The sequence below is a fragment of the Homalodisca vitripennis genome, chromosome 6 (assembly GCF_021130785.1).
Source record: "Homalodisca vitripennis isolate AUS2020 chromosome 6, UT_GWSS_2.1, whole genome shotgun sequence".
NCBI classification, from domain to species: domain Eukaryota; kingdom Metazoa; phylum Arthropoda; class Insecta; order Hemiptera; family Cicadellidae; genus Homalodisca; species Homalodisca vitripennis.
The window spans coordinates 78,191,262-78,263,350 of NC_060212.1; the positions used below are offsets into that span (position 1 = coordinate 78,191,262).

The window sequence follows — 72,089 nt, forward strand, 5'->3', positions numbered from 1 at the left end:
AAAGCATGTTTAAGCAATTACTTCCGAAGCTTTTTTTTAAAATTTACATATCTTTCTCTTTTTACTTTAAACAGTATATTGTTAAAGTTTTAATATAAATATTTATAGACTATTATTATTAATATTGTAAAACTATTCTAGTACACTGTATCTGTAAAACTAGTCCTGAGTCCAAAACCTTCCATTGTGATACACCTACGTCCCTAGCAAGTTGTCTACTCTCTGGAAAATTCCGAAACTGAATTTAGAACTACTCTTCATCTAATCCTACATCATGAACAATGTGTCCTACTTCGTTAGGTCTTTTGTGAACTGTACTCCCTCAACAAGACGTTTAAGGAAGTCTTGAGAACACAGAATGACTGAGAAGTTAGCAATCAGGGTAGCGAGCTTGATACTCTCTTTGGGCATCACGTACATTTCCATCACAAAACCCGTAAATAAAGTGCATATCTGCGTATTCCTCGAGTAGTGAACTCCATGGCAGCCTACACATGACTAAATTGAGCAGAAAAAATAGTTTTATTGGAGGTGAGAAGTACCTAATTCATGTGGAAACTGGTCTTACAAAACAATATAAGGAATGAAGGAAACAGGATTTTTCCGGACATTTGCTATCGTTCAGTGAAACAAGAAAACAGTAACACTACGTTTCGAGATCTGCAATCTGATCTCTTCTTCAGGTAAAAGAACTAACCTAATACTATAATTACAAAACTAGGGTTAAAATAAACAAATCTTACTAAAGAGTTGTGGCACGCCTAAGTCAGGAATCACAACCTACATGTTGTTTGTCAACTTCACTAACTCTAAAAACAAAACTATACTGCACTTAAAACAAAACTATACCAAACACTAATCATTAAACTAAACTACGGAATACTGGTCACAATACGTCTTCACTCGTCTACTAACCACCTACGACTGACCAGAGGGACTAGCCAATAGTAATCGTGACGGCTGGCTAAAACAAGATGGCGGAAATACAAGGGAAGGGGGACAGGAATGGGCCCTTTCGTTATTATTGGTTCATGCGAGATAAACTTCTTAAAACCATATTGTGACTCCGCATTGGATTATTTTACAAAACATCCGATCCGTTTTTGATAATTTTGGTTTTCTCTTTAGTTCATTTTTTAGAATTGGCAACCAAAGCGGCATAATCTCGACTGATGGTTTGACTGACTGGTTGGTCTGCCAATTTAATGTATGTTGCCTCAATTAAATTTCCTTTTGAAGAAATGTGGTTCCCGATGTATTATGTGGGCTTCATCCCAATTCATATGATGGTCTTCGGACCAACAATGGTGTACAATTTCTGACTTTTTCTGTGAACCCTTTCTCGTGTCATCATATGAATTGGGATGTGAAGCGCACGTGGTCATCTTCAATTCCTTGTTTTATGAGGCATTTTTAGAAAACATAAAAATTAAGGACAGTTTTAAATTCTTTTAATCTTTTTTGTAGCTTGCAATGTTTTTTCAATATTCAAACCGATAAAAGGAAGGTAGCTGAATACTTAACTATGATCATATGGGCATACCATTTTAAAGCCTATTAAATGGCAAAGTTTTTTTATATCACTTGACACATTTTTGCGTACAGGGTGTAATAAAATGATGGGGTTCAATGATTTTTCAGTTTTTCTGAAACTTAGCAACTTTGCCATTTGAATCGACCTGAAGCTTACTTTTCTTTTCTTACCGTTTGAACCGATAACTTTTTTAAAATTCAAAAATTTAACGGAGAATCTAAAAATGATGTAGTTTGCTCACATATGTCTATACTGTTGCTGAGAAATATAAGATGTACGTACAAAAACACGGGTTTTTTTTTAGAAAACTAAAAATAATTCATTTCAGACATAATTTTTGGAGTTAAACTTTTTTATAACCACTCATTGTATCAAATTTACACTACATTATTTACAGAATAACACAGAAATCTTGTCACACCAAGAGCGACTCACCCTGTAATATTTGCTTTAAAATGAAGGACATTAGTCATTGTGATATAAGTGATTATGAGACAGTTGTTCTATTGTGATACAAATCAATAAATTGAACTTGTAGCGGTTAGAAATTGCTAGAATGGAATAGAGAACATATCTTAGCATGACAAGGCTATCAAAAGGAAATTAGAACATTAGCTTATTTAACCAACTGTTGCTGACCACAGTCAGGAATGTAAAACAAGCAAGCAAAACTAACAGTTAGCTCTCAAACTTTTTAATAACGTTTACACAATTAAAAATATATGTTCGATGTTGTTGGTTTGTACTTAGGAACTAACAATTTATTAGATACAATAATGTAAACCCATAGAATATTAAGAATCTAAGAAAAGATTAGGTTTAGGTAAAAAGTGTAGAAAGTTATGGCTGTGTCAGAGCTATGTGATCTACGATATATTTTGAGTATTTACGAATATGTTATCATGACAACAGTGATTATTACCCATAAAATACTGCTTTTTATAAAGCCTGGATACAATTTTTTGTACTTTATATTTATTGAATGGGATTAATAGAATTGGATAGAGCGCTGGATATATGTACAAATAGAATTGATCATTTAAACCTAGAGGACTATAACTAAAGAATTTGCCTTATCTTTTTGTTAATTATTTAATTATTCATTTAAGACAGAGATTGAAACAAATTGTATAAACAGTTTTTTATATCATTATATTAATTGGAATTATACGTAAGTGTATAATACTGTAATAATTAAAATGTAGACACCTACATAGTTGGTGCGAATTACATACATCGTAAAGTAGATTCCTGATGTTCTTGTGGAAAAATACTCCATGAGTTTATTTATAGGAAAGACATTAGTATAATTAAATACAACATTTTTAAAAAAGCCGAAAAATGTATCGTTAGTGTCAAAAATTTAAAAAAACGTCTTTTGAATGTATGGTTTTTATTTTATAAGGAAGTACACATCTGAGTTATTTCACAGTACTAAAATCCACTGCTTATTTATTAATTATATAGTGTTTACATTTTTTAATAAAAACATCTCAGAAGCAATTAAATGAAGTAGTAAATAAAAACAGTTCTTTAACTGTTTGTCTTATTTTCGACATTTCTTTGGTAGTCATGAACACAACAATTTTTTGGTGGGCCCGTACCCCCCCCCCCCCCCACCCCCCCCCCCCCCCACCCCCCCCCCCCCCCACCCCCCCCCCCCCCCACCCCCCCCCCCCCCCACCCCCCCCCCCCCCCACCATATATTTACGATATGTGTAAAAAGTCGGTTGGTTCACTATTATGTCTAGAATCATGTCTAGAACATCGTAATCCACAAAATAGTGCACTGGATAAGACAATGAGAATACCTATTAACCTATCTCTGATATCGTCACCAAATTTTTTGGATCTCTTAAGATTAACATGACTTTAGAGATTCCAGCAGGCAATTCCGTGACAGCGCCAGAACCACTACTCTTATAAGATTGTGAATTGAAACTAAACTCGTCATTTACACGGACTAAATCCTTTTCCGCCATAGATACGTTATGTTTACATATTCAGTCGGAGAAGACAAATGTAGTTTTTAAATTGCCATCTATTTAATATTCCTCAAGTCTAAGTAAATCCCAATGCGCCCATACCGTTTTCTTTTTTGCTCAAACAAAGAAATATATACATTCGTTGATCTGAATAATATACTGCAGACTTATACTTCAGCCATTGAAGTCTACTTCAGACGTAATCTATTTTGACGTATTGCAGTATCTTTTTGGCATTGAATTCCTGTAATAAATATAATAAATAGTTCTCGAAAGTTTTCCTAAGGGATAAAAAACACTAAATAAGTACTGCAATAGATGAAATAAATTCATAAACAATTGTAATGCTTTATATAGATTTTATTGCTTTGATTACGATTAAACCTCAAGACATAGAATTTGGGAAACTTAAATAAATAAAAATGGACTGAAAATTTCAGAAGCTACTTACTTCTAATATGGTACACTTACATGTAGAGGGCCCCGGCTGGGAGTATGCAGGAGTATATAAGTAAAAGGTTTGAGATCTGATGACCTGAAATATATTTACTATTAATAATTATATAAATAAATCACAAATTAAAATTACCTAATAAGAGAATAAATATCTTTGTACATAATTACTGTTTGTATCTGTTTATATCTAAGTTTATTCGACACTGCAATAGAATTTAAAAGTTTGTAGTTACAACCACTTTGTTATATGCCACAGGAACACCAAAGGAAATGAATTAGCGATAAGTTTAGCAGAGAAGTTGTCAGAGGAGGGTTTAGATCCCTTGTGATGGAACCGCCAGATTGTAATTTATATTTATCTACAACATAGGCAGACTGGTAAATAGAGCCTGGGATCTGGGTTACTGGCAGAACCACAATCCTTGTCCTTGTCTTTAGTCTAAGTTTCCTCAGATACTTTATTTAAAATACACTACAACAACTATAAATGTCTTCTACTCCGTAAGCTAAAATATGTTGATAATGATACATGTATACAAAACAATATCTTGTATATTTTATAGGAGGCAAGCAGCCTTCCTACGAATATCATTTGCGGTATTCTTATGAAAAGCCGATTTTAATGGAACATACGTTTGTACTACATAATATGTATATTATTAACAGAAATTAAATTACCTAAATAAAGAGCTTTATGTATAGCAAAATTTGGATTATAGTAATTTAATTGTTTGTAAGAATTTACAAATTAAAACATTATTAGGTATTATACTAATTTTATTTAGTTTACCAAAATAACTACTTTAAAACTTGTTTATTGAATTACACTTACATTGTAACCATTACATAGTTATTGATTATATTGAAACAATATTTAAAGTTGTTATTAAAGCTATTTTTGTGAACAATAAAACATCATAGCAATTCCTATTTACCTAACGAATTTTGGATATATAAATATTTTATTATTATTTTTATGAGTAGTATTAAATGTGTTTTTATAACATAAGCCAGTAACTAACTCGGATAATAAACAAAATTTATTTTACACTAAATTAAAAGAAGAATATTTATATATACTTCATAATTGGGTCGTTGTGCCCTTATATGGCATGAAATTTATTCTTTGCTAGGTAAGCCACACTTCAAGTAGCGTAACACATTTTTTTAGGGTTGAGGTTGAGTGTAGATTGTCTATAGATCACATCATACGTTAAATGTTTTACTACATTACATGTTAAAATTAATACAATTGTACTCTCTTTTTTATAAAAATTATATAATATGCAATGTTATCGTTGCCATCTTAGTTATCCAAAAGTCCTATCTCACTGAATCGCGTACTCGTGTTCTATCCTAGAATTTGGTGTAAACTGGTCTATGTAGAAATGACTGAAGTTATGTGCAAAATTTAAAGTCTGAAGTTTATTTGGTTCTCTAGAACAGAATGAAACAGTTCCCGCTAAACTCTTCTTGGTTCGCGAGTTATATATGTAACTTTAAATCGTGAGACATTAATTTTCATAGACCCGTAAATGATAGGCGTTGCTGCCGCTCAGCCCATAATTAAAATGCTAATAAATGAGTATGTAATATATTATAAAATGGGTTTTATGAATATAATTTATTAATTGATCATTATAAATTTAACTATTATACATGTATAAAAATTATTATTTATACAATAATAGTTTTGCCTTGATTCCTTCCGCCTGTGGGTTTAATTGCAGATACGTAACAAAATATGACGATTGGAATTTTCGATTATTGCCCTCTGACCTGGATATTTTAGCACTATGCTCCTCTGTCCTAACGATTTTGGTTAGAAAAATAAGTGTAGAATATTAAAAATCGTATTATCTAACAGTTATAATAGTTTGTTGAATTTTTAAATATTTAATATTACGTCTGTAAGTAGAATTTCTTTTATAACTTAGTGACCAATCACTGTGGATAGTTTATAGCTCCCTATCTACACAATATATTAATCTAAATATACAATAACGTAACAAATTAAACCATAAAGTAAATTTTAGGAACGGGCACTTGTGGTTGATTATCAATGTCGAAATAAAACTCCAAACAATGCTTTCATTGCCTTGGTTATGTACTATTGAAAAATAGGTTTTAAATTTTTTTAAATATCTCTCTCTATCTATCTATACATTGATGATTTAAATTAAATTAGGCTATTGCCACAGATACAAATTTTATTAATGCAAACAAGTCATTTCACAGGTATTTTATTTTCCGATCATATGTTAGTTTAGTTATTTAAACACATATGTAAAAGAATCAGCCAAATACAAAATAATTGAAGCGGAACTATTAAGGGCTCTGTGGTGTAATGGTAGCACAATCACCCGGCAAGTGGGAGATCCGGGTTCGAGTCCCGGCGAATATTTTTTGTGATTCAATGTTTATTGAAATTAAATTAAGCTATTGCCACTAACACTAATTTAATGAATATATATATATATTATTTTATATGTATATATATATTTATTATATATATATATATATTTTCTTTTAATTCAGATACAATGCTGAGTTTATTCAGACTGAATAAAATTATGTCACGTATAAAATATTTAAATGAAAATTTTCACACGTGTATTCGTAAATCGATTACCTTTTATTAAACAAATGGAATGGCTAATAAAATTAATATAATAAAAACATCCTAACTTTATTGGAAGCCTGTAAATTCATGTGTTTAATTCGCAAGAAAACTTATTACTAGTTTTATCGGATTTTTTTTATATTGAAAGTTGTAATCTTTGAGGTCTCTATATCTTTTAATCTTAGAAGATCCCGTTGCATGACAGCTCCTTTTCTGTTCAGACTTTTTAACACAGGAAACATTTGATATCAATAAGATCATAATTCTTCTCCTAATGTATTAAGATGCTTCCTTCATTGAGAAATGTGTACCAGTGAAGTAAATAAATATTCAGCTCTTGTAAGTTCCTATTTAATATTTATTCTTAATATTACTTGGAATACCGACTAATATTTGTGGTTGTTTATGCCAAATGATTTATTTATACAAAACGTTTCTCTAATAATTTCAACCACCTCTAAAAGTTTTAAGCTCATTACTTATTAATAAATTGTGCTATTCAAATCAATAGAAAAAATTGTAGCGATCTTTAAAACTATTTTAACAAACAACCCACGTTTCAATGTTTGAAGCTTATTTTTTACCATCCTTTTATCACACGAAACCCATATATACGTATTACTAATACTATATTACTTATTAACTAAACTAATAAAACCTATGTATTTACGGTATATTTACCACGCTATAGTTTAGTTTGTCATCTTGTCTCGATAAGGTCATATATGTACGTGCGTAGAACTGAGAAGCCTGTAACGGCTCTTAAGGAAATCCTATCTACTAATTATCTATTTCCAGAAAGTTCTATTAGGTTCGAGTAACTTTCCAACATAATCGTTATTATTGTTTGTGTTTTAAAGTCTTTTTGTTTTTTGGATTTTAGTCGGTGAAAGCTTATATTGTTGAGGTATGTTAGTGTTTATTTCCCTGTGTCCGTGTTACATCACTATTAAAAATGGCATATTTAAATATCAAGAAAGCCCACTGCTTTAGAGGACCTTGTGTAAAAACTATCACTAATTTACTTATTTATGTTGGTTTTATAAAAGTGTTAATATATTACTTACAATGAATTAGCTAATTTTAAATAGGTTATTGATGTAATGTGGGATAAAATATTAATATTAACTTTGTATTTAATATCAAATTACAATCCTCTTAAGTATTGTTTCATTCATATTATATAACATTTATATGTAAACAGATGTTACTTCCTACTTGTATAAGTTAATCTGAAATTGTTAATAAGTGGATTATTAACCACAAATACTACCATTATTTTAGAGTATCAAAATATTTCAGGTAACTTTTCAAATTTTTTTATTCCTAATAACTTTCCTCTAACTTCAACGACTATATTACAAATAACTGAATTGGTAGAGGGTTTCGAGATATTAGCACTTAGATATTATCGTTTGAATATTTCATTTTATTTATGAAATAAGTGCAAGTATTAATTTATAATTATAACGTTTTTGTTTTACATACCATCAAATGTTATAACTTGGTAACTGTGTTTGTTTAAAAAAAAATGTTTCAAATTTGATTGAAAGAATGAGAGAATTCCCTTAGACGAGTACATCTGAAACATCCAAAGAATAAGCTTGGATTCATTACATGTAACGAGCGTACCGAATACCAGTGTCGATGAAAGAAAGAAGTACCCTGCTGTGTTTTACCTCGCAGCTCCTGCATTATAACCTTCGTGTACAAAGGCTGAAAAAGTCTGTCAAAAATGTTAGATATAAAAATCATAAAGAATAATGAGACGGATATTACATACCTAGCGTATGAATGTATTTAATCAATCACATGTCATGAGTCATAATGAAACTTGTACTCCAGTAGCAGTATTTATAATTTTTCCATAAATACATCCGTTGTCTACACATAAAAACATTATGTATAGTGGATTTTTGTCGACGTAAAACACTTGATTTTTATTGCATTTTACAACCATGTCATCTTTATAATAACTTAAATTGTTTTTCTCAGATAACAGGACTGAACAATCTTGGACATACAGGTATGTCATCCAATTGTCAAAATTGAAACATTTTAGAAATTCGTTTTATTAAAATATAAAGTGTATTGGTATGTTAGATAAATATTTATTTATCTCTAGTGAAACAATACTGTAAATTTCTTAGGGAAGGCTAAACCTATGTGATTGGGTTAGAGATTTTTTTATTTCTTAGAGTTAGTTCTGGTTTGGCATGGCTGCGTACTAGATTTACCTTTTTATAGACCTTATATTGTATCCATATTATAAAAAATTTTGGCATAAATAATATTTCTAAGATTTGTATACTAATAAATAATACACTTTTTCATATAATGTTTACAATACTTTAAATCTAAAATAAATTTTAAATGTGTGAACATAAAAATATAAAATAAAATATAAAACCAAACTCGTAATTCTATGTAGGTGTTGATCGGTCTTCACTTACGGACTTCAAAATTACGTCTATTTGTGTACTGTTTTATGCAATTGCTTGGAAAGGTATCGCCCCGCATTTCTTGTTAATAAATAATATTGAGTTCTATGACCGTTAATTATACGTTTGAGTTGGAGTTGACAATTTCTAAGCGATTACTTATTTACTTGTCTTCAAAATTTGCAAGAAAAATTTCTAATATATGACGTTGGATGTTTATATGAATTTTAATTCATTACAGGGAGAATTCCGTACAAGACAGTATTTCAAAAAGTAACGATAAAAACAGTTTGGATGAACTCTGGGACTCAGTGATATGTTGATTATTTTAATCTCTATATCTTATATTACACTTCACTCCTCAAAGGATACTAAAGTCCTTTAGCATGGTTAATAATTTCAGGATTCTGTGTTTGATGCCAGATTTAATATCAGTAAGATTTCTCAGAAAATGAGGTGACAGATTTGATTCCTGGAATCTGGAATTAACACCAATCTGAAGGAATACAAAACAGTTTGAAACGATGAAGCTCAAAATGAACTCTCTTTGTATTTTAGATGTCTCTGATGTCATGCCAATGTAGAGAATTTGTTTTGAGCTTCTTCGTTACCATCTTTTCATCCTTAGATGTACTTTATTCCAAATTCCAGGAGTCAAATCTGTCACAGCAGTAGACTTTAGACGTTGCACTAAGTGTAAATTGAAATGGAGCTGAACTTAACATTCCTTTCAGTTTTTTGTTCGTATCTAACAATACGCTTTAAGACCTCGTGAATTTTAAGAAAAGATTATTTTTACCGCTAATACCGGTCTACACCAGTTGTGTGTTTACCAATAAATTATCCAAAACAACAAAATGGATAAACAAAAATACACTGTCCCGATGTAAGGCATTGGATGGCTAATAAAGTTAGTAACAAATTACTTGCTTTCTATACACTAACTTCCATTATGTTGCGTCTAAACAGCTTTAATACATTTAAGATCATCGTTAAAGGTTTGTGTCGCATTCTTAACTACATCACAAACTGAGTAGCTAATCTACTTACAAATAGCCTAGAATACTGCCTCCTTCACAGTTTAATAGGCCGTTTGAGTAGCTTCTTGTAGTGTAAGTATATCAATCTCATCAGCCCTCCCGGATCACTGAGAACAGCAGGTTCTGATAGCTCAGCTCTCTAATAATAAAAATAATTCTTAAATTAGCTTTTATGTGTATTATCGTTTTTGTAGCTTTATATAGGCCTAATTGTTGTATTTATTGTAGGAAAAATCTGTGTTGATGGTGACACGTTAAAATTTGAGTACCTAATATGAGGGAAAATAAGCAACTACTATTAGTTAATAATAGGTGGTATAGAAAAAAGGCTAATATAAGGATGATATGTTGAAAAAATAAAGTATCCTAGAAAATATTCAAAGTAATAAGTTATAATAATAACCTTACACAAATGTACCCTCTATTTTAACTAATGAGTAGTTCTAACCTGTTGTATTTTGTAAATAATAAGTACCTGTATTAAATATATAACCGGCAATACATTGGTAGTGTTCAGATAAATAAAAATAATACGTGTTATAATTTATATTATAAATATATAGGCGACTTTTACAAGAAATGAAATATTATAAAAAAAATTCGTTTTAGAGAGGATTTTGAAAATTTGCCTCTTTACCCAAGATTCAGCGCACTGTGTGATCATTATAGTTGGACATTTTAGGTAAGTCCACCATTCTGATTTTTTTATAAATTATTACAAATAAAAATAAAAACAAATTAAATTTCATCAAATTAGAATCATATAATTTTGAAATGGTTTCTATGGTATTAGGTGTATCGTGTAATAAAATAAGAATGTAATCTACCTATTATAAATATCTTGCTATTGAAAGCACATTTCCTGGCAGTATCTGAGGGACATGAAATATTATCGATTTTGATATTTTCTCTATAGTAATTCGAACCATACACAGACAATTTGTAATCTTTAGCTTAATTTGTGATGGAAATTCTCTGTGGATAGGTACACAGCTACTTAGAGATCAAAACAATTTTGACAGGACCAATTCACTTAACCTCACCTAATATAATATTACAACGTATTATAATATGTACATTATCGTACGTTTAGAAACATGATAGTGATTTGTAGGGAGAATAATTCTTATACAACTCGCCTTCGGCTCGCTCCAGGCCCCAAAAGTAAGTGCCTAAACATTTTGGGGATAAAATGGATTTGGTAATTCGTTAATTTAATTCTTTTAATTATTATGTTCCCTGCTGTATTACTTCTCGAGAATTGTACAGGTGGTAATGGTCGCTACACTCGGCCTAATGATGTGTGATATATAAATATAATTAATGGATTTCGTAAAAAAAATAAAGTAACATGTTATCAAAATGAATAGAAAAAAAGCATTTAGTGGTAACTAACGTCCAAGGAAGAGAAAAGTAGACCTTTGCTTGTTACTTTTTACCAATTTTTTGAATTTGTATTCTGTTTGTGGCTTAAACCGTTAGAGATACGCGAAAAAATCAACTGGACCTTTATTGTCGGGAATTTAAAATTGAAGAAATCGTAAAAAGATTTTTCTACTGTCGAATTTGAGCTACAACCACTGGTTCAGCCGGAAAAGAGCGTTGGAAAAATGACTGCACTGGTCAGAAGTCTTTCAAGTGTCTTTTAGCACTTCTACAACTAGGTTATAATTTGTATCCATATAGGCCTACGGCTGGCCAAAAAACCACCTCTGCCCCTATCTAATTTTTCCAATTTAATGAAATTTCGAATTGTTTTGAGGGGTATATCATAAAAAAATTATGTTTTCAGACATTTGCTGGTGGCTTCACGGGGCGGTTTGAGACCGCCAGCGGTCGTTCATCTGGGGGTCTCTTTCCCTCTCTGTAACACTTTTACGTTGGGAATTCTGCTTTAAATCTTGTCTTTTTATGACCAAGTGTTATCTTAACAAAATCTGGGTGTCATTGACTCTTTGTATGTACCTCATTTGAAATGTGCCTGAGATGCTTCGAAAGTCCTTCAAAGTGTAAACACGTTAATATAATATAGACTGATGGAAACCCTTGAAACATATGTGCACCGCATGCCAGTGACTGATCCTTAGCCCATCTACGTATGGTCACCAGTCGACTCCCTGAAAGCCCTGATCGAGCTAGCTCTTCTGTTCGTGTCTTCGGTTTAAGGCGAGATCAACATTGGTGAGTTAACATCAATTCTGTTACATCCCCTTACTGTAATTAATATTAACCTCTTCATTCTATCTACGTGTTTTATCTGTAAGTTATTTTACTGTTAACTTTGTAACATCATAACTGTTTCAAAGACCGGTTTGTAACTTATTTTATTTTATTCTTAATATGTACAATTTTACGAGCCATATTTTGTCTGTTCAGATTTTCAATGATTTCAAATTTATTAATATTGATAATTACTAATAAAGTATGAAATTTCATGATAAGGTATATATTTTTTCCATTAAATTTGTCTGTGAATGATCTTTTTACATAAATATGTGCCTGATAAAACAATAATACTTGTGACTATTTTTAATAACAAAATTTAGGTATTCAGATTGTACTAAAATATAAATTATTGCTAGGTGTATATGGTTATTAGTATTCATGAGTAAAATAAGTGTTAATTAATATAATTATTTCAATGACACATAAAACGTAATACATGAATCCAGCACTATTTTTGTGCTGGATTTGACTAAAATTATTTCCGAAAAAACAATATTGAACGTAAAAAGGTATAGGTCAAACAGACCCACATAATATGTCACCAGGGTGTTTTAATTTCAATTGTACACAGTTATCGGTTTTATGAAAAAGCTGTATTATCCTTTCACGAAAACGTCTTTCATGATAGGATATTTTTTGCCTATCATTGATATAATTGAATGAAATATATCACATATACAGACTACCAGAAAGAAAAACCCAAATAATATTTACTTAAATTGACCTTATTTATTGTTGTAGTGCTACAATTACTTTTTAGGAAAACTGCAATAACAAAACCAGAGTAAATGAACAAAAATATTTTATTCACTAATTAGGTACAAATATTTAACATTTTTTAATACATAAATACAAAAAACAACTTTATACACATATGTACAATGTTTATAAACATATATGTTACAAAAATAACATTTCTAATTAAAAACATGTTTACAAGATGTAACATTCCAATCTTGTAAATATATGACAAGAACTTATACTTCCTAAATTTTGAATATAAGTATTATAATCAATGAAAATTACATTACAGTGTAGTATAAATCAAGACGTTACGTTTAGTGGCCTTTCTAACACCAATGTAGACGTATAAATAGGCGTAAAATTTAGATATCAAATCGTATTATACCTTCCAAAAGAAATTTACATATATATGGATTTAATTTTATATTCAATATATTTTGATAAAATTTAATTATCTCCTTTATATGTTTAGACTGTAAATGTTATAATTTTTTTAAGTAAGAATAAGAAGTAATAAAGTAAGAATATTTTTCAATATAAAACTTCACATTCTGCAAATTTTTATATTACGGAAACAGAGCATTATCGTAAAAATTTTATGACAAATTCAATTGAACTAAATAGAAAGATTTATTCATTAGTGTAGATTTATAGTCTTACCAAATTAATTTTTTATTATACTAAAAGTTTAAATTTCGACCTCAAATGTAAAGTTTTTTGTAAGAACACTTATACCACGTTACATATAACAATTATATAAAACAACATCGGTCGTCTAAACAGTAGCCTCTAGCGTTGAGTCATCAGACAATTCCAGGTGAGCAGAGTAGATATCTACGAGTCTCGCAAACCGAGGCCCGAGCACCACGTATCTCACTGCATCATCGGCATCAGAACCTGCAAAAACCATCACATCATCACTTGCAAATAATAATTAAATATTATTTAACACGTGTTGCTAACTGAAAACTATAACAAGAGAAAATGTAATAATACACTCAGCGTTCTGACTAGGGTTAATATTATTAAAATGTATGTACATTTCACTGTCTAATTTATTTTCCATGTATAGCCCTCAATGGTTAAAAAACAGATTATAGATTTGTATAATAAAGAGCTATTGTTTTTTAAGCGTAATGTTTGTAAGAAAAAGCGAATTTATAATTTCCTCATACCAAGTCCCCATATAATTTAGAGTTAAGTTATAATTTTTATATTTGCCAATACAAATATAATTCTTAAAGTTTTTTATGCTGCGCAAAATAACCCCAAATCCTAAGTTTCTGCAATTAAATGTTATTACTATAGGCAAAAGTAAAATAAAATAACTTATTATAATTAATGTTTTTTTCCTATTTTTTATTTTATTTTATTCCCAAATGTTCTCTGAATAGAAAAATATAAAACTAAGTAGACAAAGAGACAGATAAAAATCCAAGCATCTCTGAATTATGTTCGTGTTACAGTTCTATTTACATTGTTCAAATGAAACAATTCATGTATGACTTTCTGTGCGTTGGTGAACACCCTAAAGATAACATTCATCAGTCTACGTGTAACTAATTAACGAGATAATGTGTTGGACAAATCACATCTTCAGTTAAGTCATGTATTTATAAGAATTAATAGAGCACCTACAAGAACTAAAAAAATAAGTGTTTTCAACGAAAATTACTTATTATATTCTTAATATTCTCAATGAAATTTATGCAATGATCTAAACCTTAAGTGTAAAGAGTAGAGTCATTAGAACTTATGGTTTTAGTACTGGTAGAGATACCATTATTTCATACAAGGTATCAACTTGTGTTAGTTTTAACACAAAAGTCTAAACTCTGAAACCTACGGATCCGGCTATCGGTAATATAAACGTTTAATCTGTAAGTGAGTGAAATACAGAGTAAAACATATTTATCAACAAAACTTGAAATAAAATCTTAGGATATCTTAAAAGAAAGGGGATATATGAAACATCTTTTGCTGATTCTAAAATATGTTTGTGGTACTACACAGATGGATGGTATCACAATTGAAATAAATAACCGATGCAATTGAAGCAGAACGTGGTGTTAGACAAGGGTACAGTACATCACACCAACTTAATAATAATTGAATTTAGAGATAAAAGATTTGGTGAGGTATTATAAGCAATAAACCCTGAATAAAATTCTCACACACACACACACACACACACACACACACACACACACACACACACACACACACACACACACACACACACACACACACACAATAGAATATGGGATTCTTTAGTTTTCACTAAAACAATGCTTTATGCAGATGACTTATAATTGTATATTCATTCTTATGTAAATATAATAGATGATGTTCTTAATTACTTGAATTCAGATTTAAGTACAATTTTTCAATGATGCTTTAACCATGGCTTTAATCTTAATATTGCAAAGTGTAAAACCAATAACCTTGTGTACATGTAGATTATTAAAGATTTGAGAATAATAAATAATTTGCCATGGTCAGATCAAGTAGATTACATACAAAGTGTTCCAATGTTTGTATCAGTTTAGACATATATGTTTTAATCGAACGGAAAATTTAGAAAGATGTTAGTTTTGTCATTAGTATTTTTACTTTTTGTTTACGCTAATGTTGCTTTTTGTGATGTAAATAATACTCTTTTAAGTAAGTTACAGAGAGCTCAAAATTCTTCTATAAGATTTATTTTCAAACTAAGATTCAATCAACATGTAACTAATTATTATAGGCAATTGGATGTTATGAAAATAAAAGAGAAATTAGAGTATAATACGCTGTCTTTAGATTACAATACACTTAAAAGAGAGGAGTCAGGATGCCTATATGAGAGGTATAAAGTTATGAGAGACATTTGCGCCAAACAAGATTTGGCGAAACACCTTGCAATATCCTTTACATAGAACAGTAATATATACACATTCTTTTCATACTCAATCAATTAGGTTATTGAACTCATTGGAAGATAGTTTGTGGAATTTTAATAGTGAAAAACTATTATAAAGAAAAATCAATAGTATGTTGTTAAAAAGGTAGATGATTTATGAGTACAAATATACTTTAGTGCATCAAAATCATGTAAGTAGAAGTGTTGATTTTAATTACAAGTGAATTTAGTTGTATAAGTTAAATTTATATAAAGAATAATAATTATTACTCTAGAATTATCTGTTTGAAGAAAACCTTTGGTTGGAAATATTGTAAGCACAGCTTATGTGTATTTGTGGATGTATTTTGTACCTGTTATGATGGTAGATTGGAATAATGGTCTAAATCACAGCAGGAAGATAAACAAACTAGGGAGAATGCTGCCTGAAAGACATATCCCGGACAGTTTTAAAAAGCCCAAATAAATATAGCAAAACGCATTAAAGATAACCAAACATTGAAGACAGAATAAGCTGTAGCCTAAACCATATAAATGGAGGAAAAAAAAAAAAAATATATATATATATTGTTAAAATACTTGTCATGAATTACATTTTACTTACAAGACTCTAAAGATGAAAGTGAACCGACTACGCTATCACAATTTCCCTCGAAAGCGTAGTTACGAAGGTCATCGTAAGGCGGTGCTGTGTGCTCGAGATCAGCTCTTTTTCTGCGGCCTTCTATCCTGGTCTCTAACCTCGTACCGAGTTCTGGGACTGGAAAGAAAGTTGCATACGGGTTATAAAAACTATCAATAATTAATGAGTCCTACATATCCTAGATTGTTTGATTTGTTAGGATTTATGTTATCCTCAGAATCACTATTTATTTTAGTTAATAATTTATGATTTAATGTAATCCAATATAATCATAAAATTATCTAAACTCTGATAGATTTAAGATTTTATGGAATTTATGAGCAATAAGAACTTGTTATACAATGTCATTTAAAGTTACATTGATTATTAACTTTGTATTAAAAACAATGTACAACAAACAGTTCATGGAAAGTGAACTCTAAACGAGACGGGTTGCTCAGAAAAGTACAAAACCACTATAAATGAAGAAATCATTCTCTCAGTAAGAAACCTTTGATCTTGGACTTGCCTGAAAAAGTTTTCCTTAATTACAACTTGCCTAACCACATTGTGCGGCTCAGACAACTAACACACCTTGTTGTTTTTTGTTCTCTGAGCTCAACCCTTTAACAGGAACCTTAAGTGGTAGAAGATCAAAAGCGTTCAAGTCGTCCTCTCCTCCTCCCTCGTCATTATAACTGATGATATTCTCCCTGACGTCATCGTCCGGTCCGGGCTTCTTCATTGTAGGTGCTTCCCTTCGTCTGTTGTACGCCACAACCAGAGCGACCAGCACTGAAAAAATAGTATAACACTGAATAATACTAATTTTTGATAAATATTATGAGGGAATCTAATTACAATTCATTATACTTAATATCATATTCTAAAGCATAACACTTAATTCAAATATTAATATAAGTTTTTTATATTAGGTTCTAAGATACATTTATATGTTATAGAAATATTTCTTTAGGAACAGGTGAAAGTCTTCTTTACTAAAACATTATTTGCTTTTACAGTTTGATCTTGGAAGACAACTTACCGTCATTACGGTAAATTATGTACAATACGTACTGTCAGTTATTTTATACTAAAGTGTAGTTCCCTTCTTAAAGAATGTAAAGGAATACTACTATCTAAAACTTACTCAACAAAATTACACAATGTGTACGTAAGCGCGCCGCGCGCGCGTGTGTGTGTGCGTGTGTGAATGATAGTAATAATAAATATCTATCGATACCTGAATCTGGAAAAGAATAAATAAATATTAATATAGAAAACTTACTCAAATACAAAATTACATAATGTGTATGTGTGCGTGTGTGTGAGAGAGAGAATGTTTTAAAGAAACTTAGCAAATTGTGTTTGCCAATTAGAGAGAAGATATTTTCAAAGGTTTGATTATGTTGCATAACATGTGCAGACACGTTTTTTGATGTCGAAAATCAGCCCAACAATTGTTTACCCTTAGGAAAGTTGATGTACCTCCATTGAAGTCTTTAGGGCCTTGTTTACAGGTTAATTAAGAAAATACATTTTCACTGTTACAAGTGATATGATCTACAACAGATCATTATTTCTGGAAATGAAACTCTGTAAAAATGTGTCATAATGGCATGTGTGTTTAAAGTTTTGATAACCGTAGTTATTTTGAAAATATTTTGGAATAAGTAATATTGTTTTTTATTTGGTGAACTTTTAATTAAAGTTTTAAAAGGTCTAGTTTTAATGCTTTATTTCAAAAAATTGTTTTAAAGTTGTGTTGGTGGTTTTTTGTATTTCCATATATTATGTTTAATCCAGGATGATACTGAATTAGAAGTACGACTTATTTTTCCAAAATTTAAAACATGGTTTTGGTTACTGGAATTAGCAATTTAAGTATTAATTAATCAACTTTATATGGTATAGCTAATGTTTCTGTTAATTAATAAATTTGTCATTAATGTAAGTAATGTGTAATATAATTGTAAAAGTTAATTTAGTCTGTATATAGATTATCGGCTCTTAGAGCAAGATCCTCGTAACACATATTTTCAATGGCAGATGATATAATGTAGGTATTTCATACTATTTTTGACTTTGACATGAATTTTTTGTTTTTTAATAGTCCGTCTAGATAAAAAAGCTACATATTTTTGTGATAGTTTACAGGTGAAATTGAAAGAAGAAACATAATTTTATTCTTTAAAAAATAACTTTGAAAATTGAAATTACTTTAATTAAATTATTTTATATAACATTTTATAAAATTGCATCTTTTGAGCTTTATATAAGAGAATCATGAATCTTACCGAGATTTTCTTTTATATATATTTGGTTTTATTTTAAGTAACGTAACATGTTAGCACGTGAAAGTTAACGTAACATTTTAGTCAAAACGTGCAAATTTATAAATAGTTAGTTATGTACAAACTTACAATAGAGTTCCAGTATTTATTTTAATTTATCAGGTTATATTATCGTAAGACTCTTAATATTGTGTTTTAAATATTATAATCATTAATCTTATAATTAGAAATGCTCTGTAAATATAAAATGATTTACAAAGATTTGTATGTACATTATATAACAATATATGATCACCAAGTATAAACATGATGAAGCCAACAATGGTAAAGAGTGCTCCGAAGCCCAGACGCATAGACTGGCGCTCCTGGGCCAGTTCGCACTTCTGACCCCAGAATCCCTCGGGGCACTCGCAACGATACCGTATTCTGCTCTCTTGGTTTACACAGAAGCCACCGTTCAAGCAAGGGTTGTCGAGGCATTCATCTCTATCTTCACATTCTCTACTTGTCGACACTTTTCCATCTCCACATCTAAGGCATTTGATAATTATTATTAGCTTTCCCATGCTTGTGGTTTTAATAGATATTATAGTTACGGTATAGACGTATGTTTTGGTTATCCAAGTATTAAGAAACGATTGGTAGTAGAATAAAAAACACATTATCTCATTACAAGCAATAGTATTGAGAGTAAAAGTATTAGGAATATAATTTTTTACTATCTTCTATTTATGTCATTCGTATTTATCAATAATAAGGATAAATGTATAATATTTCCAAATAATATCAGGTCTACATTCTTAAAGGCATAAAATTTCAGTAATGTTGTCTTTTGTATTCACTGTGTACGACTTTCCATAAATTTACTCAATGTTCCATTTACAAACTTGCAAACATCTTTCCACTTGCCATTTACATACTAGAGTATATTTCATTTTGCAGTGCTAAGATGAGGAAGTAGCATACAATTACGATAGAGATGTGGTTATAGTCTATAACAAAAAATTATAGCCTAAATTATACTCATTGTCATTAAAGAAGCTAACATGAACGTTGTGGTAATGGAGTAACGTAGTAGCATCTATAAGGTCCATTGCAGTACCTAAGGAAAAGTTTGGTTAGATTTAACCCCAAGTTTTAATAAAATTGGAGCCCGCTTGGAAATGGGGGCAAATCAATATAACGCGTGAAAATCATACTGTAATTATTTTAATGAATCAATTAAAAAAAACTGGTTTTTAATAGTGCAGAACTAAAAATAGTGATTCTTATAAGCGTTATAGTTAATTTTTAATTAATAAAAAACGGTCTCCTCAATATATTTTTTTTACTTTCACATGTGATAAACTAGTATTCATACGTTAGATCTTTACTTATACTATAATTAAATAGATCTAATAGAATAAATCTACAGAAAATTATATACATACATTTATTTTTAAAATCGTGCTGCAAATAAATTACGAGCAGATGTGATCATTCCAGATATCCTGACATAGGAAAGTGTCTGGACATTTCACATCGGCACAGACATTTCTGGAATGGCAGTGTCGCTGGAGGCCGCGAGTTACAGAGGCTTGACCCCACTGGCTCCCATTGGTTCCTGGTGGAAGGGGGAGCAGACGGCCATCCAGTCGGATATCGTCTAGACAACCTGTCATCGAGATGTTGGCTTTAAATATCAATGAATTTTTTACAAAAACTCACAATGTTTACTGCAATGTCCAGAAAACAATAGTTTAGTCTCTAAATAGGTAGTGCTTTTACATATTAAACTAACGAAATTTCTTCTAATTCCATACTTTGAAAAGCTACATTTTATAATCCTGTAGTTAAAAGTTTTTTTTAAATCAAGCTACTTATCATTAAAAGAAAACAAAATCTGAAATATTTATGTTAGATTTTAGGTTATTAGAGTAACAGATTTAAAAAAAATACCTATAAGAGAATAATTTGTATTTACCGATCTTGAACAAATAACAAGTAGTATGTCCAAATTATATAGTAAAAATTTATTTAAGATTTAACATCATGACCACCCACAGTTAATTTGCCACACTAAAAATACTCTTATAAAACAAGTTTAAAATGAGACTTAGCAAAGGAATAATATATTCTGACGGACAACAGATAAATTGTAAGTAAATATTTTATAAATCTTGTTCTGATATTTCATTAAAACACTTTTTTGAACGCCTCTTACCCACGTTTTAAAATGAAACTAAGCAAAATTATAAATTATTGGTTTATGTTATGAGTTAAAAGAATAAATGTTTGTAACTATAAACTATGTGAAAAAAAATATATAATCATACAAGAAATAATTTAATAAATGTGAAATACCTTCAATCTAGATTGCTTATAAATAAATTGTTATGCAATATATAAAAAATACAGAAACTAAAACCCCAAATTCTCAAAATATGCAAAAAGGAATGGAACAGTCATAATAGTTTCTAATATATAAACAAAACGTTACTAACCTCATATGATAAAAATTACATTATAAACATAACTCGTAATTGTTTATCAGGCGTTTCATGATGCTGTTCATAAATAACGCTTATACCAAATAGAAGTTTAATGAATAGTATTTTTACATCGTTTGATAAAAGCCGGCCTTACCTTGGTTGAATCCAGTCAGGACAGAGTTAAACTTGGCGCCTAGCTGGTCCTTGGGGCCCCCAGCGTACACCCCCTCCTGTTTGTCGACTGTGAAGAGTTGATGTCCCCGGAAACGGAAACTCTCGTTGTACTTCCGTCCTTCCCCTCCATCTAGCTGGAGCATCAGTGTAGATCCGTGGCGACTGACCTAGTGGAAAAATTACACATTTTTTGAATTTCACAATATAACTTAGTAGTACTTTTCGTCGTTATGGATTTCAACTAGCCTTTTCCATTAATAAAGTAAAAGAAAATCAAGTATATTAAGCTGCACAATATTTCAAACTTTACCTTTACTGCATGCCACGCTCCATCACTGACATTTACATGATCCAAGCTGATCACTTCCTCTCTTGGTCTTAAACCGTGTAGATTCATCCTCACCTGGATTGCTTTGTTAATTATCTAAACACAATCATACCCAAGATAATTAAAATAATATAAGTACTAATTATGAAACTTTCAATAATGTTTTGATTTGTAGATGTTTTCCGTAATAAGCACGATGTTTTCTATGAAATTATAAAGCAGTACTTGTATTTATATGCTATACTGAAACTGTAATAATTCTCGGAAGAGAGAGCATTCCCTTGATATTGTAACTGAGAAAGCTAGAGTACAGTGATTTGTATCTTTGTATGAAGAGGTGAATCATAGACTCACCACCGAAAATATTAAATGTAGGGTGATAAATCCAAAGCACTCCCAGTTTTACAGACAATAGACGTATCGTAGTAACTCTTCATTCAAACATGAACAATTTCTAACACGCTGTAATTGTTAAGTGTGGTCAATTACTGTACCAGTAACTATAGTCACTATTGACGACGCTCTCTGCTGGGAGTGAGCGCTGGAGTCTAAAGAAAGGATCAAGAGCTGAGGTTAACCACAACACATGTGGCTGTTCAGATTACTTGTCAACTCACTGTGGAACAAGTTGTTGGTTAATTAGTACTCCACAGGTTACCAGTTGGTTCTTAGATTTTAAGTCCCTGTTTTCTCTTATTTGACTACTGACCCTGCACTAATTTCTAATAAACAGCCAACCCTCGACTAATTATATTTCTAGTATAAAGCAAAAAAATTTTCTAGTAACAAATAGTTGCTCCATTGAACGCAGAATGTTTACGTGCTCTTGAATTAAAATTACACCATTCTCTCTGAATATTTACATGTTTTATTTAAGATATTGTAAAAGTGTCTAGATATTAATATACATTACAAGTATACCTATACACTAGAACCCTGCTTATCCGATGTGAGTGGGACCGAAACTACCTCGGTTACGGAAAATTCGGATAATCCAGAGACAATATGGAATAGTTTATAAATAACAACAAACATGTTGGATTTTAAATAAATTACTATAGTTGTGCCAAATTCCTATTTACAATTACATACAAACAGTAGTTATTATATAATATACAGAAATATAGAAAGTGTAAAATATCGTTGAAGTTGTGACAAAGTCTTGTATTTATTTTTCCACTAACCTCTTTCCCCTTTTGGTCGCCATGATGTAGCGCGACCGCTGTAGTGTTAGGAGGTCAAGTGGCATGGACTCTCGCTGTCCGATGTAGGCAATGGCAGTGTCGATCGACTTCAGTCCATCGGAACGAGACTCTTTAGGGGTGATATCGTCTGTGTCAGGTTCTTCAGGCTCATGCGGATTGTTGACAATGTGCACAATTGCGTCACCACTAAGGTCCATTTTAACATCTTCATTGCACCCAACACAGATATATTCATTTTCTATTTGCTGATTACAAGGAAGCTGATTAGCCAGTTGCGCTAATTCAGATAGGCTTTCATTGTCTTCTGTTGATACATTTGTTTATGTTCCATGACAACAGGGAAAAACTTATTATAAAACCATTCCTTAAATATCTAGCTGTTAATCCATGCACTTTTTTGGTTTCAGTACATGGTGGACAAACATTTAACATTGATGTGTTTAAAGGGCATGGGTTTATAGGCCTTTCTAATCACTAGAGGTTTCAGTTTAAATGTTTCTGATTAATTGGAGCATGCTAAGAATTGGAAACACACTCTTTGATCTTCTTAAATCATGGAGCGGATTTTTCAGAATTGGCCGCCAAAGTTTTAGTCTACAGCAAAGACATATTGAGCCCAGTCTCATCGCAGTAAAATATTTTGTCAGATGTGCCCTATACCAGACTTCAAAACAACTTCTGCCAATTTATTTTGAAATTTTGTAGTTTCTTATAGAATCCGCCGATAATTTTTCACCAAAAATATTAAGCTGCCTAATACCGTGCCACTTTTCCCAACTATTTACCTGTCCATCGCTGGATGTAAAGCTGCCATCACAATCCCTAAACTTTTTGTTAAATTCGCCTTTGCTTGTAGTATTACGCCGGTTAGAGGGATGCCCAAACTCCGCATTTCAGTAAACCATATAAAAAGGCTTCTGATATATGTCTCATATATGCCTTTCTTCATCGTTTTTCTACAATAAACCGGTCCTCCCTCTCACACATTTATTCACAAATTTCTCAATGTTTTGTCGGTTTCGTCTCCAAAAACCAACTTTTAGATCTGCAGCCACCATTTTAAATGTCTCGCCATTGTCTAAACGTGTTAATGCTTTCATTTTTTCTTCCAAAGAAATCACACGCCTTTTTCGTTTTCCACTCATACTGTAACACTAACAATGTACACGTTCCAAAGCTAAAAACCCGATTAGACCACAGTAACAAAAATAACAAACGAAACGAACTCATCCAAGTAACTTGTGTGACTGACTAGCAGTAAAAACGCCTGTGGCGTTCTAGAAATATGGCAACGTTGCAGCGGCACTCAGTGAAAGTTCATTCCTATAGGCTACGCTCAGACAAGCCTTCTTACAATAAACGTCGGATTACCTATCATAAATTAGCAACTCTTACGTTCACCAAGAGGATGCGTATTCTAATATATCACTACTAGATCTAGCAACAACTACAGTACACGCATTACCAATTGATATTGCCGCTATTCACAAACTCATTATCTTAGTATTGTACTGCAACTGCTTGGTCTATAAAAAAAACATGTTTTGTCTTTGAAGGCCTCAGGTAAACCCGTAGCCTCGGTTAATCGGGACTCGGATAAGCGGGAGTCTACTGTACTATAAACCTTTATTTGCTCCTAAAGTACATATTATATTTATTACTTTAATATGAAATAACTTATATGTGGACAGGTAATACTTACAAGTAAATTTAACACGTCAGGAAATAGAATTTACTAGTTCAATCGATCTAGGAGTAACGAAACGGTACGTGGTAGCCATGAATTATTAATGAACAACAAGGAATAGAAATATGTGTGGATTGCTCTTTTAACCTAAAATTATTTCTTAGATTAATTATTAATGAAAATATCAGAGGTAATTAAAAAAGCATAAACTAGACATACACTAACCTCTAGAATTATGTACTCGCGATGGTGCTGATCCACCAGACGAAATAGTTCTCCAGTCTCTTCTCGCGTGCGGAACCGCAGCTGGAGGGTGGTTGAGAACCGACGGGGCTCAAAGTTAAGAGCAAACTTCACGAAGCTGTCCTGAAGAAATTTTGAAGGCACGGTAGGCGAGGAGCATGAAGGTCCCGAATAGCCAGGGCGACATCTACACCGATGGCCGGGAAACATAAGAGAAGCTTCGCATACGCTCCAAGGTGAGCATGTCCCGCATGCGGCTTGAGTGAGAGGACATCCGGGGATGGAGCCTTTGAACATAGCGGGTGCAGCCAAGTCCACTATCTGCGACAAGTTATTAGCTGATATAATAATAATAACAGTTCCATTGATTTCTTTTTAAATACCCAATTTTCAGATAGATATTACTAGAACGGCCAGAGAGAAAACTATCAATAGTAACATTAAATTTCGTTTGACAGGAATAAACAATTAGAAAATGTCTTAAGATTTTATTATTTTTATTTTATCAATATTGCTGAAGTTTTTAACTAAACGCACATTTGCATTAAATTATCGGAATATAACATTACATTTTATTTCTAAATACATAACATTTTGAATGATAATGTTTACCTTGCTTTACATTAGGTTTTTAGGTTTTAAATGTTGTGTATTTTAAATTAGTTTAAAGAGAATCTGATATTAAATGTGTCCAAGGAGACAGTATAATATATACATAACTTTCATTAGATCATGGTTAGCTCTTCACTTTTTCACTATTGTGTTATCGAGTTGGTGGGTTGGTGGTAGTGGTTGGTTGGTGGTATTTATGTAAAATTAACTTTTCTCTGGGAAAAGTTATTATAAAATTCATAATTTCTTAAAATATTATATTGAATGTCAGTATTAAATATTTATAAAATGGGATAGGTAAGCTAAGAATTAAATTCTAGTCTTCACCCATCCTCTCTCACTTAAACACTGAAATAACGCTAAATCAATTCCGAAAACTTGGTGTAGGCGAAAAATTATTTATCACTAACGTTTATTTATTTTATTGAAATTTGGAACAAAAATGTTTTGTCTTTTAAAACGGTATGTTTTATTTCAAACAGGCTACTAGTGTTTATTCCGTGAGTTCCATAAAAACCAAGCCCACGGAGAAATTAGGAAAACTATTTCCCCATGGAACTCCGCAATTTATTTGTATTCTTTGTTTTACTATAAGATTCATTTATTTTATTTCCAACGTGTTACGAATTCCAATACTTTGCAACTGTTGTAACGTATACAAAGACACAATACGGAATTCCGTTGGTTTGTTTTAAAACAGTTTTTCGACAAAATCAGGATCGACAAGTATGCTTATTATATGTTATATAAAACTACTTTCATCACTTTGTAACAAGAGCACTAGCGTTACAATCCTATTAGCTTGAAAAGACTTAATCTTCTAGAGAGGGCAACATATAGCGTCAATTCGCCTAATGAGAGCATCATCCGTTATATGGCAAATCTGAAATATAGATATGGGAATACAACCCTTATAAATTGTAGCCTGCACAGTTTTATTTATGCAAATGCCATTATTTGATCATCAGTTATATTGTTATATATTATCAGTAAGATATCAAAAGTTGTTCAATTATCGAGTTTTTGCAGCTGTGAAAAATACGGCAAACATAACTACTAATATTATCTAAGACTTAACATATGTTTCACATTTGGTGTTCTGCATAAAGACGATATGATCTGTGTCTAAACTTGATCAGTACGCGTAAAATATTTACACGAATACTTTATACGTTCTAAAGTAAGGTGTGGCATATTTCACACCTTATCCTGATAAATTAAGTCTAACGTTAATATATAGGATTGCACTTACTGGTGGGATATGCATAGCTACTAGCACACGCACGTATAATTTTCTCCCCAGTCTCTGGTTGGACGGAGATCACCATATGTTTTGCACAAAATACTGCCAGGACCACCCAGGGGCTGTATTAGTGTCTCCTGTGGCCCACCTGGCATTCTACTGCAGGCATTCCCGATCTAAGTTTCGTAATGTTTACACGCCCCGGACTCTCTGGAGGTTTGTGGTTTTTGTCCGCCTCGCTTCCACCACGGTACACGTTCACAACGTTCCATGACGCAAACCTTTTTTTATTTACGTGTGTGCCTAAAACCACCGCTTTAACCTTCCTTTGAGAAGATGATTTGTCTGAGTGAATTCCTCATTTCAATATAATTAAGCGAATTGAGATTACCAATAAGGGGTTAGTCAAGGATCTTTAACTTCTGTAAATAGTCACTGATACTGACACAATTTACACTGTGTTGCTTGTAGTTAACAAAACGATATCAATATTTTATCATGTTTTGAATATCCCCGTGGATAAGGATAAATAGTGGGTTCTCAAATGTGTCCTTTTTCACACAGTATACTTCAACCATTCATTAAACATGTTTTTTTAAATCAGGCCCACAATGACTATACAGTTTAAAAGGTATAACCTATCCAAATTATGGTACTTGTAATTATTATCGATTTAGTAGTTAATTATATGTGCTATACCACTTTATTTACTGTAATGTTACCATCTGATGTAAAGTTACGTAGACGTATTCCGTAAAAGAAAAGGAAGAAAACAAAATCAAAAGAAAAAAAATATCATTAAAACTATCTTTCATAACACCAAATATCTAATTTTTAATGTTTATAGTGTTATTAGTAGCTTAGTAAATACAAAAGCCTATAAGTACGGTAGCCACACGAAACACAGAAGTGTTGGGAGGGGAGTCAATGTTACCGGCCATGTGATATTCAGCCTTATTACCATCGGTCTGTGGCTTCGCCAAACTCCGCCAACCAATACTAATCCAGTTATATAGTACACAAACGTTGTATCAATACGATTTTAATCTTTTGAAACAAGTTTTGTGATTACTCTGTGCTTGATGTTTGATTAACTACGTAGAACATTACTAAAAAAATTGTTAATAAAAGTTATAGGAACAAAATATTATTGCAAAATAAATATAGTACCAAGCCTGTTTGAGAGGTAGCTAATGGAGCGAAACAATAATTGTTTCTTTAGTTGTTATGGTAAAACATAGGAGGCCATCTGTAGCTTCACAACCTGTTACAGCTCATCGATGTGTTCACAAGAAACATCCACCTAAGTGACATACGTTGTCATCACAAACATATATTGCTGAGCAAGGAGTTACTGCGTTCGTAAAGTAAACTTAAATATGTGTAAACTGACATAGATGCCACACAAAACCGTCTCCATCTGGGAAGTCATTGTAGAAGTCACTGCCAATGGCGCAGTGTAGTGGGTATGGCGGTTATCGCAAGATAACCAGATCAAGCAACGCCGAGCGTGGCTGCTGCTTGGACAGGTGACCGCTGAGCGATCCTGTCCTTGCAAGCGGCCCGCTTGCCCGGCCATTGGTGGTGGTTCGGAAGTTACCTTTAAGCCGTTGGTCCCCAGGTTAAGTGTTAGAGAGGGCTTCTTAGCCCTAACTTCGCCTGGTAAAATAAGACATTCTTTACTTTTTTTTTTTTTTTTTTTAGAATATTCCTAATAACATAAATATATTTGCTGTCACTTAATACGCACAAAACTCTTTAACAAATGATGAGGAGAATTATTACAAGTTATTATTTAATGGGCAGGTGCGGAATCTAAAAAAAACCTATACAACATAAAAACTAAATAACTTACGTGCTTATTAAATATTGTTAATAACAAAACTTACTTGACCATTGTAGAATATATTCTTGATACATCCGTTAAAGCCAACCCCTTTGGGCGCCGCGCTCTAACCATATTGTCCGGGGAGAAACGGTTGGATCCGCCAACCTCCGATCTGAAGCGGAGTGTGGACGTTGAGCTGACTGCTAAATGGTGGTAGGGCGGTGACAGCCTGGCACTCCGTCAGATCATCGTCTGTCACCTCCCGGTCCATTGCATCCGTAACGTTGCGGTTTCGACATTGGTCGACAATCAGACGCACCTCCTGTGTAACATATTTAGTGACTGATGCTTAAGTGTACACATACATTTCTTTGATATTTTATGATAATGAATAGCTGCGATTATAGCTGAATTTGTGAAAGAACCCAAGCCAACTTTTAATGACAAATACATATCAAATATTCTCTTTACCTAAAAAGATTCAACATAGTATGCCTTGCAGTAAATGTTACTGATACAACACTTTCCCAATACAATTGTTTTTGTGAGTCCACTCGAAACCAAAGGGAATTGATTTTTTTATTATGTATTATTTACGTTGAATTGTATTATATACATTAAAAGGTATTATATATCGTGCAGGAATAATCTGTAAAATACATATGTATTAATTATTTCCTAGTTGATAGCATATGTTTATTTTGTAAAAATCATATTATAAGTTATTAAAAGACATGGTAAATGTATAAAAAAGTAATAAAGAATATTTAAAAATTATCATTATTTTGTAACGGGCTGACATGTATTGGCAACTTATACAAAAATATGAAAAATTAAAATGAACCTTTAATTTTGAATAACATATAATATTTGATTTTAAATGGTTCTTTGATTTTGATTCACGAAACATTTCTAAACATGTTTGACCTTACAGTTGTAAAGAAATCTAGTTCAAATTAAAATGACGACCTCCGAGTCCCACATGACGTCTATGCGGTGCCAGTCGCCATCGTCCAGACGTGATCCCAGTGTTAGCTTGACAGTCCCAGATCCGAGATCAAGCAAAAGTTGTGGCATCCCGTCCACCAGCTCCACTGAGATAAAATCTGGAAACGAGTACCCAAATCATGACTTACGAAATTCGCAGCTTTAATTTAGGCATTGCATTTAAACGAATTTACAAAATTTTGCGATGTACTAATATATATCTGCAATAAATACTATTTATGTAATTGAAACGCAAAACTTGTATACAGGACTAAAAATTGCACCAAATTTTAAATACGAATTCTTGGAAAACATTTTTAAGAAGACCCATGCTACAAACAGACATTTCTAGGTAGTATTTATGGTAATGTCAAGATATATATATATATATATATATATAATATATATATAATATATATCGCACATCGGCTTTAATAACGTCACAACTCAAAAATCTTCTATTTTGAGTTATTACCACCATAGAAATCGCCAATTTTTAAGCTACACGGCACGAAGACCGACACTTTTCTATCTCCAAAACTAACCGCTAGGGAGCAGTAATGTCGCTATTGTTGAGTGCCATTTTTCCACTGAGCCAGTCATGAATAGTGTCATTTTAGACTTGGAGCAGGAAGGTAGTGTTTTTAGTTTCTGCAATACAGACACTTTTTGACATGTGGACACTCTTCGTGATTGAAGGTAACTAACATTTTGCACTTATTCTAGCATAAGTTGTAGAAGTGTCATTCTTGTTGCGGTAAATGAAGCATAGTTTTAAAGAGAGTACAATGTATTTCTTAGTTGTGTCGTTCTTCGTGATTCACTCTTTCGTCCATTTGTAATAACTACGTAAATTTTTGAGTTGTGCCGCTATTGAAGCCTAAACTATTACTAACCGTGACAAAATTCGGGGTATATTTTTGACTTATGACATTGGTTTCGAAGAAAACAAAACAAGTATGTTGTTTGTGCGACTAACTATTTCAATCTGTGTATTGCAGATTAAAAATGGAGTCACGAGGTTGGCATCTAATGAAAAAGGCGATAACAGAGCTCGCAGAAGGCAGTAAAAAACGTGACGCTGAAGAAGATGACAAAAAAAAAGTAAAGTTGATGAACCAACATCTACTGAAAGTTCTTGTCCTAATTTTGTTGATATTACTCGTACTTTAGAGGTAGTTAATAAGGGACAGTCTTGTGTTAATAGAAAAGATGATCATCTTTAAAAAAATGAAAACATGGACACCAATGCCAATAGTTCTCCTGGGTGTTCGTTTTGGACAAGTGAATGCGTTAAAAATACGGATATTATGTACAAAAAAGGGTCCTTGGATAAAAATTCGGATAAAAACAATTGAAAATTTAGATAGTAGTTTGTGGGAAAGTGTTAAAATCAGTGATGACCCTAGTGATATGAAAGTACGTTTATGTAAAATAAAAAGCAACACAGAAAAGATAGATACTTTAAAGGAATACTCTGACGGCGACGAAGTTATTGATGATACGGATGCAGATTCTGATTTTGTATATTCGTCTCTTCATCAGAGGATGAAAGCTTCTCAGAAAGATACCAGAGGAAATAAGAAAAAGACAGATGCTTTAAGGAGAGAAAAAAAATAACTCGGACCAAGTTGAAGAAGTTTTGGATACATTGGATAATGAAGCTCCAGCTTTAATTGTAGAAAACGAAGAACCTGAATCATTAGAAGAGAAAAAGGGAAGAAAACCTAAAGCAGAACCAAATAAGTGGATTGATCGCAATAAAAGGGTTGAAATACTTGTCGAACACGAAAAACCCCAAGGAAATAAAAGAAAAATCTCTACAATTGGCCATGTGATATGACATGCAAACTCAAATGTACGACAAAAATTAACAATCCAACACGTGAAATAATTTTTTAAAAAAGTTTTGGGAACTAGGAGAAGTTCAATTGCAGAGAGAGTTTATATCGAAAATGATGAGTGAAGTCAGGCCTGCATATAGGTACCCAAAAGAGAACAGTAAAGAGAAAATGTAACCATGCTTTTTATTTTTCTGTCGATGAGAAGAAGATTTAGAGTTTGTAAAAATTTTTTTAAGGCCACACTTGATATCAATGAATCGTGCAATACGTACTGTTATTGAAAAAAATAAAGATGGTTTTGTTGAATCTGACAAAAGAGGGAAACATGGGAACCAAAAGCAAGTTAAATCCAGAAAAATAAAAAACGGTGTTCATGATTTTCATCAAGAGTATACCAAGAGTTTGAGAGCCATTATTTGAGAGCTCAAACATCGAAGGAATTCATAGATGGAGGAAAATCTATCGCAAGTTTGTTTAGAGATTACAAGGCTCTGTGTGTAGCAAATAATGTACCTCATGCTAATGAAACCATGTTTATTAGGATATTTAACTCCTACAATATATCATTTTATGTTCCAAAGAAGGACCAGTGCGACGTGTGTGTGTTGCCTACCTGATTGCTGACCCCAGAAGAGAAGGAGAGGTTGAAGGAAAGTTATTTCAGCTCATGTAAAAAATAAAGACCTAGCTAGGCAAGAAAAAACAGTAGGACAAGACTTTTAGAAGCAGAAAATAATAACGTTGTTGTATCTGTATTCGATTTACAAGCTGTTTTACCATCTCCAAGGGGTGAGGTGTCACAGTTCTATTACAAATCGAAAATTAATAGTTATAATTTAACTATAAGTGACCTCAAAGCCAAAAAATGTACAATGCTATTTCTGGCACGAGGGGGAAGGTAAAAGAGGCGCTGTAGAAATAGCTTCATGTGTGTTTGAATATTTAAAAAACATTACACAGGACAGAAATAATGACGAGCTTGAAATAATTCTTTACTCAGATAACTGATGCGGACAGCAGAAAAACACTATAGTAATTTAGTATGTAATCTTTATGCAGTTCAGATATTAAATATAAAATCTCTGACACACAAGTTTCTTGTAAAAGGACACACCCAGAACGAGGGAGACAATGTCCATTCGGTAATAGAGAAAAAGGTTAAAAGGACATTAAAATCTGGGCCTATTTACACTCCTCAAGAGTATGTAACAATCATAAAAAATTCAAAGGTTACAGGAACTCCGTACAAAGTAAATGTAATGTGTCATTCGGATTTTATTGATTGGAAGGATGTATCAAAGCAGATTGGTCACAACTATACCGCAGTACACAAAAGAAGGTGAAGATAACTTTGAAAAACTAAGCTACACTCCCACAGACGTTTCAGGAAAAGATTATTCAGTTAATGAAAATTACGGTCAAGAAGAAAGTGGGAAACAAAAACAAGGAAATCTACATAGTAACGACATTAAAATTGCAGACATCAAGATTGTTAAAGTACAAAAGAGTGATCCTAGGGTTTTATTTGTTAAAACGTCCTTATGAAGAGGAAAACTTTTTTAAAGATAGATGTCAATTACAATAAGAAGATCAAAAAAAGGGGAGAAAAAAATAAAAAAACCCATTACATTTCGGAAGATTACCTGTCGCCCAGCCTATGAAAAGAAAATTGCTATCGGGGAACGAAAGGTTAAAGACATTCAAGATCTGCTTAACGCTAAACTCATCCCAGAGTTCTACAGAAAATTACTGCAATGGCATTTTCCATTAATTATTACAATTAATATTATTATTACTACTTATATTCTAGAGTTAACAATTTTTACCCAAGTACTTTTATTGTATTTAAGATTATTTTTTATGGAGACAAAGTACCATACAAAAAATTTTGATAAAACAAAAAAATTTGGTACTTATATATTTTACATAATTTTTATGTTATACTCTGTACTATTTATAAATAAAAACAACGTTCAAAAATGTAAACATCTTTATTTATCTTTTCCACAAAAAGAAATTAACTAAAAAAATTATACAAGTTTACTTCGAAAACAATGTCACAACTCAAAATGTAATTGTAAAAAAATTATAAATAGGGTAAGAAGTTGTATAATGACAAAATACCTTTTCCTATATCAAAAACAAATTGGTTAGGAGTTATGAATATTAATTTACCAAGTGATAATATTAATTGTGTGATTTCAGAAGATTAATTAAATTTGTTTTTTTTTGCGTTTCCTGAAAAACTACCTTTTTCTTAGTTGTGACACTATTGAAGCCGATGTGCGATATATAATATATATATATATATATATATATATATATATATATATATATATATATATATATATATATATAAAACTAAGCTAAATATTCTTTTAGCTTAAACACTATTCTCGTATTAGTAAAAACGAAATTGAAACCACAGTCAGTTCAAAACAATTTCCACGCACAGCGTAGCTTTGGTGGGAAGAGCTTATTTAATATGATTTTTTAATGTAGCTCTTTTCAAATTCTGCTATAATATATTAAGATAGCTATTAAGATAGCTGAAGATAGCTACAATACGATGTGTTGAGAATACAAAATTTAAACACTAGTTTCTTACTAAAGTTGGTCAAATTATAAACGCAAAATTAAGACTACATATGCTTAAGAGAGCCTAAGTAGTGCAAATGCTAGGATACATACCAGTAACGAAAAAGCTATTAGGGTTTGGAGGGCCCAAAGGCCCATTGTAGAGTAGCTGACCATGCGCTGCTGTTGTAAGAAACTCTAGGTTGAGATGTGACGACAAGCAAGCCTGTAGAGAAGGGTACCACCCCCATCCATCACCCTGAAACCCTCTGGTCATCTGCTGGCACCGTGGACCATCGTGATACTCAGGGCATGAACACCTGCAGGTAGACAGTCAAGATGGTTATTAGTCAGTTAAGGCTTCTTAGTTGGAATTAAAAGTTATAACTAAATAATAAATTATCAAATTATTATTTATCAAATTAGTACAAGTATTGCATAAATCTGATTTCATAAATAACAGAAGACATTAAACAAACATAGCTGTTGAAGTGTAAAGTATTTTACTCGCTGCTGTGCATTTGGGTTGATTTATGGCCGTATCAAAACCCCTTGGCCCCTTGGCCATATAACGTACAACTGGGATCGTTTAAGGTTGTCGCTGATCCATCTCAGTCGCTGCTTCTGAAATCTTGTTTTATCTCATATCTGTTTTTACTAAACATTTAGTGGAAAAGTTAAATGAATATCAAAGCAAAATGATTAATACTCAGCGTATAAGTCTAATATCAAAACACCTACAAACTACACACATAACAAAACACTAAGAACACATAAAACTAACATTGATTAAACGTGCTTTAAGAGTTCATGCCACTGATGGTGAAAACTTCCACTCCACGTAGCTCCTGAACCATTAGAGATATTGAAAAACTCTCAATGGCAAAAATGTCTTATTTTTTAGACTAGAATATAAAAACAACATAAAATACAGGGTGTTCTATAAACGATTTTAAAGTTGGCCACCATATTGGAAAATGGCGGCCACCTTCAAAAAATTTTAAAGTGTATTCTTAAGTGAAACTTAAAATTGAGCAAGTTCCATATTTAAACTGTGGTGCTAAGACATGTAATAAAAATGTTAGCTATTGGATCACTTTAAAAACTCACCCGGTATACATATATATATACGTCCTGCCTGCACTATTTGGGAATGTGCCTTAATCTAAGATAAGGGACATCATAAATCGAATAGAGGAAACATAACTTAGGATGGTTCTCAATAGGACACCTGAAATTAATTTTTAATATTTTTACTGAGATTACTCGATATTTTCTTAAAGTAATTATGTCTTAGAATCTCGTTAATGTTTGTATGAAATAGTAGTTACACAAAAATATGGAATACTAAGTTTTGTCTTTCCATACATCTGATTTTCCAAGCGCATGAAGCTAATAAATAGAAAAATACTTTTATCTTTGTAGATGTATTTTAAATGTTACTTTTCCGATCAACATAACTTGTCAATACCTCTTTGTAATTTTTTCGTTTCATATACGCTCAAAGTCTATCACGTCATAAAGCATTGAACTTCAAAGGAGAGCTGTCAAACTTACTTTCCGGTAAATATCGACTGAGAGAGCAGAACCTTTTGGTGATTATCATTTAACATGTTTTTGCGAGTGCACTTTTGCCGTGATAACAGTAAATTATAGCCTATTAACAAACTAAAAAAAGTTAGTTTGTCTTAACTTCACTGTATTATATACTTTTCAATTTTTACTTGTATATTTTACTGACAGCCTTAGTGTTTACATTGGACAATAATAGACAGGTGGTTAAGCCAAGTTTTAAAGAGAGTTTCTCAAAACCTAAAATAAAAATACAAATTTTACTGTCTGTTGAATATATACTAATTGAGTACCATACAATACATTTATTAGTTTCATTTAACTAATGTCAATTTTGAAAATGTTCACCTATGTTGGAATAGTAGCAAAATAAAGATGCTTGATGAATACGAAATGTATAAGCATTTTATAAGTAAATAATTAACTAACTAGGTGAACTATGATTTAATGAGAAGTAACAATTCTGCTCCCACTATCAGATCAACACACAATACTACATCGTAACCACGCCTCGCCAACCGATCAGATAACAATGTTGATACTCCGGGAATGAGAATCACCTAAATATAGTTTTCGTGCATTCTTCTGGGCGTTATCTTATACCATGTAAAATATTCTAATTAATATTCTGTGTTCCGTTACTTGATTTTTGTGTATTGCTTTGAGCTATCTTTCTATACTTTAAACTATGACGTTCCCAGAAGGATAATTCTTGCTTTTAATACTTTCTGATGCTAAAAGATGACTTAATAGTAGTCGTTATAACAGTATAGTTTTCAATATTAATTGAGATATTTGATAAAAAAATATGTTACAGTAATGTTAAAAGTAAAACGTGTTTTAAGTGTTATAAAAAATTTTTAAAGCTAATTTTCTAATATAAAAATTTATCCTATGACATATTTAATTATTTATCTATATGTATTTCAATTATGTAAACAAAGCTTTGACTACCACAAAACATTTTAAAGATATTAGAGCTTGGTTGCTAGTTTGGATTTTTCAAGCTTTTGATTCAGTAAGTTAACTTAATTGTTGTTAGCAAAGCTTATATTTTATCATTTAGATGACAATTCGCTATAGGGATTCTCGTCGTATTAACTGGGGAGAACTCAGCGAAAAAAGGTGTTCCTCACGGTAGTTGCCTGGGGCGAACTTTGTTTTATAAGATTAATGAAAAAGTTTTATTTTAGTAATATACGATTTTTTTCTAAGCGTATTTATTATAGCACGATTGATAATTTAAAATGTATTTGATACAAATTTCATTATTTTAACACAATAATTCACATGCTTGAGCCTTACCTCGGTCCTTGCCTCGTGTCGTAGCACGTGCCGCCGTTTAGACAAGAGTGGGTACTGCAGCTCTCCGGGACACTGAAGTCCCTGGCGTCACAAACACACTCAGCCGTCTCCTCGACCCTCGGACCCGCCAGGACGGTGGTGTTACCGTTCACTATGTGCAGAGCTGGCAGGATAGTCCTCCTTGTCCTACATCCACTGTCTCCTTCACACAGCTCCTCGTCTTGACATTGCTCCTCTCCGATAGAAAATATGTTCGCAGAAAGTGCGCTTTCTATCTGCAATGATAATTTATATGTTTTAACGGGAGGATATCTTTAATATGGAAATAATACAAAAAAAAAATTTATGTGAGTAACACTGCTTCAGATAAATGTCGGATTTGAAACCCCAAATTTTATAAAACTATACATATATTAACTTAAACATGTTTCTTTATAACATAAAAATATATAAACAAAATTTAATTTTGAAACTAGCGATTCAAGAAGACGTATTTAATAAGTTATAAAATTTTTAGAAAATGATTTTACACATTGTTTGTAGTGTGTCATTTATATGCTATAATGAATAAATCATGAAATAAATAAAATAGGTTTTCAATAAATGTAAAAGTATAAACTAACGCCTGTTATTAGTAATATGGGATTCATTTATAAAACTTTCATGACAATTTCTGTAGTTATTTTTCATATAAAGTTAACTTAAATCCGGTTACTTTAATATAGATTATATAAGAACGAGTCGCTGGATTTTTTATATAAGAACGTATTCTTCAATGTAAACTTAACACACCAATTATTTGTTACGAAATTGCTTAACATTTTTAAGATAATTAACTATGAATTAATAGTGATTCTATTAATTCAATTGATAGTGACTATAAATAGTGATTTCTTCCAATTTATTAAAAGAAATCGCACATATTTCTCAACTCATAAACAACCAAAGTACTAGAATGTGCATGACATTTTATATTTGTTAGATATAGAGTACATGCAAACTTTGAGATATGTAAAATTAAATTTAAACGACTCACTGTGTTTCTGTTTAACAACATTTCCCCGAGTAGTCTGACAGGCTTAAAGTATTCTGAGTGCTCCTTGACACAGAGGCGGACTCCGGTGTATAGCTTGCCGCCTCCGCTACTGTCCCCAGGGCTGGGCTGTACACTGAACACTAACACGTTATCTGTATCTGTCTCTAGTAACTGTCCGACTACCTCTATGAATGTTTCCAGCCTGCTTACGGTGGAATTTCCTTTCTGAAAATCAATAACAAGATTTTTTCCCATGTATTATTTAACAGATATTTAATCAATTCATACAATATATTATATAAATTGTTGCCAATTCAATTGAAATTGATTTAATTCATAATTCCTGGAATTTTTTAAGTGAACAGATATTTTGGTTTTTTTTATCTAGTCCAACATGAACTTATTAATTTTAAAAATGTGATATTGTCTTTATTGAGAATAACATGTTGCTTTTACTTTTAAATATTAATTATTACGTTTTAGTTATACTGTATTATAGTTTATTTAAAAGTTTCCGTAAATTGACTAAAATTATTATAAATGAATAAATAAATATTTATTTATTTCCGCATAGATACAAAGATCTCAACCTACATGCACGAACAGGAAAATGATCTCCACATGGGCGTAGCCTGTGTTTGGAGATCGAGACGCGATCAGCAGCATGAATATGCACTCATCAACATAATAAGTACGTAAAATCTTCGTATGGAAAAACAATGTAATAACAACATGAAATACAACTTATGTATACTCGTAATATAAGAAAAAACAAATACATCATAGCTACAACAAAGCAAGTGTTTGACAATAAGATGGCAACCATATCACAACCTGAGAAATGATAATGTGATAATGGGTGATTAATAAATGATAAAAAGAATATAAACTTAATTTAACCAAAATAAAAACATTTTATCGGTTTATTATGGGGTTTGGAACCTCTCACACACTTATACACTGACGCCACTTATCCTTGTAATTAAGCTCTCGAATCCTAAAAGAAATACCCTCCAAACCAAAGGATTGAGATTTAAATAATTAATTAAAAGTTTCCAATGTAACTATATTAACCGCGAATATTATATTGTTGTTGAATATATTAATGAAATGAAATGAAATGAAAAATGACTTTATTAGAGGCGAAGTTAGGACTATAAAGTCCTCTCTACCACTTAACCTCATAAAAATTAAACTAACATATATATATATATATATGAATATATTTATAACTAAAACTTAGTCTATTTATTTACACTATATATTAAATGAAACAATATATATTTAATGGTGATTTATAGTTAATTTTTATTGATCATTTGCACAAAATGTAACAGACTTTTTAATATAATATAACTTTTATTTACAAATGATAAATCTAGTTGTAAATATAAACAAGTAACATGTTTACGTTCTTGCATGCTGAAAATCTGTTTAAAACTTATTTGAGGTAAAAAATAATTTAAAATAAACTTCCTAATTATATAAAAAGATTTATTCTTTATAATTTACTCTTATTTTATTGTTAACAAAGCTTATAATTGCCGAGTTTCCTAGTTGAACGTATTTTATAGTTTTAAATAACTGCAGGTTTTGAGTTAAATTATTTGGTAATCATTAGCGGGAAAAGTTAAATAGAATTTTTAAACCTCAAACCGCGTACATCCTTCTATGGCTCAATTATTTTAAAGAATAAAAGTTTATGTGCATGTTTATATTATTTCAAATATTAATAATTATAGTTTATTTAAAATGGTAGTTTTGTTGATTCTCTTGTAAGGAAATAGTCTACTAGTTTTGGTTTGTTATACAATTGATAATTTCGTAAAAATATTGGATATAGTTTAGTAAGAATGCTTTTTGAGATACTTAAATTATTCTTATACTCCTAAATCTGTTACCTTAAATTTCGCAAGCAATTTTTTTAATACAAGTCCGTAAAGTACTTTGTAAAAGCACTAATGATGTAATATAATGGTCCACTGCGATATTTTTTAAACTAAAATAGGCATAAAATGAGGCACATATCTATCAGTGTTCATGGTGAGACGATCAAAGGTTAGACTAATTCTTATATAAGGTTTGGCGTTTATCGTAGATTTTTGGTTTAAAAATAAATAATACGTGATTTCCGATGGCACAGCTGAGTTTGCCTTGTTACCCTCATCTATATGTATCAAAATAATATATTAACAACTTACATGCGAAATTGAAAATTTTAGAATTTTAAAACATTTAAAACATTAAAAGTAACGAAACATTAACTATTAAATATTATATAAGCGTTTTTGTCGCAGTTATCATTAAGTCCAAGCCTATATAGAGAGGCGAGGTGTTATATGTAAAAACATAAAAGGATTATCAAGAAACTGTGAACATGTAAGAGTCTAAAAGCCCTTAAAGGCTGAGATTGGTTTATCATGTTCCATATAATACACTAGCTTTATTCGGTAAATCCTATTATCCTTTACCTCCAGTGACACCTTTAACGTCTGTGAATGGAATAATCCAAATATGATTTTTAGACCAAAAATATAAACGTAAGGCCTAATGCATCTGCTTGTTATCCCTCCTCGGAATCATTGCATCACATTAATTTTTGTTTTATATGACAGTATAGGGCAGTTACAATGATTTTCCTACAGTCTCCCACCTAATATGTTGTGTGCAGTACGTGTTATTTATCCTTATTCCTGCAGTAACGTAGTTCAATTAGTCTTGACGTGATATACATGCATAAGTAATTTAACAGGAACAGCTAAATGATCATACATTTATCATATGTATTTTTTGACATTTTATTCCACCTTAAGATATAGCTATTATTGACAACTAAAGAAGAGGATTAATTTCAATCCATAATTCATAAAGCTCTCTTCTTTTTAGATAAAACGATGGCACATATTAGTCCGTTTAATACTTTACGTACGGGTTCAACATTACTTTATCCCTTTGAAGACACTCAAAATTTCTTCGATTAAGCTTGATGCTGTAACTTAGGAGATTAACACAGTATTTGAATAATAAAATGATAGTACTATTCTACCCATAAGTTTTATTTTTCAATAAAGAACTTCTATTAATTATAATAAGTATTGTACGTAAAGATTGTTGTTCTAAATATTTATGTACATTACAGTTATTATATTTATTTACTACAAATAATAATGTATCGCCTCACCACAATGAAATCTCGGTCCGTGACTCCCTGGAAGGTGACGACCTCTGAATGGTACCAGTCTGCCATTGTAATCTGTCTCACCATGACAGTTACTGAGGAAACGACTGTGTCCAGGGAGTGTCTGGAGTCCCGCACCCTGACCCTCAGCCGGTAATCCCCCTCCGCCGTATCACCGGATATCCTGAGGGTCCCAGTCTCCTGGTCCAAGTGAAACTGTGGAGACGGACTCGACTCCCAGTAGAAACTCTTGTCCGGCAGGTCCCAATCGTCCTTATCCTCTACGTACACTCGGCCCACTTCCATGTCTTCTCTGCTTCCCTTAAATTCAGTTTATTTAGAAAATAATTATCGGTCATGTTTAATTTATTATTCATGTGTTCGTAAACATACACTGACCATCAGTAGATTTAATTTGATACACATACTAATAATTACTCTTACAGCATAGTACAACCAAATTACTTTTTTAGATTTTAGTGCAATATTTTCATAGATTAAAAATGTTTGAACCAACTAATGCTACAAATTTCAGAGCTAAAACAACGATGATTATTAATCGACTCAGAGGCCGATAATTCGGCTGAACCTTGTCGCTCATGAAGCTTGTTTCCCGGATTGTGGTTCTGTTAGCCCTCCATACCATGGTGGTGTCTGGCTGTGATCTGTGAGGCAATTCGGCGTTTTTGTAACCACGTAACGTCCCATTAACTTAGATTAAATAGTCATTATTTTACCATTGGATCTTTAAGTAACTGAAATAGAAATTAAATTGTCTAATAATAATAAACTTGTTCAGATTCAATATTAAAACGTTATTAATTGGTATTTAATGATTTTTTTATTTGGATGAAATTTAAGTTACAGGCCGATTTGTTTTTAGCGTAAATTTTTTTCAGAATAAAACTCAGTAGGTCTTTAGTACTAACAGAGTACAAACTCATTCCATTAGTTTGAGATACGTCTCCACTAACTGCACTAAAATATTTAAACTAAATTATTACATACGCTATAGCAGCTAGGGCTACAGTGATATTCACATAAAAAGCCATTTATGAGCGACTTTCGTCTCATTACGGTGGGCTGCAAGTAGTAGCCTTACAAACTGAAATGTAAATCAGCGAGGGCCTCAAGTTGTAACTAAATTAGCTGAGGGCCAGGACGTAGTGTTCAATCGGTAACCTGACGAAGAGAACAGCCATAGTGATCCGGAGATCTGAGAGGGCAATCATATAAGCTTAATGCCGATGGCAAAGGTCTAATGCTCAATATTAAGAAATCATATAATTGATATACAATAATGCATAATGGCCTACTCACCTTTAACTTATATACAAGAATGTCTGTGGCCCCGGCAGCCATTCTGTTGTCATTCACATCACCAATGACTACAGTGAGAGTAGATGTGCCTATCATTAACGGATCTCCGGAGTCCTGTATGGTGATGGGTAAATGGTACTCTTTGTGGCGTTCACGATCAAAACTGACAAGATATGATACAATTGCCACGCCATGGCCATTGTCTCCTCCTGAAATTTGTGGAAGACTAATACATAAATTATAATAATTTAAAATAATAATTTTGCAAATACTTTCATGTACCGTAAACCGGGGCTACTTTGCACCACTTTTAGGAGTTAAAATAAATATTATCTCATAAAAAATAAAGCGTTTCAAAAAATTAACAAACTAATGGTTTTTATTAATTCTTATACATCCAGGAAACCATTCCACACTCATAAATTTCTGTATTATATATTTAAATATGTTTTATGTATTATTTTAATTTGGTGCAAAGTATACCATAGGAGCTGGTTACTTTGCACCACCTGAAAAATTATTTATCTTTTTATGAAATAATTTGTTGGTGCAAAGTAAGACCTATTCAGAAACCCTTAAACATCTGTTGGAACCACTGAATACCTATATGATTTAAATTTTTTTCACCTGAAAGGGGGGAAAACAACAAAAACTCATGATACGTCACAAAGTGTGTTTAACATGGGAAAATGACAAACTTACAGATTCTGAAGCTTATACTTGCAGGTCTATGTTCAAAAAAATTACAACATATAATACACACTTAAAAATGCATTTTCTTAAAAAAAAATTAGTCAATTTTTCCAAAATTGTCTTGAAGCTCTGGAACTGCAAATATTCCTCTCTTGCTCAAAATTTTAGGTGGATTTATAGATCCAGCAATTTCATTCCACTCATAAAATAAAACATCCTTATTAACAGGCCACTTCCAGTTGCCTAGGGACTTCATCATTGCACTTACAAAAGCTCCATTTTCATCAACGCTTACAATGGTACCTGGGTAATATTCGTTTTCGTAGTTAACAACAACAAATGAATCTACTTGTAGATCAGACTTGTTAATGGGTCTCAGTCCTGATTTTATTGTTAGAAAAGCCTCTTCTTTTGCTGCTTCATTGATCTCCTCTAATTTCTTTTTCCTATAGGACTCCCAGTCATCGCCGGAGGAACTTTCATCAATACACATTTCTGATGGGTCATCTATGGACTCATCACTACTATCCCGTTGAAATTTAGGCCGACACGATTTTTTCATTTAGTTAAACAAGTCTTTGTGGCTACCTTACTTGTGCTTGGTGTTTGGTCATCAGTCAGAGATTGTGGGTGTTTAACACTAGCATTATCACTAGTTACAAGTGATTTCATGAAAATCGTTTCTTCGTGAGATAAACTTTTTCCTGCTGGCACAGCAAGTTTCTTTTTTCTTGTTATTTGTGCTGCAGGCCTCTCGTGTTCACTGCAGGGCAACGAGGAAAGCAGAACAAACAGCTGAAGGATTCCGCTTTTAAATACAAAGCGTTTTTTAAAAGATTAAGGGGCTACTTTGCACCAATTTTATGCTGGTGAAAAGTAACCCCGTCTTTCTCTTAAAAGTAACCTTAAACTTAAAATGGATGATAATCTAATGACTATTGATATAAACTCTCAGTAACTGTTGTTATTTGTAAGATAATAAAATTCTACACATAAATATACCACACTTCTCTGACGTTGACTAATATCGTAAAAACAGCACTTTTGTGACGTAACAATTCAAACAAAACTGAAGATACAAAGACAACTCTTCCCAAAAATATAAAAAATGGCGGAATAAAGTGTCTGTTCACTTAAATCATGTAGACGGTGGTGCAGCCTAGTGAAGAATTGTGAAACTAGGTTGAAATTATTAATAGTTTCTCCTACAGATAGAGTTGAATCTTTTTTCAACTTTGGTGCAAAGTAACCTCACAAGGTGCAAAGTAGCCCCGGTTTACGGTAATTATTTTATATAGGTATATCAGCATGCACGTGGTCCTCTATTATTAGAAAACTATCTTGAATAAAATTTCTGTCTTCGAATAAAAAACGACAAGCAAATTAATAAACGTAGAATGTATGTAAGAATGCCTTTAACTGTTAATGCCTTTAACAAACAAACTTTGAAAGGTAATGAAAGTAATATTTGTTACCAAATTGTTCAAAAGGTGTACTTATAACGTATATAATAACCTTTTAAAACCTGGGTTTAGAACATAAATATACAGCTATTACAAGTTAATGATATAGGGTTATTTTTCATCTAACAAAAATTGTGTAACGTATAATTGATACAATTTATGTAAATGGTGTATATCATGCACTATTTGTAATATTAATTCACTCATAAAAGCCAATTTCATGACTAACTCGGGTTAGTATCGACAGAGAAGAGCCGGTTCAGGGAATGGTTAGCGGCAGGGTCCAAGTGAAATGTATAGGGAGGTCCGTTCCCTTTGGCATGGTCATCCATATCTTGTGCGAATAACTCCAACAGTGTGCGAGGCGCTGTGTTCTCCAGCAGGATGGGACGATATTCTACGAGCAGACGGGGAGCATTGTCATTTACGTCCAGAACGTTCACGGTCAGAGTGGCTGTCGCCGTCCGCGGTGGGTCTCCATCATCCGAAGCCGTTATAAGAATCTGAAAAAGTATATGTTTTATAAATCCATACCTATTGAATTTAAAAATAGCAGTGGCCACTCCAATAGTAAAATTTCAGGCTAATTTATAAAGTATTTAAGTATCGGTTGTATTGATTTTCATGATTTTCAGACAGAGACATCGACAGAGAAGAGCCGGTTCAGGGAATGGTTAGCGGCAGGGTCCAAGTGAAATGTATAGGGAGGTCCGTTCCCTTTGGCATGGTCATCCATATCTTGTGCGAATAACTCCAACAGTGTGCGAGGCGCTGTGTTCTCCAGCAGGATGGGACGATATTCTACGAGCAGACGGGGAGCATTGTCATTTACGTCCAGAACGTTCACGGTCAGAGTGGCTGTCGCCGTCCGCGGTGGGTCTCCATCATCCGAAGCCGTTATAAGAATCTGAAAAAGTATATGTTTTATAAATCCATACCTATTGAATTTAAAAATAGCAGTGGCCACTCCAATAGTAAAATTTCAGGCTAATTTATAAAGTATTTAAGTATCGGTTGTATTGATTTTCATGATTTTCAGACAGAGACATAACACTAGAATGTAACGTTTATAGTATATAATTTGTTGCCTCTTAAAATTTTTTTCTGTATATATCATAAAACCGATATGTTGATTTCATCTCAATTTTTGACATTCCAGTATGATATTTTACATTTTGTATGATAATAGCAGAAACAATATTTACAGGTACAATAACAAAGGTATCATAAAATATATAAATATAAATTGTATTCTACTAAAAATATTTGAGCATTTAAAAATGGGTTTTATAAAATTAAAACTTCGTATTATGTAATACGGGGTATGTAAAATTTAAATCGATATTTTTTTAAAGTTGTACAGCGCGAAGTCAGTATATCATTCAATTTAACATTGATTGCACGAAAATAAAAATAATTTATTAACTAGCCTAGAGGTTCGGTTCCACACGGTATATTGCCAAATTATACATTATTAGTAAGAATGACCAATCATAAATTAGATTTTTTTGTAAACATTATGAGTAACCATTATAATGCTCATATGATCCAACACAATCAAAATGAACAACAGAATTGTTTCAGCCGTTTAGTTCTAAATTCCTTCAAAAGGATTATTTTTTCATTTAAGAAATATTGAAATTGCATACCAATAATTTGAAAATCAATTTAACCAGACGGGTATAACCGGGAATAAGATAATTCTCCTTCCCTTTTATTAATAAAGTTTTATTTCTGTATATAATTTACAAATATTCCACACATAACTGGCTAGAAAGCTTTTGTTTATAGTATAGTAAAAGATATACTCCTTCTATATAACTATAATATTTCATCTATAAATATTTATCGAACACTACGTATACATATTGAACATCACACAAAGCTTTGAGAGAGCTGTTGTGGAATTAAAGTTCCGATAAGGTACCGGTCTGTTGTACAGTTTAAGCCCGTCACAGTAACATGTATGACAGACAAGGGAAAGCCTCCATAAGCTCACAAGAGCAGAAGGCTTACCGATGCAGAAGCTGATTACACGTTGACCTTTGGAGTTTAGTTTCTCATCAACCACAAGCGACCAATATCTTTATGTAAAAATAACTGTTCATATATTTGAGAAAGTTTAGTTCCTAACATGACAGCTTAAATAGGGTGCTGCTATAATCAAAGTTAAGTAGTTATTTCTAAAATAACTATAAACATTTAACTGCTTCTGTAGTCTGACCCAGTTGGTTTACTATACATATGTTAATAAAGAAATATATTTTTGTAGAACAATCACCCAAACGAGACTAATAGTATAAATAAAAAGAAATTCTAATTAAAAGAATGGCTTGGCAATATGATTTATAATTTTTTATAACCTTAATAATTAAATATTATTAGATTTATCGTTCTTAAATTTCACACCTCAGCACTAGGCAAACTTATATCTTTGGCGTATGTTGAATTTAATAATTTTTGTAGGTATTACCTTTGCTTATTGCATGTATACTGGCCAGAGTTATAAATCGCCTTATTATTTTGCTTCATTGTGTTTTATTGTTTTGTATTTTACTGTTCTAAATACTGGCGACCATGCTACGTTATTTTAAATTTGTGACTTGCCACAAGTCAACTGACGGCATTTAGGGGTGACTTACTAAGGACAGCTAGGTTGTGTCAAAGATTGAAGTCTCGCACCCGCAACTCTCTCAAGTTTCACTTCAAACAATTATGACTTACGATGCGAAAATTTCCAAAAGATTTAGATAATTAGAGACTATTTTTTGGCGTTTATCAATAATGTGACGAAAATGGAGCAGTTCTCTCTTAGGACATGACCATACGAATGATTTATACGTCCAAGGATTGAGAGGAATGAAAGTGTTCATAAAGATAATGCTAAGAAAACTTCATGAATCAGCATGAGCTGACTGTTATATTCTGTTGTAATATTAAACTTCGGAAATTACATCTAATATACATTGAAGGACGTCCAATACACTGTGTATCGTTCATAAACGTTTAGAGTATCCACCGGAACTCTAGTTTAACCATTGTCACAAATTTATGCAGTATCCACCTGATAAGGGCAGTATGTTTAGACTTTCTTAAAAGAGCAGCTTCTTAATTTACTGAGATATATAAACAAAACTGCGCCCGCCTACTTAATAGTGTATAACTCATTGCATGAAATGTATCTTATATCTAGACTCTTCACTAACCTGCATATGAATCACATACTAGACCACCATACTATCTGTGATGGAACTGTCAAGCCAATGCTTGTTTTTATTAATTCGTTCAAGGTAAAGATACCTCTAGTCTTAAAGTACTGCAGTGCAAAATATTTCAAATAAAGCTGTACTTTCTGCACATTTGTTGGATAAGCTTTATCACAGGTAAATAAAAAGCTTGAACACTCTCGGCCCACGCCTATAGAAGATGATGAGTTTCAAAATTGAAACCTCAAACACTCTCTCTTCTGCTAAAAAAATTATGCAGTTCCGGAAAATGTAATACCCTTGCATTTATTATGCTAATCTCCACTCAATTCCTTATGATATCAAAGATTCCTATTATTACCCTAAACCGCTTTCAAGCCACCGTGTGTTTACCATTTCTGTCGGCAGGAAATTTACCCCTCGTGAACGTCAAAGTTTAGTTATAACCATTCTTTGTCATGTCTGCGTTTCACACTATCTTTCACTTTAGCTGTAATAATAAGATATTTTAGTAGAAACAACACAGTATTTACCTTATGAATAGCACTTCTCTCCCTGTCAAGCGGTCTCTGCACAGTGATTCTGCCGTCCTCATTGACGTGGAAGTGTCGCCTCCTATCGCTCTCGCGATGAATGCTGTAGGTCACTCTCCCCTGCCCTCCTTGGTCCGGGTCTCTAGCAAGGAAGGTATCCACCAGGGTGCCCACCTCCACGTCCTCCTGAAGCGACACAGTCGAGCTCGTCTTGTCGAAACGTGGACTGTTATCGTTAATGTCACGGAGCCTCACAACCACCCAGGAGCTCGCCACGTGGTTCTTATCTTCCGTACTGTTCGGTCCCTAGACCAGTTAATATTTCTCAATGAACTTCATATTAGTCATATACTAGCCATAAAGTGTATAATATTTAATAATATGCTATAGGTAACGGATAAGTTTTCCAGTTATGAGCAATAAATTAGATTGTCATTGATGCATAGGGTTTTAATGCAGTACACTTTATTCTATGTATACAAATAAATGTCGCAATGTAATCAACTTTAAGGGTAGAAAATAAATGTTATAGACCATATTTGTATTTACTAATTTACTTCTCCAATATTATGGTTAACTTATACATATTTAAATTTGGCATAATAGGTTTTACTTAGATGGACATAAGAAATCCATTGTTATCATATATCAACTACGTTTTTAAAATAACATTAGAAATATATGTTATACAAAAAGCCTAAATTAATTGCTTATAATGCAGACCTCTTTACTGAAAACTGCGTAGGTAATTTGTAACGGCATTATACTTTATTCAAACCACAAATATGTTTTTAGTATGGATAAAACAAATTACTAGGTCAAATGTTTAACTAATAATTCAGACATTATCAAAACCTTACAGTACAAAACAGTGATGTGGAAACACGATGAAAGTCAGAGAGGCAATTCACCTGGTCATTCACCTGTATTTTGAACTGGAAGCCCGAACTCTGCAACGGGTCCTCGTAATCCAGGGGGTTGGTAACCCTGAGAGAACCTGTACCATCAGGATTGCGCACCATCATGAACTTGTCTGTGCCCAGTCCACTGCCTTCAACCACCTGAGGTCATCTAACATTAGCGGTAGGAACGTATGTTTTATTTTCATAAGTGTTTTCAATACGCTATATAAAAACCAACTGTTCTAAAAGTAAGATATTTTAGGGAATATTTAACATAAAATACCATTATAACGTAATCATATTTGTATACTTAGTGGTCTGGAAACCTACACAAGTATTCTTTGTACACTTTGGCGTTAGATCAATACATTAAAACGTTGTTATGACGAACCTTGTAATAGAAGTCGTTGGTCTCATCTTGATCGATAACATTAACGGTCAGGATGGCGTGGTCTGGTATCCTGCCGTCTTCTGATTCGCTGACCTTCGTTACCCACTCATCTTTGGTGAAGGCGGGCGGCATATCGTTGATATCTGATACTATGATGGACACCGTTCCTGTACCTAATAACCGATTGTGAGGTTTAACTTAATAAATATTTATAGTACTGATGATTTCCACATATTTTATTTCCAGCGGTTCTCGGTACAATTCTATTGAAATAAAATTGAGGAAACATAGTAATGTACTTAATATGTTCTTGTAAAAATACAAGGAGTCTTAGGTATTCAAATTAAACAAATTATTCTGTTTATTAAATCTGTAACTGTCTAAACTCTCGTATTTATTAATGTTTGTAGTGCCTATGACCAAAAAAATCCACTATAATGTGTTTATAAGTTTATAAAGTTCAGGCTACATATTACTAAACGTATTGAAACGTAATACAAAATAATTTGTATCTAACTTAGTACCTTAAATCGATGAAGTATTAGCTTAAAATAAAAAACGTATATATATTTATGTGCGTGCGTGCGTGTGTGTGTGTGTGTGTGTGTGTGTGTGTGTGTGTGTGTGTGTGTGTGTGTGTGTGTGTGTACATTTCCGCACGTCTCATTGTACTTCTTCAGATCTTACATTCAATATTGTATTCATAAATATCTACAAAATTAAATTATTAAATTAACTAAAAATATTAACAAGATAAAAGAACTCAAATAGAATAATAGACTAAACCTATTAAATAAATAAATAAATATATATATATATATATATATATATATATATATATATATACGTATATATCAACTAGTTCTGTCCCGCAACTTCGCACGTTTTTCTTAAGCTATGTCCGTGTATGAGAACTTCTGGTTTAAGTTAAGTATATTTCTAACCCGATGTAGAGTTGAAATTTTTTGCCACGATCAAAGAAGTCTGTCAAAAGTGTATTTTTATAGCCTTTGTACACGTACATGCACTTTATAATTGAATGGTATAATACACAAGCATTAAGTTCAACCAGAAATGTATTTAAAAAACAAATATACGTCGTAACTTAGCGCCTTCAAATAGTCATTTGCAATGTGATTTATGTTTTTGTGCTTGAATTGTAGTTTAAAATGTGCAGGTGCCTTGGAATCTTATTATTTATACCACAGAAAAATTTTGTAAAAAAATATATACAGTATATAATATAATACACTAATATATAGAAGATACCTTTTAACCCTCCACCATCCATAGCCACAACTTGAAGGGAGTAATCTGGTGTCTTTTCCCGATCCAAGCAGCAAATATTAGTCCTAATCAGGCCCGAGTGAGGTTCTATGCTGAATATTGGCGTTCCCGTCTGCTCGTCTAAGACATTCTTCTCGATGTTGTAGACTAGCTGAGCATTGCCACCCTCCAGTGGATCATCTTGATCTGTAGCAGTCATCGTCACTACGACCATTCCTGGATCATAAACAAAAGAATGAATTAGTAATGGATACCGTAAATTAATGCACTAGTAATTCATAAATATTTTATCACCATATTTGCCGGTCGAAATTATGCAAATTTTAGGGGAGCGTCCTTTATAACTGTTTATATTTTACGCCGTTACTTCAAGAAAGTACTTTCATGTCTACAATGGGATGAGGAACTGTTATGGAGTACCTAATAATTAATAAAATTTTATCTTATATATATATATATATATATATATATATATATATATATAAAAATATATATATTGTAAATAGTAACCAATGTAGTATATAATATGATGTATATGTTTATTTCATCATCCTAAATATGTTTGGCTAGCGGTTTTTATGAAATATTAATCATAATACACCATGACCAATTATTTAAATGGAATTAAATTAAATTGATTTTTTTTTATAAATATAACCTTGCATGGTATTGGAATCAATTAAAAAATTGCCTTTTTGAAAGGCACTTATTTTCCTACGCGCTAGGTAGGTGGAGTTTAGCATGAAAGCGTTTAAAATTGCTAATTATATGAAGTGATTATTTTTTCTTAAATATTTGTAATAGAATATTTCTCAATCTGACAAAATCCATCAGGCCAGTAACTAAATCGTAACCCACCTCGGTTAACGCCGTAAATATTCCTAAACTGGCTACTTTTAGTTCCTCTACTTAATTCAGAGAAGAATATGGAATTAATATTTATGTATCTGTCATTTAGTTTAATGATATAAGGATGGTAAAAATATAATTTCAAATACATTTGTTATTATATTAAACGTTTTGATACTACCACATTCGACCTAAACCATCACTAACGTGGTTGAAAATATTTTTTTTTATAACAAAACTCATCAATGTTTTCAAAGGAAAAGATATTAAGCTATTATGCTGTATAATCCTCCCTTCATACATCATAACAAGTTTTCAAAATAAATGACATTAAAATTTGTAATTTCTTAAAATTTAGAAAGTAAGATAATTTTATTTTAATAATGTTTTCGCGAATATTTCCTTGAAAGCAGTTACATTTAGAAAAAGAAAAAAAAATGTTATGTAAGTTATTTTTTACAACTAGCCATGACTAAAAGGTTGGAAAAGATTGGTTATAATTTTACGTCGCCTCATCCGTATACGTTTCGGTTTTATTTCTGTTACCATATATTGCGAAAAATAGTATAAATTTGATGAATAACCTATCACAAAGTTCCAATCATATTTTCTTACAAAGCAGGATGTTTTTCTCCAAGTTCTATTTTCTGTGGCTCATTTATTGCCATCACAGTAAGGTACTACATTTTGAGGTGTTTTTAGTAGAAAAGTAAATCAATTAATAATAATTTTTATTTTAACTATACAAACTAGAATAAATAAGGGAATTAAATGCCTTTGTTGTAATAAAACTCAGACGGCGCGTTACACACACGGGTTAGATTGTCGTAGTCTCCGCGAGTGGTGCTTACAAGGATTACAGATTATTTGAATAAAGTTAGAACCTTAATTTTGTTTTATTGCTTTGCTTAGCTTGCTATATTTTGTGTAAATTTCAATTAGGTTCATTCTCACCATGAATGTGCAGGATATGTATGCATATTTTGTTTTAATTAGCACCCATTGAAAAATAAGAACTATTGTTTATACTTTAATCGTATTCACCATATGTATTGCTGAATAATAAAAAAAATCACCATAACTATGAATTGCGATTGATTATAATTGTTTTTTGATTTAATAAACTTTTATTTTATTACTAAGCATTCAGTCTGCTGTGAAAATCTGTAATGTCTAAAATAAGATCTCATTTAATTTCCGATTTGCAAACAAATGCAGGTAATAACTATACACCACGAGTAAATAAAATGATTATTCTATTAAACAAACATTTCTTTTATTATTAGGCTATTGGACTACTTTGAAAGTTGGTCCTGTATAAATTTAATTTATTAATTCAAAAATTTCGGTTCTGCTGCTAAAAGCTGGTAATAAAGATAAACAGCAATTAAATAAGTAATATGTTTTCGGTTATATATATTTTCTTTTAATTTGGCTCTTGGAATGCTATCTAAATCAGTCCTGTCAAAATAAAACTATGTATTCCTAAATTTCCTTTATGTGGACATAAGTGGGTCACAACAAGTAATCACTAGTTTATTTAATTATTTTTCGGTTTAATAAAAATCCGTTTAGCATAACAATTAAAGTGAATGATAGTTCAATATTAAGGAGTCTTTAAGATTACTTTTTCGTTGATTTAATTCATCCCACCTTTTCGGTATACCAATAAAATGCAAAATTCCGGAACAATTTTCGTTTCTCTTATTCCTAAAGTCGTTACTGATGATCATTCATTAGCGTAGTTATGACGAGTGTAAAGTACTAGTTAAATTTCATATAATGACGATCGGGTATTGTTTGTGAAGGGAAGGAGCTGAGATAAATATACTACTACTAGCTGTTTCCCGCGGCTTCGCACGCTTTTCGTATGTTTTGCCCGCGTATGAGCATTTCTGGTTGAAGTATATTATATTTCCAACCCTGATGTAGATTTTACCTTGATGTCACGATCAAGAAAATATGTCAAAAATGTATTGTACATGCATAATGTATTTTATTACAAAGTGGTCTACCACTCAACCTTTAAGTTCAACCAAAAATTTAGTTTAGACAATTATACATCATAACTTAGCGCCTTCAAATAGTGTTTCACTGTTTAATATACGTATCTATCTCGTAATTGCAGGTTATAATGTGCAGGCGCTTTGAAAACTTTTCTTCATTTTATTCGTTTATATTCACGACATAAGCGAATAATTCAGATAATAACTATCCTATCTTCTAAGTTAGACTAAATTACGGATACATGTGAAATGTGATTGAAATTGGTTCAGTCGTTTTGGAGTTTATTGGCAACATACATCGTGACTCAAGAGTTTTATATATATAAGATATATATAGTAGTATATGGAGTAATTTGGACCGTTTTTTATCCAAATCTCATTATTTTATTATTTATAAGGGGATTTACCACAGTTATTTATTCAAAAGATATTGGATTTGTAACGAATGCATTTTATGTTTGCATTTGAGATACATGTCAAGATTCGTTAAATATGGATAGCGATTTTATAACAACGTATGCAAATACCAGCTGTTCCATTTTCCGTCAGGTTGGTAGTACTGAGACTCTGAAGGAAAATCGGAGCATTATCATTGACATCCTGCAAGTTGACGTGGATATCTGCATACCCAACCAAACCTTCCCCTCCTTCATCTTGGGCGAACACCGTGAACCTCCACTGGGGTCGTCCATGAGGGAGGTCACGGTCTAGAGGCTGTAAACAGAGGAGGAGGAGGTACGTAAATATACATTTTATCTTACAGCTCATTCAAGCCTTGAAAATTTAGTTTCTTGAAAATTGCACATAATTATACCTATAAAAAACGTAAATTTTAACTAACGTAAAATTCCAATTAACTGCTGTAAATAATAGTTTTCCTTTTTTGCTTTTCTTTATTTCTATCGGTTTTTAAGCAATAACGTCTATTTATTATGTTGAAACTTCAGATACCCGCTAACAATTTAACACTTGAATTTACGTACTCGCAAATGTATCAATAGTTAAATGAAAATAACAAATCCGCAGACCAATTCCAGGAAGAACAAATAATAAACAACACTGCTATTCCACTCTAAACAACAATGTACATTTTACTAACCTGTATTATATTTATAGCAATTAATGTACATTCAATATTCAACTGATGAAATGGTTAGTTTTATTAAGTCTGCATACACTGCTATTCCATATGTTACATTGTACCCTATGAGGTTTAACAAGAAAATAAAATTCCAACATTTATTAATGATAAATGTTTGGTAAATCACAAATAAATACCTACCACAGATAGGTTTACATGCAATTCTACGAACAAATATATGTTCCAATTGTTAAATATAGGTAATATGTTTTCATATGAAACTATGAATTTGATAGTTTTTAATTTTACTTTAATTTATTGAAATTAATAATTATTATATTATTAATAATTATTATAAAAAATTAATATTGAAATATACATTAAAATATCTTTTATATCTACTTTATATCAACAGAATTTATACAAACTTACATGGATATTTGCCAAAAAGACGGAAAAGATGAACTATACCTAATAAAAGAGGCAACTTAGATATTCATTTTCATTAATCATTCAATCTCACATATACTTATCCAAAAATTGTAATTGTATTGTTATTATGTCCTTGTAATTCAGGCAATACAAGCAAAGAACACATTGGAACTACAGATAAGCTTTTAACTCTCAAATAGCAGATAGGTAATATTCCAGCAACTGCAAGAACACTGTCTATATCTCTGTAGATCTACAAAGGACTATGATACTACCAAGGCTTAGTACTTGAAAAGCTTTTTATTTGAGGCAGCTGTGGTTTATAACTTAGGAATTCAAATAATAAAAAAATTAGAATACCCTGCCTGCACACGAAACAAAAATCAAGCTTCCAGAGACATCTTTAAACTTTTAACAGTTTTTTCCAAGGTATCGAATTGGATCCAGACCTCAAAATAAAATTATCTAATTTTTTGGACAGACATATGTTCCATCCCAGAGATAGCATTTATATTTATGTTCATATGGATCATTTGTACGCATTGAAAAAAACTTTGGAAAGAAACAAATTATGTATACTCCTAAGGAATATCGAGTGGTCATTGCATCATTAATAAATATAATATTGTGATAGACCTGCAGTTTTACTTTAGAGATACTAAAACTGTGATAAAAATAACTAATACATTGCATTACATATATTCTTCATGAATAAGTTCATTTGTAAACTGGAAATAAATGGATTCGTGTCGAAACATTTGGAGTGTATCTTTTCCAGGTTTTACGATTATAACACACCATTCAAAATAGTACGTAATCTCAAACAATAACAATCAATTTGACCTGAATATTTTGAAATCCCAAGACATCTTCAAAACACTGGATCCATATTTAAAAGAAAGACAGATAATCTAATAGACCAGATGTGCTTCGTTTGAATAAGGATAAGTGGTATTATAAAGTCTTTATTGTATAGAAAACTATTTAAGAAGATGATAAAGCAACCAAAGTATGCTAAAATGGATTTTAATGTGTAAATAATCTATAAATACCAAATATGTGTTTACCATGTACTAATGTTCTTTTATTCTTGCACATAACTTTTGATCAAACAAAATAAATATTTAACTTTAAATATTTTTTAATAAATAAAGAAATAAGTGCACTTACGAAAGGAGGTAGGTACTAAATAATGTTTTTTTAATAACGAAATAAAATGATAAGAACTCTTTGTTCCTATGGAAACATTTCTACTCAAGTTAGCAATGTGCATTAAAAACACCCGATCCAAAAATATAAAGTAGAGAAAACGTTTCAGTTATGAAACTTTGAATGAAAAGTTTTCAAAGACCTAATTGTGTTACATAGCACCTCAATACCTCTTAATTGTTATAACTTACTTGTAGAACATAAACCTCTCCGGATGTCTTGTTAATGGAGAACTTGCCGTTCGAGGGAACATCAGCGTCAACACCTGGCCCGGTGAGGAAGTAGTCAATGTTCCGGGGCCTATCGATATCTGAATCTGACACGTTTACCTGTAGAAAGAACATTAATTTCATCCATTATACACAGCCATTGATTCACTATAACACATGAATAATTTCAACGTGGTTTAAACGTTGAATCTAATATATTAAATTTTAAGCTATCTTTGAACAGGAACATATTATAAAAGTACAGTTTTGTTCATAAAATAAACTTAAATTAATAAATTGCTCCAAATGCAATTAAATTAAAAGAATAAATAAGCGCATTACCACATCAAACGTTAAAAAGTTTGCCAAGGGTATTCCTGTTGACCTTAATTCCAATCGAACTAAGCATTAGTAGATTGAAACTATTTTATAAATTTTCATCCAGAGGTCGGGTACTAAGAAGTGTTGTCAATACACGGTTGCTCAGCGTCTATCAGTGAGGAATATGAAAGACACTCTCTGTTACATTCTACAACCAATTTAAAATTCATATTTTCTGAAATGAAAATCAGTGAGACACGGCCAACTTGTGACCACAAATCTGTCAAACGTTTATGGTGTTAATAAATGCTGAAAAGATATATGAACAATTAAAATAGCAATTATAGAGGTCCATTTCCAATTTTGAATGTTTTACGAATGTGCATACATTTATATTCTTAAATATGGATACCACTATAATAAACAAATAGATACATTGAAAGCAATTTCTAATCCTTCAGTTTTACGTAATATATTTTCGTTACATCACACACATTATTTCACTATCACAATATATAATTATATTTTGAACAATTTAAGAATGAAATTAATTTATTTTACCTGTAGTATTTTTTTCGGCAAGTTAGTGGAGTCCTCCTCCAGCACAAGGGCACGATACAAGGGCTTGTCAAATACGGGAGGGTTGTCGTTGACATCTAGTACTGTCACACGTAGGCTCGTGTAGCTGATAGATTCTTCGTCAGTTACGGAGAGTCTCAGCTCATACTAAAAGTTATTACAAATAAATTAGCTCATAATGTTATATACAACTATACATACACACACATATCTTGCTTGTTATTTATCTTGCTATCTTTTTAAACATCTCAATGCTAATTAACTTTATCTCTATACTGTCCATTAAACCCATAATTTATAAATGTAAGTTATCTTCATGCAATATATGTTTAATTTTTCGTACATATCTAAGTATATTGACTACATAAACATTTTAAAATATATCAAATTAATATAACAAAAAAACACAGGAACCTAATAGTTTTAATTCTGTTGTAGAGTATTAAAACATATATATTGGAATATTTAGTTTATATATTAACGAAATATACATAAAAATTACAATACAACAATTCAATTTAGGACCAACGTATGAAACTTACTATTCTAGAATGAAATTTGTTTAAATAGTTAAAAGTCTTTTCGGTTGTAAAATAATAATATTTTGTCTTCTGAAAGCTATAACAGGAATTATTTGAAACAAAAGCTAAAGATAAAATAAATATTTCCTCTAATGCCACAAACACTAAAACTGGGATTTAGTTTTCCGATATTATCTTAATTTTGTTATTGAAATACATATACGACACAAAAATTCCAGTACAAATAAGAGACTCGTTAAAGGTAAGGGCTCTGTGATGTATTTTAGCATACTTGACCTGCAGGTGAGACATACTGGTTTTCTTCCTAGCTAACCTAGTATATGTTTTTCAATATTTATTATATTTATATATACTACAAAATATTATATTTTAAATTAGTAATCGTTTTGTTAAACCACAAAAAACTTTAACGGAATTACATGCAATTTATTGTTACTACTTACCATTTTCTTTGATTCGTAGTCCAGTTTTGCAGCAAGGGAAACATCCCCTGTTTGTGAATCAACGGCAAACACACCACCTATGTTACCGCCCGTGATCTCGTATCGAATATTCGTGGCTACAACAGCATTTACAAAACATAGCACACATATAAGTCAAACAGGCCGGTACTAATACATTTAATAAGGAATAGCAATAATATAATAATGTAGAGGAAGTAATAACATAGCAATAATACAATATTTGTCCACATGTTAGAATTATAAATTGCATACGTTTATTATAAGATAATGTATTAGATTAATTGAAAACGTTTTTATAACATTTTTGTGCCTTGCCTATTCTAAATTAAAAATTTTGCCATAAAACAATAGATAAAACCAACATTTTCTTTACTGCATCTCACCCAATTCTTTTACCATCACAAAAATGTGTCATCAATGGTTTTGTATAATACTTGAATGTTTTCTTGTAAATTAATTTAAGATTAGGGGTATTTTATTTTATGAATATTGTTGGGAATATATTATGAAAGATAGGACTAAATTCATTTGCATAGCTCATTAGGAATTACCTATATTTTTAAATAAGCTATTACAAATTATTGCTATAATTCCCTCTTACAGGTTCAATAATAGTTTAGATTTGAATGTCTGCTTTCTCTTCTACGTTTGAAAGTTGTTAACGGTGATCAAGGAATTTATTATATACTCTTCCTATTACTAATTTGGAAATTGTTAAGCCTCGTATTTATCTTATCAAATTTTGCATATATATCAAGCAATATATTAAATGATTGAAGTAGAAAACTCAGTTTTAAGAATTAAGACATTTGCATTTCAAATAAAAAAATGTTAATATACAATCACTTTTAATGGTTAGGCCTTAATCTTCATAATATCCTCTCACCATGTTCAGCTTATAGCTTTTTATGAGAAATATATTCAAAATTGTTCCCGATAGCCTGAGTGTATTTGTGTACTAATAATTTATCATACGTAATTTTTTATATACATATAAGAATAAAGAATTCATTATTTTATTTAATATTCCTTAATACAAACAATGTTGCTGTTGGATTAGATAAACATATTTACTCAATCACAAAGAACACCTAGGAAGATTTGTAAACATTTCATTTGGCAATAAAACTTTTTCAAGATTCAAATTTTCTACAGACGACAGTATTTAAAAACATAAATAACGTTACAAAATAATAGTTTATATTAATAACTGAAAATAACGTTACCTTCATCGTGATTTTGGGCGGCAATACGCATGATTGGAGTATGTAGTTTTTCATCTTCTTTAACTTCTACTTCATACAGGGATTTCTCGAAGTAAGGAGCGTCTTCAGATTCTGATGTTCCAGTCTTAAATATTTTACTCACTGAAAAGAAACACCGGTTTTAGATACAATAAATGAAAAAAAATATTAATTTATATTATTTTACTCTAAAAAGATTCAATAATGAATCATTATATAATATAAAGAAAAAAAATTGATTTTTCTGCAGTGTTTTATATAAAATCTCTCTTTTAAACCAAACCTATATAACATTTTGAATATCGTGATTAATACCTTATTAAGCACGCGGCAGTAAAAAAATGCATTAATTGAACTTGTACTTATAAATTAGTACGTGCGTCATAACCTTCAACCATATTCTACACAGGATGATGATATACTATGCGTCCTTTTTCTGTGATGATGTTTTATACCTATGACTTTTCAGAACCTGGTATACCGATTGGATGTAAATTTTGTAAAGAAAGAAGGCTCTTAAAGACTGGTCTCACTAAGGTTGCTTTATAAATGTGACTCGCATTTTGTCTTAAATATAAAACCATATGGATAAAACCAGACAAAGCAATTTGCGGAGATGTGGTTTTTTGCACTTTTGCTATTCCGACTTTTCCCAATTTTTTTTTAGAAATCATCCATGTTTATTTTTAGTTTGGCATGACGTAACTATATGAGGTATTTAATAAAGTTCGTCGTGAAGTAACGAAACAGGATATTTTGCCAGTTCTAAAATATTTATTTAAAGGTTGCCTAGTTTACATAAAAATTCCAGAAAATTGTCGTATTGAAGTACTTTTATACATGACATGGAGCAAGGAGACTGAATAAAATACCGTGATGTACTTTTCTTAAATGAGCTCATCTAACCTCTCTTCATAGTTACATTTTTCATAGTACGAAAAATTACGGGTTTTACTAGTAACTTCCCAGTTAGAGGCTATATGAAATTCCTGTCGGAGAAATGAGGCAGGATTGAGTTTAAAATTTTCTATTATTCAAATCACAATTTTTACCTCAGAGTTTTCATTACCTGAGTCTTCATTACTGTTTCAGATAATGGTGGAGTCCTTTAAAACATGATATGGATCAACAAGTTAGAATGAGTTACCGAGATGTCGTTTTCTTCCGAAAAAATACGTACCTCATAAATTTTAGGAAACACCTTCTTTAAGAATAATGGTGTAAGTTCCAAGATAGTCGCTTATATATAGCCACTGTTAAATTTGACTGAAAAGAGTTTGAATATCTCATTGCACATTAGGATTACAAGTTACGTTTCTTTAGAAATAATTTGAGCCACGGGACGGGGGAGCGAGAATACCTTATTAATATATATATATATATATATATATATATATATATATATATATATATATATATATATATATATATATAATATATATATATATATATATATATATATATATATATGTAAAATATATATCACAGGTGTATATAAGGTGTATCATTAATTCGAACCAGAAGTTCTCCTACACGTGGACAACAGGACATACGTGTCAGGTTAAACCTCTCCTGTCCATTACTACTATTGTAATATGTTCCTTAAGAACAAATACTTACTCTTGAACATGTACAGTACTGGATTCAATCATGTTACATCATAAGCGCTTGTAGTAGGTATTATAAGCACTTAGGTTTTCAAAATTGTGTGCAAATCCACGGGTACCAAATAATATGATAAATATATTTTATACCAAACCGTAATATAAAATGGGTTTAATAACTTTGAATGTTACATTTTTATCGCAATCTTATTGTCTGATGTAACTTTTTCTTGTACATTTTACAATGATTTGGTTAGTCATTATTCCAAACTTTAAATCTGTTTTTAGCAGTTCAGTAAATAAAGCTTCTTGCATTTAAATTGTTTAAGAATAAGAAAAACCTAGAATATATAAAACCGTAGCTACACAATCATATTTATTCAAAAATTAAATATAAATCTAATCCATGCTAAAATTTTCATTTTATTAATTATAAGAAACGATTTCAAAATTGCGCCGACGCAAAATAGACAGGGATGAATTTCAAGTTAGAGATTATGAGTGGATTTAAAGTATTGGCAATAGGCTCTTATTACTTATCGATGTTATTGTGGCATGCCTTGCATTTTTATAACTTTATCTTAAGCATTCGTTTCCTTACTTTAAAATAATATTAATAATAAAAATATTCCTGTTAAACACTTTTTTATTAAACATGTTTCATCTTAGTCGTATAAAATGGTGTACCGAATGTACGGACATCCAAGGAAAATAGTTTAAATGTGTTTATTTAAAAGTATAACTCTTAATTTTATTCAAAAGCTGCTGATATCAAACGATTACAAACATATGAAATACTTACTCCTCAGCACACTTTTAAAATTCGGTATAATAATTATGTACGCTTAATAAACTTGCCGGTGCATCATATTTGGTTATTACAACAAAGTCATTATTATGGTAATCTGTCTAATTGGAAGACTCAGATAAAAATGCATGTCTATGTACTAATTGATAAAAAGTATTTCTGCTAAATTTGTTTAATAAAGGTTTAATAATCTTTACACTTTAAATGCAGAATAGTAACAGAATTGTTTCGGAACTATCACTATAATATTTTGGAAAATACTGGTAAGTTTGTATAAAAATATATTTTAAAACATTATGTTTATAAATATGTATTACTACATATCCAAAAAAATTTATTGCATAATGTATAATAAGGCTGAAAATGTAATCAGTGTAAATATTCGTCAATAATTTCCTTAGTCAAAAGCTAATATAACATTAAGTCTCACAAACATGAGTGATGTTATTCCAATTAAAATAGAATACTATCATAACACTATTAAGTAAAATATTCATGCACTGCCTGGATGCTTTCCTTGTAAATTTGAACACGATTTAAAATGTTGTTACAGCATAATTATCTACATGTTTGCTATTCATAATTCATGTAACTAATTCACGCACCTCTGAAAAATTTATGTTCGTTAGTAAATATTTCACGTGCAACCTTAGCAGACAATTCAATAATATTATGTATTGCAAGATTTTTAAATATCATTTTTAATAAATGACAGCCCATCAGTGTGTGTATTTAATTTAATAGTTGAACTTTAAATAAATATTAGCCATGTGAACGTTTAAAAGTTACTGTTTAATATTTTTTATAAATACATGTTTATTTTACTATCCCTTTTACCATGGTCTAAAGAAGATAAATAAAAAAGAAAGAATATAAAGGAAATACGTTGATTTTGTGAGAGGATAGCATCTGATATATACGATAAGATTTCTTTAGCTTTTCATAGTAATTTGTAAACTGTTAATGTTATAAAAGCAGATTAATGGTTGGCACATATCGTTACGTGTTAGCCACGGCTTACCACGCAGTGTGCTATTACATCAACAGGTACGTCATAGGGATATTCTTTAAACGGCATAAAAATAATCCTGAAAATAAGTGATGGCCACTAAAATATATTCCAACTTAATAAACCATTGATGGACCAAAATGATTTTATTTTAAGTTTAAAGATTAGTGATTTGAAGCCCTGAGTGTAACCCTTTGTTAAGAGCACAGATAAAAGATAAATACACTAATTTCTCTGCAATTATATTTCACTGGGAAGGAGTTTTGGGTAGAACTAAATGAAAGAAGGCTATTTAACGCCATATCTCTAATAAAACTCGTGCAACGCGCCACCACCACGAGCCGGATTGCGTTGATCTCCGCGCGGGTTGCTAACAATAAAATCCTGGCGCCAACTAGTCATTGCGGTCATCGACTAATATATGGACCGGCGAGGGCTTATCATAGGAGTGATACAAACGACATCGAGGAGAACGCTACTACAACGATATAAGATCGACTGTTTAGTGAACTAAAATTTTTGTACTGGTATAATACATTTTAAGTTTATGTAAATAGTAAATTCACTGTTTGGAGAATAAAATTATGAATTAAATTTTGTTTGTTTGCTTTGCTTGGCATGATATTTTTTTGAAAGTTTTAATTAGTTTTTTTACACTGCATGACTTTTCCTTGCATATTTTGTATGCATAGGCTCGAATTTACTTTTGAGTATTTTGTTTAAAATTTAATCAAGTTCACTGCTAGTGACGTTTAGCCAGGCATATAAAACTTAATTTCACAATAATTGTAAATTGCTAAAAAATTAAATTGTCTTCTAATCATATGAAACTTTATATTATTATTTGACTCTTGGACTGCTGAGAAAGTAGGTCCTGTCTACAGTAAAACTTTTGTTACCCAAAATTTCAGATCTGCTGACCAAAGCGGGTAATAAATATAAATTTCAAGTAAGGTAAATATTTGTTGGCCTATATAAATAATTCATTTTTCATTATTTCTAGCTGGAAAATCGATCCTGTAACAAATTTAGTTTTATCCAAATTTCTGATCTGCTTATAAAAGTGTGAAATAACAAATTATAAATTCTGAGTAAATAAAATATATTTTTTTTAGAAAATAAATCTTATTTTATTATTCGGCTCTTGGAATTTTGTGAAAATGTATCCAGTATATAATAAAGATTGGAATTCCCAAATGCTTGATATCCTGTCATATGTGTGTCATAATGATAATTACTTATTAAATTACATTTGTTTTTCGGTACATTTTATTGCTAATCTCATCGACTGCTGTGAAAATCGGTCCAGTCTAAAATAAATTGTTTCCTTAAAAGTTATATAACATTTATCTGCCATAAGCGGGTCATAACGTGTAATCATTAGTTCTTTTAACCATTTGTAAGTTTAATTACCTCGTCTTTTTGGTAATAAAATAGAGCGACTGATAATTCGACATTACCAAGTGTTTGTGGCAACAGCTTCGTTGCTTAAATTCGTCCCACCGTATAGGTAAACCAACGAAAAAGTCCGTCAGTTGGATACCCTCTTTAAGTTCAAGGTACCGTATATGATTTTAAAAACTCAGTTGGGCGACTTGTCTCTTAAGGTTTTGTCGATGATGAAACTGTGGCTTTAGTAAAGTTAACAGATCTTTTGAGATTTACTAACATTATAATCCAAAACTTTATAATCGAAATACGAAACTTCAATTGGATTCTGGAAAACAACCAGATAGCTGCAACTGTTTACTTAGTTTACAAAACGAGTGACATTTTGCACTCTTCGAAAAACAAACAATTTACAATAAGTTACAAACTTTACGTGACTGTATTTGAATAATAATTTCAATTCACCGTAATATATTATAGAAGTCTGTAGTTTTATACCTTCTAGGATATAGTAAGTTATGTATCTGTAGGAAATTATAACGGTAAAGGTCCTCTATTATATTGTATTTGTGTCTTTATCATCTTAGTGCCCATAAAAGTAGCAATCTGGAAAGAACGGTGTTTTAATAAAATATAAGTAAAAGGTTACTAAATCTGTCTCCATTGTTACACGATAACACAACCAAGATATAACTTTTCTCTTACGAAACTTTTAACAGCCGTTATATCAAGACGTTGGTTTTATTTGCTGACTATAAATATTCAAGATAAACATTTTTCATGAATGTGAATAGTGATAATCTTGAAACTTTCTGTCGGTTTACTTTGGTGTACAGCATTTAACTTTCGTAACTTTAACGCTATCTGAGTACGATTTTTACTATGATGATTTACAAATTATGGCAGTTTTACACATCTAAATTATATTCTATGAGCCAGTACAAATAATACAAAAGTTAACCTTTAATTTTATAGTTTTTAAATGCGATTTGGTTATACAGAGCATTTTGAATCATTCAAAAACAAATTAAAGATACGATTAAAACAAAAATGTGATTATTAGATAAACCTATATAGTCACTATACACCTTTGCATTAGAAAATCTTATTAGGTATCTGTCTGACAATGTCATAAAGAGATTAAATTGTACTAATGTGACTCAAGCTGTCATCATGCATATACGATACTCAAAGTCGTTTTTCAGCGAAATAGGACACACAAGATCTAATCTCCAAAAAGGGAACTTTATACAATAGTAAGTGTGGTAAAAACTTTATAATGCAGAAGACTTGATGGAAAACCTTAGTGTAGTTTTAATTCCAAGGTTGAATATATCAGAAAGGACGAGTACATAATAAATAATATGATAAACGACAAATGCGATAAACAAAACAGATAGATTTTTAATGATATGTTTTACAAACATTCCACAAATAAAAAAGTGCCATGATATGAATATTTCCTTTATCATCTTATGTAAATCCATAAGATAATAAAAGTTGGTACAAGATACTCCTCTAAAAACCTTATTACATTTGTGACTAAACTTTGGCCAAAAGAAGAAATTTCACGATGCGTTCATTGAATAGAACAACAGAGTGTAGTGTAAGATGTTCAATATGGTTCTCTATGGTATAGGTTTTACATCAATATTGGTAATTAACATTATGGAGGGAAGACGGCAGAGTCCGGGAAATGAATGAGACACTTCAGTTTTTTATTCAACTATCGTGCATCGTACAAAATATATAATGGTGATTTTACAATATTATTTTAATATCTCAGACCTATTTCATTCAAATAGGCATATATTCATGAAATATAATCATTAATGGTTTCGACTGCTTGTACAGCACAGATATTAGCTTGTACTGCTTGTATATATTTACACAGATATTAGACAAATACCAATGGGATTTTCTGCTTGATCTGAAACACTAAAAGATACTGAACGTATTTATACCAATGGGGAAGTATCTCAGGAGGAATGATACTAAAAACGTACTATGGGAGTTGCAATGGTGACTCTTTGAAAATATTACCACTCTGAATAGATAGTTTATAGGGCGAACATGGATTAAATAGGGTTATACAAAGGTAAAAAACGTTATTATTGATAATTATTAAACATATTTTCTATTACAAAAATATAACTATATGAACTAGATAGTAGTAGATTAACCTGTTGATTTCGTTACTAGTTTTAAGAAAAACATTACATATGACAAATTTAAACTATTCTAGCCACAATTGCGAAAAACAGAGGTATCATTTAGAATCATATATATATATATTATATATATATAATATATATATATATATATATATATATATATATATATATATCTTTATATATATATATATATCTTTATATATATATTTCTTGTGTGCGTGTGTATGTTACTGAACTCCTCCTAAACGGGTGGACCGATTTTAATGAAACTTTTTGTGTGTCTTCAGTTGGATCCGAGAATGGTTTAGATTCATAATTCGGTCCAATTTTAATAGTTTATTTAATTAATTTTTTAATAATAAATTGTTGTTGATGGTGGAGTGTTTTACATTGGATCCGCCAGACTGCGCCACGACACGTAATACAAAGTGAACTGTTACTTAACAACTTTACTGTGAATATTTTCAGCTGAAGTTCATCAAAGAGGCAGAAACATTTGTTCACATTTAAAATTTAGAAAGTTCATATTTTAAATTTGTAAAGTGCTTGATCAGTAGTGTAATGCAGATTGCAAAGATGAAGTTTCACCAATTGTTCTACGTAAACATTATAATATTACAACACAGCCATAATGTTTTTCTATTTTAATTCCAGGTTTTCCCGACAGTTTGTGCTGCTATTAAATTTGTGCGTTGTTTTGTAACATTCTGTAATTATTGTGTGAGTGCTAATTGTTATAATACATTAATAGAGATTGAAGATGTTTGAAGTGCATAAAAACTATAGTTATTTATTAAAGTTATTGAACTCATTTTGCAAATTTATTAAAGTGAGTATATTGGTCGCATACCTCAAATAACCTAAGTAGCATACAAATCAAAAGGTTGTGTTTCTATGTGTGAATATTGTTAACAGTTTAGATAATCAAGTTTTAAACTAATTGGATTTAAAATAATTTGTTGTAATTTACATTTTTTAATCTGCAGTCAGAATTGGTCACATAAGTTCAAATTAAGTAAGTAGCATACAAATCACATGTGTGAATAACTACTTATTGTTAATAGTGTAGGAATTGGTTTTAAATTAAATTCTGTTGGCCAGTTCCGATATTATACTGTAATTTTAAATTACTAATTTTATAACAAGTATATTTTTTTAAATTTACAACTTAATTTATCGTAATGCTATTGAATGTACAATATTTTTTGTTAATCCTTCAGGAATGTACATAAACAAATTAGATGGTTTTCCGATAGGGCTGAACTATAATAAGTGGCCTCCATCACAATCGAATTATTGATATTTCTGAATAGCCTATCCAAACTACTATCCGAATTGGATTATAGTTATTTAAAGGCTGAAGTATAATAAGCAGCCACCATCACAATCGAATTATTGATATTTCTGAATAGCCTATCCAAACTATTGAATTTCATTATAGTTATTTATACGGTCAAATTTAATTAAATTTTTAATTATAAATTGTTGTTGATTTGGAGTGTTTTATATTGGATCCGACAGACTGCGCTACGACACGTAATACAAAGTGAACTGATACTTAACAGCTGTGAATATTTTCAGCTGAAGTTCACCAAAGAGGCAGAAACATTTCTTTACATTTAGATTACATTTTTATAAAGTGCTTGATCAGTAGTCTAATGCAGATTGCAAAGTTAAATTTTCACCAATTGTTCTATGTAAACATTATAATATTACAACACAGCCATACGTTTAATCAATAATAGTCTTGAAAGCATAGAGTAAGCATAAACATATAAAAATAACACCACTTCTTATTTCAATATATTCTGTATTCACTTTGGAGGATAGAGATTATCCAGATATAAAATTGGAAGTTTTAGCTTTTAACTGAAATTGACAGTTTGTGCTGCTATCAATGTGTGTGTGTTGTTTTGTAAGGTTCATGTTTCAAAAATAAATACGGCAAATAACATTAAAATATAATAGAATGAAGTTATAAAAAGTGTACTACGTGGCCGCGTTATAAGTTTATAAAAGCCAACAGGCAAAAAGAAGAAAATAAAAAATAAAACATTGTGTAATTATTGTGTGAGTGCTAAAATTGTAATAGTACATTAATAGAGATTATTGGTCGCATTACCTCAAATAACCTAAGTAGCATACAAATCAAAAGGTTGTGTTTCTATGTGTGAATAACTATTGTTAACATTTTAGATAATCAAGTTTTAAACTAATGGATTTAAAATAATTTGTTGTAATTTACATTTTTAATCTGCAGTCAAAATTGGTCAGATAAATTCAAATTAAGTAGCATACAAATCACATGTGTGAATAACTATTGTTAATAGTGTAGGAATTGGTTTTAAATTAAATTCTGTTCTGATACTATACTGTAATTTTAAATAACTATAATGAAATTCGGTAGTTTAGATAGGCTAATCAGGAATATCAATAGAGGTTATCCAGGATATAAAAATTGGCAGTTTTAGTAAAATACACTTTTAACTGAAATTCGTAAATATTAAGTGTGCAGCGATTGATCAGTTAATTTTTTGTATATAAATAAATTGTTTTTATCTTGGTATGTTTTAAATTGGATCCAGCAGAATGTGCTACGATCGCAGTTTCAAATGTTTTTCTATTTTAATTCCAGGTTTTCCCGACAGTTTGTGCTGCTATCAATTTGTGTGTTGTTTTGTATCATCGTGTAATTATTGTGTGAGTGCTAATTGTAATATTAAATTAATAGAGAATCACATGTGTCAATAACTATTGTTAATAATGTAGGAATTGGTTTTAAATTAAATTAAATTCTGTTGACCAGTTCTGATACTATACTGTAATTTAAAATAACTATAATGAAATTCAGTAGTTTAGATAGGCTAATCAGAAATATCAATAATTCGATTGAGATGGTGGCTGCTTATTATACTTCAGCCTTTAAATAACTATAGTTTGGATCGTCATTTTAGTAGTTTAGATCGGCTATTCAGAAATATCAATAATTCGATTGAGATGGTGGCCGCTTATTATACTTCAGCCTTTATGTAACTATAATCTAATTCGGATCGTCATTTTAGTAGTTTAGATAGGCTATTCAGATATATCAATAATTCGATTGTGATGGTGGCCACTTATTATACTTCAGACCTATAGGGAATACTTATTTAGTATATTAGATACCGTAGTCTACGTTGTTATACATTTTTATCTAGAAGTTACTTAATTAAAATTACATATTCAATAAGTTACTCATATTCATTGTGTACTATTATACAGAATTTTATTTTTACAGAAAAATGCCACGTCTACGTGGAAGAGGACGAATAGTTATTCAATCATGTGATTTATATGCTACTTAATTAAGAACTTATGTGACCAAACTGTTAACAATAGTTATTCACACATAGAAACACACAACCTTTTGATTTGTATGCTACTTAGGTTATGCGACCAATATACTCACTTCGTTCAATAAATTTTGAAAATTAGTTCAATAACTTCAATAAATAACTATAGTTTTTTATATACTTCAAACATCTTCAATCTCTATTAATGTAATATTACAATTAGCACTCACACAATAATTACACGATGTTACAAAACAACACACATATTTGATAGCAGCACAAACTGTCAGGAAAACCTGGAATTAAAATAGAAAACATTTGAAACTGTGATCGTAGCGCATTCTGCTGGATACAATGTAAAACATTCCAAGATGGTCCACCCATTTAGGAGGAGTTCAACTCCATACACACGCACACAAGAAATATAAATATAAAGATAATGAAATTCGGTAGTTTAGATAGGCTAATTAGAAATATCAACATTTTGATTGCGATGTTGGCCGCTTATTATAATTCAGCCTTTAAATAACTATAATCTAATTCAGTTCGTCATTTTAGTAGTTTAGATAGGCTATTCAGAAATATCTATAATTTGATTGTGATGGTGGCCACTTATTATACTTCAGCCCTATACGGAATACTTATTTAGTATTTTAGATAAATTAAATTCTGTTGGCCAGTTCCGATACTATACTGTAATTTTAAATAACTATAATGAAATTCGGTAGTTTAGATAGACTATTCAGAAATATCAATAATTCGATTGTGATGGTGGCCGCTTATTATACTTCAGGCTTTACATAACTATAATCTAATTCAGATAGTAGTTATATAGGCTATTCAGAAATATCAATAATTCGATTGTGATGGAGGTCACTTATTATACTTCAGCCCTATCGGAAAATCATCTAATTTGTTTGTGTATACCCCTGAAGGATTAACAAAAAATATTGTACATTTAATGGCATTACGATAAATTAAGTTGTAAATTGAAAAAATATACCTGTTATAAAATAGTTTGTTTCAACTTTTTTACCTTCAGATTAAGTAAGTTTTCATTTAAAACATCCTCTACATTTCACATCACTCATGTTATACTCACACACTATCGGTTGGTCGAAGTGTGATTAAATGTACATGTGATGAAGTTAGATATTGTAATAACTTTTTAATAGACATTTTTATCAAAACAGCCCAGATTGTTACAGATTAATCAAAGTTTAAAATTTTCGAATTAAAGACGTGTGTACAGGACAACGTCTGTCGGGTCTGCTAGTATATATATATATATATATATATATATATATATATATATATATATATATAGTTCATATAATATAATAATAGTTATATAATATAGTTCATATTAAAGAAAGAGAGAAAGAATATATTCCAACACAATTACGTTCAATTAGGAATGTGCTCGGCTACTTGACTGTTAATTGATTATAAATATTGTATCCAAGTTTTAAATTATAAGTTTGTTAACAAATAATTGTCAAGGATTTAAACCTATACGAATAATATTAAAATATATACGTATGTATATGTGTGTGTGCTTGTGTGTGTGTGTGTGTGTGTGTGTGTGTGTGTGTGTGTGTGTGTGTGTGTGTGTGTGTATATTGTTAACAAATTTTATTTTATAGTTTAAAACTTAGATACAATATGTATGATTCATTAACAGTCAAGTAGCCGAGCACATTCCTAATTTAACCTAAATGTGTTGGAATATTTTCTTTCTCTCTTTCTTTAATATGAACTATATTTTCAGATCATACTCAATTACTTATAGAAAACCGAGGAAATTAAAAGAATAAAATGACTTTAAATACTTCTTTAGTATTTAATTTGTAATCATGGTAGACATAGTCTAATTTAAAACGAA

General features: G+C 31.1%; 1 protein-coding gene across 1 annotated transcript; it reads right to left on the minus strand.

The window, feature by feature from the left end:
- Positions 1-17,150: 17,150 nt before the first annotated feature.
- Positions 17,151-60,286, minus strand: LOC124365437 (neural-cadherin-like). Its single transcript, XM_046821417.1, has 26 exons — positions 60,265-60,286; positions 59,871-60,011; positions 58,624-58,739; positions 57,621-57,785; positions 56,721-56,858; positions 54,335-54,521; positions 50,935-51,168; positions 49,666-49,838; positions 49,284-49,433; positions 48,373-48,678; positions 44,863-45,136; positions 42,478-42,686; positions 41,161-41,478; positions 38,574-38,681; positions 37,980-38,204; positions 36,944-37,218; positions 34,181-34,386; positions 29,628-29,764; positions 28,824-28,980; positions 26,979-27,175; positions 24,958-25,296; positions 21,823-21,936; positions 21,493-21,679; positions 20,332-20,521; positions 19,163-19,398; positions 17,151-17,368 (listed from the first exon to the last, which is right to left on the minus strand). Exons 1-26 carry the CDS (start codon positions 60,284-60,286, stop codon positions 17,151-17,153), a joined length of 5,022 nt encoding a protein of 1,673 aa, XP_046677373.1.
- Between the last annotated feature and the right edge of the window lie 11,803 nt (positions 60,287-72,089).

Bases quoted from the DNA above. Each gene is read 5' to 3' on its own strand.
- LOC124365437 (XM_046821417.1), bottom strand. From the start codon at position 60,286: ATGGTTGAAGGTTATGACGCAC. The intron at 41,479-42,477 runs GTGAGTAGGCCA...ACTGAATTTAAG, and splicing joins TTCTTGTATATAAGTTAAAG to GGAAGCAGAGAAGACATGGA. The intron at 34,387-36,943 runs GTAAGGCTCAAG...GTCTACCTGCAG, and splicing joins GACACGAGGCAAGGACCGAG to GTGTTCATGCCCTGAGTATC.